Here is a 72,089-nt window from a genome sequence, read left to right on the forward strand (position 1 = left end):
GGCTTTGGGCAGCCTGGTGTAGTGGTTGGTGATCCTGCACATAGCAGGAGAGTTGAAACTCAATGATCAATGTGGTCCCTTTCAACCTGGGCCATTCTATGATTCTATGACATACACACACAAATAAATAAATAAAAGTAATAAAAAAGATAAAAGCTGTAATATCTCTGCCAGATATTTTTTTTTTATTGTTGTTGTTATTTTCAGCCTCCAAATAATCTAGTAAAAATATTTGATGTCTAAATAAATAATGGATTACTTTGAAGTGAAATATACAGAACATGAAATTTTAGCCTATACAGTATCAACTTAAAGATTTCCTGGACAGGAAAAAGTAAAAAAAAGCTAAAATAAGAACACTGTCTTCAGTAATATTTAGTACTATTGTCTCACCATGCCTTCACTTTCAAAACATACATACTTATAATTCTAAAACTACTTAATCTAGCAGATGAACCCAAACACTTGTGATATGACCGAGTAATACAATTTATTGTTATTATTATTATTACAACTCACCCTTTGTTATCAGGATAAATTTTTTACTGATTATTCTCTGTAGGTAGAACTCAGATTTCCACAAGTTAGTTGTTCTAACCACTTGGAATAAAATTCCAAATATTCCTCAATTTCTATGATATCTTTAAAAATATAACATAATGACCTATTACTTCAAGTGAAAATAAATGACAAGTATTTTTTTAGATTGAATGAACTCATTTTTGCTGTTAAGCCAGCTGTGATTTGGGAAGTGTCTGATTTAGAACTTTTAACACTACTGTTACTTTATCAGTTTTTACAGAATTCTACCACACTGGCTTTACTATCAACTACCTTTTCTGAAATTACTTTTTTTTTTCTTTTCATAAGATCATATTGCAATTATTGAAAGATAGTCAACATAAAAGTGTTCTCATCATCTCATCATGATTTTTCTTTTATTGACACAAAAAGCTTTCAAACTATATTCTAATATTCAAGTTCATTGTTTTCAGTTATGTCCCAAAAACTTCCAAGCAAAATTGTAACAGAAATAAAAATTTAAATGATCTTTGAGATTAAAAAAGATAAAATAAACCCTTCTCCATTGTCCAGAATATTAAGAATATCTTCAGAAACTGGGTAATAATGTATATTTGATAAATTTTTGTGAAAGTTTTTATTGTTCCTGTTCACTCTTGCTCACCAAAAAAATCTTGAATAATATTGAATTTTAAAAATATATGAAAAGTATGATAATTATCAGTGAAATAAATAGAATTGAATTCAATACATTTAAGATAAAGCCTAGATTAATAGATTATAAGAGGTGATCAGTGAATAAAGATCAGAAATAAAAATATAAAAAGTTTGATGTATGGTAAAAAAAACTAACTAAAACTAGGTTATTATTTTATAATAAGATAATCAAATATTTAAACTGATAGCATTTTCTCTAGAAAGATTATGTTAAGAGAAGACCAATATGCAAAACTTCTAAACTGTTCTTTCAGCAATGAGGTAATGTTTTGATTGAGTGTTTTTTGTTTGTTTTTTTTCCCAGAAATTTTCCTCATGGCCTATTCTAAAAGACTTTTGTGGGCTGGGGTCAAAGATTGGAGCACTTGCTAGGATCTTATGATATTCTCACAATCGTCATTTATCTGTATTCCCTGAAGTCAACCAGAGAGAATTAATACTTTCAAGAATAGATTTGAGTTATGTTAAGAGCCTTTCAATTTTATTATGATATCCTCCTTCTCTAACTCTTGCAGAAGTTTTAAAAATCATTTCAGACTTGATGAAACAGAAGTATATCTGAATTTTACTTCGTGAATAATCTTGTTGTTTGGAAATAAATAATAAAACAAGAGCAAGAGTTAAACTTTTCATAAAGTAGTGAATTCAAGGCATTATCAATGTAAGATATAATATCAATGCATTTTACTACAGATCCCTATGCTCTTCTTTGTCAAATTGTATATGAATAAGATTTAATTGGTATATTCTTTTCTAACATGTAAAATATCTCATAATACTCAGAAATCAATGCTGATTTAACTTACTTTAATTTACTGGCTTCAGTATCTAAATATCTAAGAAGTTTCCACAGCTCATGTCTTTCAGACCACAATTGTAACAAAAGTTTTGGCCCACTTGGGAATTTTTGAAACATCAATGAGGAAGTAAAACCCTTCAGAAAGCACAGTGTGAGTAACATCCGCTGTTTCCAATTTCAAAATAATTAGTTTTGCTTTGTAAGAGTTAATTCAGAACACAATGAAATACATGAAATACAATGACATTATAATTACCATGGGTGCCAGTAAAAATGCCTTTACCAAAATGTATATAGTAGATACTTGGAAATGATTTGTTTCTGCTCCCCTTCCCCAATCCCTGTACTAAGCTAAGAGAGAAAAATCACTCCCGAGTTTTCTGAAGGCAAAAGAGGAACTCAATGAGAAATAGACTCTATACAGGTAGGAAATAAAGCAATTTAAGACATCTACTGTAAATAAATTTAAATTATGCCTCATATATCACTTTCTATGTTCAGTATTAAATGTTTCACAGAAACATTTAAATAGTGAATATTTACATAAAATGAAATTAAGTAAAAGGTTATTATCTTGGTCTTGGTAAAGATGATACAGCTGAATAGAATGAAAAGAGAGCTTAGCTTAAATTGTCTTAGTTTCACCTGGGACATCTGAGTTGTTTTTTTTTTTTTTTTTCTTTATGATGTCTACTATGATGCTATGCTTTGGCTTTTGGAAAAAAACAAATTATTGACTACACACCAATATTTTAGTTGTTGCTGAGCAGTGGCTTTGGAGAGCCAAGGACATTTACACTTTTTATACTGTTCTGATAGTGAGTGGAGATGAGGGGCACAAGGAGCTGGAAGGGACAGAACCAGGATGGCTGCCATAAAATGACCAAAGAGATATTCCATAACATGAGACATCATGTAAAAAAAAAAAAAAAAAAAAAAACTTTCAAAACTATGGGGAGTTGGCTGAGCAGGGATGCACTGCTTGGGGACAAGCTGGGCATTGGTCAGTGGTGGTGAGCAATTCTGTAATACATCACTAATTTTATAATTACTAATGGGAATTCCTATGTTCCAATTTGTAATCATTGCCTCTCATCCTGTTTCTGAGCACCGCTGAAAAGAGTCTGGTCCAGTCCTCTTAACACCAGCCCTTTAGATATTTATAAGAGCTGACAAGATCCACTCTCACTCTCAGTCTTCTCCAGGCTAAACTGCCCCATGTCTCTCTGTCTTTCCTCTTAAGTGAGATTCTCCAGGCCTATAACCATCTTTGTATTCCTCTAGTGCATTCTCTCATAAAGTCTCCTGTCTGTATAATCAATGGATATACAGATGGTATATAGTCAGTAGATACACAGATGGTGTACACACACACACACACACACACACACACACTCATTGCTCGCCTCAGGTGATCAATCAGAGGTTCAGGCGGTGATTCAGCAGCCCCATACACTGTCCTTTTGAGCCAAGGAGCCCAGAACTGGACTGTATTCCAGATGTATCCTCACCAGGGCAAAGTAGAGGGAAGGAGAACATCCCTCAGTTTGCTGGCCTTTTAATGCACCCTAGGACACTTTTGCCCCTGTTGGCCACAAGGCACACTGCTGGTTCATGGTCTACCTGTTGCCCACCATGACATCAGATCCTTCCCTGCAGAGCTCCTTTCCAATAGGTCTGCCCCTAGCTTGTACTGATGCATGTGATTATTTCTACCAAGGTGTAGGACTCTACATTTGCACTTGTTGAACCTCATAAGGCTTTTTTCACCCAGCTTTCCAGCCTATCCATGTCTCACTGAATGGCAACACAGCCTTCTGATTTGCCAGCCATTCCTCCTAGCTTTGTACAACCATCAAACTTTCTAAGGGTGCACTCTGTTGCTTCATTTAACTCACTGATGTACAAACTGTGCCCAGTACAGACCCTGAGGGACACCACTAGATACAGGCCTCCAGCTAGACTCTGACCTACTGATTACAACCCTCTGAGCTCCACCAGTCAGACAGTCCTCAGTCCACCTCACAGTACACTCATCTATCCCACATTTTCAAAGTTTGCCTATGGGATGCAGCATAAAAATCCTTGCTGAAGTCAAGGTAGAAGACATCCACTGCTCTCTCCTTATCTACCCATCCAGTCCTGGCATCCTAGGAGGCTCCCAGATTGGTCAAGCATGATTTCTTCTTGCTGAATCCATGTGGGCTACTCCTAATAACCTTCTTCTCTTCCACTTGCTTGGGGTAATATTCAGAATAAGTCATTCCATCACATTACCAAGGACAAAGATGAAGCACACTGGCCTGTAGTTTCCTGGCTCCTCCTTTCTGTCCTTTCTGAAGACTTCTCAACTTTGCCAGGTTGACTATGAGCTAGCGTGTATCCTAATGGCCAAGAATAGCCAATAGCCAATAGCATCCTGGGGTGCATTAAAAGGAGAGTGGAGAGAAAGAAAGGGAGGTGATCTTCTCCATCTACTCTGCCCTAGTCAGGCCTCATCTGGAGTACTGTGTCCAGTTCTGGGGTCTCAGGTACAAAAAAGACCAGGATCTCCTGGAAACAATCCAGAGGAGGGACACAAAGATGATAGTTATCTAGGTCGTTCTAACTACATCAAAAAAATATATTTCTAAACAAGCTCATTTAAATATAATTGAGATTCAAGTGACTTCAGACATAAAAATTGTAACAGTGTAAATTTTTCTATAGTTGATATTTTATTCTTAGAATAAACCAGTGTTTTATACAACATTCAAGCTGTTCACATTTCTTCACTCTGAGATGAATTGTTTCTCTAAGATTTTTTTTTTGCTATACATCCTGATTTATTTTCTTGTTTTAGCTGAGTATATTCAAAAGTTCCTCCATTTAAGGACTGACAAACTAAGATTGCTTTTACTTTTTCCAAAATCCTGCTTTCTTCATTGCAGTTTAGCAAAAGCAAACTCAGAAATAGTCACCATCTGTGAATACTTCTCATCTGTTATTGCCCCTCTATATTATATCTCAAGTGGTTAAGAATTAGTTCACCAGCTAGATACAGAAGCAGACTCATCAACTTTTATATAAATCCTGAGGCAACTGTATAAACGTAGTTTTCAATTTAATTATCAGTTGCGTATATCTAATTTTGCACACTATTTGCATCTGTTTCTATCATTCTATTTCCTAGAGAAACATAAATTGCTTTAGTTGAGGATTAAATAGTCTTAAATGACTTAGAAAATATAGGAAATGATGATAATTGTCAATCTTCTAGACTGACAGAATCTACAGTTTTGTTTGTTTTAATCCTCCAACTGTTTTTTGGGAGATAACTTTCCTAAAATTTTCTTCTGAATATAAACAAGATTTCTGATATAGAGTGATCAGGAAAGATTATAAACTCTTGAAGGGATGATAAGAGAGTAATATCATATAAGCAATATTGTTTAATTTTTTATCAGATGTGTAACTCTTGATTTCACCCAAAGCTCATAAATAGTCTTTATGCCTCCTGGATGCAAATCTGTGTAAAAATTGGAATATAACAGGAAAAATATATGTAAATTCTATATATGTTTTATCTGAAACAAATGATTATGGCTAGAGCTTATCCATCAAGTGGATAACCATTCTGGTGCCATGCAATTAGAACACTAGTTCAGAGAGCATTTGAAATGTATTGTTTTGCTAATTAATTGTTAATAACCTGCTGGGAATATAACCCATACAGACACTAAATTCCCAATCTAATTATCAAGAAAGGCAGAGATGATTTAGAAGTTTTAATCATAATTCTGCATATAGCTTTTTTCCTGTCAATACAACATGTATCATACAATACTGAGAAAATCACGTCCACAGTGAGGTCTCCCTAGAGCCTTCCCTTTTCCAAACTAAACAATCCCAGTTCCCTCAACCTTTACTCACAGGAGAGATGCTCCAGCTCTCTGATCATTTTAGCGGTCCTCCTCTGGACCTGCTCCAAAAGCTCCACATCCTTCCTGTACTGGGGGCCCCAGGCCTGGACACAGTACTCCAGACGGGGCCTTACAAGAGCTGAGTAGATGGGGACAATCACCTCCCTCTCCTTGCTGGCCACTTGTCTTTTAATGCAGCCCAGAACAGTTGGCCTTCCAGGCTGCAAGCGCACACTGCTGGCTCATGTCCGGCTTCTTGTCTATCAGGACCCCCCAGTCCTTCTCCACAGGGCTGCTCTCAAGGAGATCTTCCCTCAGTTTATATAAATACCTGGGATTGTCCTGGCCCAAGTGCAACACCCTGCACTTGGCCTTGCTGAACCTCATTAGGTTCACATGGGCACAACTCTCCACCTATTGAGATCCCTCTGGATGGCTTCCCATGCCTCCAAAATATGGACTGCACCACTCAGCTTAGTGTCATCTGCAAACTTGCTGAGGGTGCACTCAATTCTATTGTCTATGTCATTGATAATGATATTGAAAAGCACTAGTCTCAAGACCAACCCTTGGGGGACACCACTTGTGACTGACCTCCACCCAGACATAGAACCATTGACCGCAATTCTTTGGCTGTGATCAGCCAACCAGTTCTTAATCCACCTAACAGTCCATCTTCCATATTCCATACCTCTCCAATTGAGAGAGAAGGATGTGGTGAGGGACCATGTCAAAGGCTTTACAGAAGTCCAGGTAGATGACATCCATCTCCCTACCCCTGTCCATCGATGCTGTCACTCCATCATAGAAGGCCACCAGATTGATCATAATTTTTCAAATATATTCAAAAGCAATTCGGCAACCACATCAGCCATTTCTCTCAAAATCCCGGGATACATATCATCTGGCCCCAGGAACTTATATGCTTTCAGTTTCTTGAGGAGGTCTCAGTATTGTTCCTCTATTAGAGTGGGACGGAATCCACTTCTGCCACCCACACCTAGAGCTTCAAGGTCCTGACAGACACAGTGAGCCTGACCACCATCCGTTTGTCCAGGGTCTCATCCAGGCTGATTTTGAAGATCCCCAAGGAACAAGCATCCACAGCCTCTCTGGGCAGTCTATTCCTATGTCTCATCACCTTTCCAGTGAAAAACTTCCCCTTGACATCTGTCTGAAACTGGTAACGAGTTTCTCAAATCAGCATGAGGCAATCAACATCAATTTGTGAACAATTTTACATTTAAAAGCAATTTAAAATTTAAAAACAATTTTGCATTTAAAAACATTACTTTGGAGCTGTTTGTCTTAAACAGGGAGTGCTCAGGGGTGTTTATTGGCTGAAGACTTGGCCTGGGAGCAAACAACTCCAGCCTGATAGAGGAAATTGAGAGGTGATGCCACTGTATCCTGTGAAGACAAGATACAAGCTGGCATCTCCCTGTTTCCTCTTGCCTGCTGACATAATATTTGCAAGGCTTGGAAGACAGGAACAAAGGAGTACCTTCTGAGATCTGTAAGCCAGAAGCTGACACTCCAAAAGAACAGGCTTGAACACTTTGGACTATAAGTAAGATTTTGTACTGTTGTTTTAAGTCATTGTCAACTGAACAACACAACTTGTGCAGATCACAAGGATCAAGAAGAGAACTACTTTGCTCCAAATCCCCTCAGTATCATCACAAGGGGCTTAAAAAAGTTTTAAATATTTAATAATTTCTCAGTTGCAGCCTCCTGATGCAGTTTGAAAGAGCAGGAGCAAATAATAGTTTTCTGGCTTTATTATATATGGTAGCCCTGAATGTGAGCCCTCAGGAAGCAGCAAGGCGGCAGGCAGCCTCTCTAGAGAGGTTATCTAGGTGGAAAATCTGTGCCTCATTGCCCCAAAATGCAGACTCCCCATCTCCTATGAAAGCTTTCACCTTTTTTTTGATAGCACTGGTTGACTTGTGTCTTTGGTTGGACCATATTAATGTGGTTGCCCTTTTCGAGTTCTGAACCATTATCCACACCTTTTTCTCTTTCCATTCCCAGAGCTTAATATTTGTTAGCTAGGGGCAAGGGACAGGCTCCTCCCCTGCTCTGAGAAGAGATGAGAGTCCAGTCTTCCTCATCCTGCAAATTTTTTACCATCTGTCGCCTCAGGATTTGAAGCTTCTTCCCCCTGCAGGGACTTACAACAAGGCTGTAGTTCTGCCTATATCACTGTATGAGCTGTACAATACCATACGGCAATTTCTCTCTCTGTTTACTATATACTTCCTGATGACTCCTTTAATCTTTTTTTTTTTTTTCCCCCCAGTCCCAGTGATATTTTTTTCTTATCATTGGTCATATAGATGTTTAGTCTTTAGAAAAATCTATTATCTTTAAATAAATGATAGTCACTGAAATTCAAACTGATTTAATGTATGACTGTTCAGAGAAGAAATTTCTTATCTCCAGAAATTATTTTCTCAACCCACTTAGCTACTTGATATAACAGCCCAAGGGTATTGAAGTAGCCCTGACTAATTTAGTTCTGAACAATCCAGAGAGATTGATGTCTAGAGTTACAATAACTGGAGTTAAAACTCTAAATAGTAGTAATAATTGTGGAATCATATCTCTTGGAAATAGAATAGTAAGAACTGTACTGCTTAAAAACAAACAAACAAAAAAAAACAGACAAGAATAGGAAAAAGACATTCTCAGTTTTCTAGATATAAAAGAAATTATAATTTACAATAAGTAATGAGATTCAATATTCAGTACCTATAGAAATGAAATTTTCAAAGAAAAAGGAAAATTAAATTGATAGTTATGATGTGAATGACACATTATAACAGAGTCATGGGAAACAGATAAATAAACAGTCTCTATTTCTTAAAAGCAAGATGAGAAAATAATCATATTTTCAATGAACATGGATTATTTGAGCAATTGATCTCTAATTCATAGGCTGATTCAAAATTTAAGTTAAAAATAAAGACAAGGAATATTTTCTACCTGAAATAAGAATGTAATTTAGAAATTACAAAAGTATTGACTTAATAATAATAACAATAGTAATAATAATAATAATAAACAATAATTAATCAGTTTTCTTAAACAGTAAATCTGGAATAAAAATTGTGGAAAATACATGGAATGAAGTTACAGATGTGAGATAAGATTCTGACCCTGACCAGCCAGGATTTTTCATAGAATATGTGAATGGACGGTCAGAAGCTTGTTATTATTATTATTATTCCTTTGCTCCTCTTTCTGGTCTATTAACTTGCACTGGGACAAATTCTGTTCTTAGCTGTTTTTCTTTTTTCTTTTGGACTATATTGATTTTAGATGGACAGTCTGAAGAAAATTAAACAGAATATTTAAAGGTTAATGACATACAGTAGAGAATATCAGTATTACAAGAATATCAAAGGGAAGTAAGTCTGTAATAGAAAAAGAAAGTAAAAGAATGTTGCTGAGCACCTCAGATATATTTCTGAGTCATTGGTAGTAATTCAAAAATGATTTTAAAAAGGTACTACAGATTTTCTTCTGAATTGGTGGATTATGCAGTGCAACTAAAAAGCACAATATCTTCATAAAAGAGAACAGAGCATAGAAGAATTAACTTACTGAATTCATTACTACAGTGTAATACTGTCAAACTCTATAGACAATATTTTACACAGTGGATTAGATCAACAAGAGAAATAATATAGTATAATATAAGCTATTTCTATACTATTAAAAACAAATGGATGCAAATTGTTTATATAATAGTACATTTCAAGTAATGTTTCAACATTGATGAAGTACAGAAAAAAGAAAATTTCATTATAAGCATATTATTCTCTTCACATACATACAATTATTTTATCATTTTCTCAAACTATTTAATATAGTCTGGTTTTGTGTTTCTGTTTTTTTTTTTTTTGGCATAATTTTGAACTGGATAGACTGTTCACCTGATAAACTAAAGTAAATTTGTATTAATATATTCTATGAGTCTTTTTTCCCCTTATCCCTATAATAAATACCTGTAACTATTTATTATTTATTAGTAAAAGTCCATGAACAAAATCAAACAAGCAGACAAAAAACTAAGTACCAAATAAAACATACACAAACAAGCAAAAAGCACAATAAACAAACAAATAAAGCACAACAAACAAAAAGGACTACAATATTTTGGAGCAACATATATAATTTTTTCAAAACCAAACATTCAAAGAGAGCACCTAAGCAGGACAATTTTGCAAGCTAAATACATTTGTGCCAGTAATTTACTGGGTTTGTACGTACAAACAATTTAACACTGACAACATCACCCTCAACAATGTTTAGTTTTTTCAAGGTTTCCAAGGTTGAAGTGCTTTACTCCTCTATTGTTTCTTAGAATATACAACATAGTGTGCCTAAAGACCTGTCATATCCAATGAAATATGTTTCTGACCTGGGAGAAGAAAAAAAATCAATTTTTCTTCCTACAAGCAAGAAAAAAAGGGGAGGAGAAAAAAGAAAAAAAAAAAAAGAACAAGAAAATTTGTTCTGGTGAGATAACATTCACGTAATAGGACTTGGAAAAGCTCTAAAAGATCTTAAGACAATTCCTGGTGTACATAGAAGGAATAGAAAAGATTCTGTTGACTTCAGTGCAGCCAAGATTTTCCCTCCAGAAATCTCTGGACTAGTCTAATTCTTCTGCTGCTTTAACAGCTCTGTTTTTGAGGCCCATATGTTTACAGCAGAGTATTTAATTATTTGTTGTAGATTGTTATGCTATTTCCAAATTTTTATTGTTTTTAATTTTTTTATACCTTTAATATCTGTATTTCCATATGAATAGACATAATGGAGCATATTAATTGTAACAGAACTAAAAAAAAAAATTATGCAAATTATTTTCTAGGCACTAGCCTGCTTTTTTCTTTTTTTTTTTTTTTTGTTTGTTTGTTTGTTTGTTAAACAATTAGAGACTTGACAATGATGTTATCTGGTGTGAAGATCAGTCCTTGAGGACTATTCTAGATTTCCTTTCCAGAAATAGTTATGCTCAAATAGCAAGGATCTCACAGATCCTTTTTGAATTAAAAAATACTTCAAATTAGTTATAACATAGATTTTTTTTTTTAATTTACCTCTTAAATTAAAGAAGTTTTATTCTGTTATGCACTGTTACTTGAGCTCAGAACTTTCATCTCTCTTTTATATAAAGTTTTTTCTTTTTTTTTTTCCTAAATAAAACAGCTGCTCATTTGTAGCATCCCTAGAAATACAAGAATGCTATTTAAACGTTTTTTTTTGTTGTTGTTGTTATATTTTTCTACTATTACTTTTATCTCCTCTTAGGGAATTTAATAGAATATAAGTTCATTTCTCACATATAATATTTTGATGTTTAGAAATATCAAAAAAGTTACCTTTAATTCCAAACATTAGCAAAATGCATGTATATTCAAGAAAACAATAAAATTGAATAAAATGTCTGGAATTACGTATCGAAAATTACTATGTACTTAATGTATTGTCATTCAATATTTATTCAGAGTTACTTTTTTGCTGGTTTGATGTTAAAAATGAGTTTTTTCTTCTGATTTCACTTCAGAGGCACTGCAGCTTGAAACAGTGGGACAATTAAGATAAATTCCAGTCTGGTGTATGCCTGATATTAGGCAGAATCCCATTTGCAGAAACAATACACTTGAAATAGTATGCCCTTATTTACTGAAATCAATAATGATTCGGAAAGGTTGCAGTGGACTAAAACTGTTTTGCAGTATCATTATCATTAAAAAAGTAGAGTGACTCTGACTTTTGAACTCATATTAAAAAAAAAAAAAGAGTACATTGTACATAATGGCTATTGGTAGTACATCACTTTCAGTCTTTGATTAAGTTAAAACAAATATTTCTAAAGTATAAAATGGAAAAGCAGAAGATGCAAAAAGAAAATTGACAAAAGGCATGTGTAATGATAGGCTATCTAAGATAAGCTACAAGGGAAAACACCAAAAATCTGTTGCATTTTCTGTCAGCTGCTTTATCTTGAGGCTAGTATATGGTCTGAAATGTAGGAGTATTTTTTTTATTGTGAGTTTTTTATGTTTTTTTTTTTTTTTTTTAATTATCTAAGTTCTGATCACCATGCTTTGTCTCATTTGCAACAGATGATACAAAATTATTTTAAATATATTGTTTCTGGATTAATTGATATAAAGCTAGTAAGTCCAAAGTCCTGGCATACATGAGATCAAACCAGATCCAAAAATTCTAAAAATTCACCCATTCTCTTATTCATAACTTTTACTATTTGATTTTAATATTGATTGCTTTGATAAATATTTTTATATTCAAGCCAATTTTCACCAAGCACTAATATCAATAGAATATTTTGGTGCTAGAGTAATAGAGAATAGCATTCAAGTGTTTTATATGTGGATTAACTATTGTACATACATGTAAATGAATTGTGAGCACAAATATGATTTTGGAAATTTTTCCTGCCAAATGCAAAGGTGGGATCATGATGACAAGCAAAAATACATCCATATCAAAGGGTGAAAGTCAAGAGATTCTTGGATTTCTCCCACAGTGCAGCAAATTGTTATACATTCCTCTGTGGTGATGAATATAAAATCAGTGAGAAAAGAGAGCACACAAACATGTATAGGACTCAAATTGTAGGGCCAAACTTTCACCTTATTATTTCTTTCCCTAGATAGAAGTCATGATTTGTCCAAGATCCTGGTTTGGAATATTTTAAATATTTCAATATATTACAATTTATTTTATGATTAGAGTTTAGAAAATATATCTGAACTTCACTTAGCTCATGTTTTCTCAAAGCTCAGACATCTTCAAATGTGTACTTCACCTTTTTTTTTTTTTTTTTTTTTTTTTTAAGTTAATGGAGAAAAAGATGTGCAGGGATATGTTATTGGCAGTGATATCAACTATCAACCTTGTAAATCAGTATTAGTAGACTTAGAATCATAGAATCACCAAGGTTGGAAAAGACCTAAAAGATCATCCAGTCCAACCGTTCATCTATTACCAATAGCTCCCACTAAATCATGTCCCTCAACACAACATCCAGTCTTTCCTTGAACACCCCCAGGGTCGGTGACTCCACCACCTCCCTGGGCATTCCATTCCAGTGCCTGACCACGCTTTCTGAAAAGTAATACTTCCTAATGTCCAGCTTGAATCTCCCCTGCCGTAGCTTGAAACCATTCCCTCTGGTCCTATCACTAATGACACAAGAGAAGAGGCCAACCCCCAGTTCACTACAACCTCCCTTCAGGAAGTTATAGAGAGCAATGAGGTCTCCCCTGAGCCTCCTCTTCTCCAAGCTGAACATTCCCAGCTCCTTCAGCCTTTCCTCATATGGCCCATGTTCCAGACCCCTCACCAGCTTTGTTGCCCTCCTTTGAGGGCTTTATCCTGGCTTTATCCCCTTCCCCCTTCCTATTTAGTTTAAAGCTCTCTCTACAAGTCCCGCCAGCTCCTGGGCAAGTATCCGTCTCCCTTTTGGAGACAGGCAATTCCCATCAGCAAACCTCAGGCCAGGTGCCGAGTAGACCGCTGCCCCGAGATCAAAGAACCCAAAATTTTTGCACTTGCACCAGCCTCTCAGCCATGCATTTATAAGATGGCTTTTCCTGGTCATCTCAGTGTTTGTCCCTGCCACCAAGGGAATACTGGCAAACACTACTTGTATGCCCACTCCATCAACTAACTTCTCCAGTCTCCTAAAATCATTTTTTATAATCCTCAGGCTTCTATCAGCGATCCCATCACTGCCAGCCTGAACTATCAATAAAGGGTAATAATCAAAGGGGTGGATAAGGCTGGGGAGTTTTCTAGAAATATCCCTGACCTGGGCTGCAGGAAGGCAGCACACCTCCCTATAGGTAGGGTCAGGCTGACATATTGGACCCTCTGTTCCTCTCAGAAGAGAGTCGCCTACAGCTATCACCCTCCTTTCTTAGAGGAGGCAGTCTTCAAATGTGGAGCTGACCACCTCACTTTAGGCAAGCTTGGCGGCAGTGCTCCCATATCATCATCACTCACCACTCCCTCTGGTTTCAGGGCTTCATACCTGTTGCAGAGAGGGACCAGGGGAACCAAGGTAGGTCGGGATGGGGGTTGCCTGTGATGCCGGGCTGAGACCTGCTGCCATTCCTCCTCTCCTCTCAAGCTGTCTCTCCCTGTTTGACTATGATGAGAGAGAGGGTCCATTACTCCCTCAGTCTGGGAAGTGCAATCCCTGTGCCTTTTTTGCAGAGTCACTCCATCAGTCAATCTCCCGCTCGCACTCTCTGATGGTCTGCAGTCTATCTACCTCTTCCCTAAGCTCCATCACTAGGTTGAGCAGCTCGTCCAGCTGCTCACACCACACGCAAGAGGCATCCTTCCCATCCTTCCCCAGCAGCAGCAGGCTGAGGCACTCCCACCAGCCAGAGACCTGAACCACCACATTATTGAGCAGACCCTCTGTCTGGGTTGCCACAGTCTTTGCGTGGGAAGCACGTTTCCTGGTGAGGACCACGTTTGAAGTGGTGGTGTCAGGGCCTGTCAACAGGAGAGCAAGTCACGTGAAAAAAAGACAGGAGCACCCACCTGTGCTGATACAAGACATAGCCTCCACTCCCACTGCTGCCTTATTGAATGGGCAGTGCAGGTGGCCCTCACACACTGACCACCTCCACCCTTGGTGGTCAGAGCAGCTTTCCACACCTTCTGTGTTGTGTTGTGTTGTGTTGTTTGGTCTCTTATCCACACAGCAAGTGGGTCAAGGTCAATCTCCAGAGATAAAGAGCAGGCAGTGTCAGCTCCACCCTGGTGAGTCAGGAGCCTGCCCACAAGCTGCTAGCCCAGGCACAGCACTGTTGCTGGCTCCAAAAAAGTCTAAAAAAGAGCTTTTTTTGGTCACTTTTCTTCACTCCAGATCCCTTGCCCACTGCAGTTTTACCTGCTTGAAGCTAGTCTCTGTAGCAAATGATCAATGACTCATGGTAAGTAGCTTGAATATGGCCATGAGGTGTCAGCTCTGCCCCTGGTGAGTCAGGAGCCCGCCCACAGGCTGCCAGCTGCTAGCTAGTCTCTGTAGCAAATAGTTACTACTATTCTTTTCAAAATTTATGATGCTAAACAAATGAATATTCAATTCACATATAGTTTGAAGTATTCCTGGCAAGCAATCTCCACCCTGTATAAATCAACATAATTTTTTTAAACAAAGTGACTTATTCACAAGTAAACAGCAACTTCTGTTTATCAAACATCAGTAGGAGATAGAGTCTGTAAACTTTGTAATGCATTTTCTAGCAAAATTTCAGCCACTACCAGATTTTACATAAAAAGTATAAAGAAGATTATAGTGAACTTATGTTATAATATCAGATTTTGAGTGGAAAAATAAATAAATATTCAATGGAATTCCAGAACTCTCTCCTAGTTGCTATGTAACCTGGATTTTTTTGTCCTATTTATATTGCTAACTTCTAATCAGTGCTATTCTGGTCATGAAAGAATATCAGTAAATTAGAAAAGTAAAAATTATACTGTCAGCTTTATTTCAAAATGTTAAAGAAATATATATTGTAGTGATGATCTGTAATCTGCCCTGGAGAGCTGGGCAGTAAGAAACCGGATGAGGTTCAACAAAAGCAAGTGTAGGGTCTTACACCTAGGGAGGAATAATTGCATGCACCAATACAGGCTGGGGGATGAGCTGCTGGAGAGGAGCTCTGCAGAGAGGGACCTGGGCGTCCTGGTGGACGACAGGTTGGCCATGAGCCAGCAGTGTGCCCTCGTGGCCAAAAAGGCCAATGGCATTCTGGGGTGCATTAAGAAGAGCGTGTCCAGCAGGTCGAGAGAGGTGATCTTCCCCCTCTACTCTGCCCTGGTAAGGCCTCATCTGAAGTACTGTGTCCAGTTCTGGGCTCCCCAGTACAAAAAAGATAGGGATCTCTTGGAAAGAGTCCAGCGAAGGGCCACAAAGATGGTGAAGGGCCTGGAGCATCTCCCCTATGAAGAAAGGCTAAGTGAACTGGGTCTGTTTAGCCTTGAGAAAAGACGACTGAGAGGGGACCTGATCCAGGTTTATAAATATCTGAGGTGTGGCGGCCATAGTGGTGAGGCCAGTCTCTTTTCAGTGGTACATGGAGACAGGACAAGGGGAAACGGACATAAGCTGCAGCATAGGAAGTTTTGCACGAATGTGCGTAAGAACTTCTTCACGGTGAGGGTGACGGAGCACTGGAACAGGCTGCCCAGGGAGGTTGTGGAGTCTCCTTCTCTGGAGATATTCAAGTCTCGCCTGGATGCCTACCTGTGCGGCCTGGTGTAGGGAACCTGCTTTGGCAGGGGGGTTGGTCTCGATGATCTCTAGAGGTCCCTTCCAACCCCTACAATTTTGTGATTCTGAGATTCTGTGATTCTGTGATTATTCTAGTGAATTTCAAATAACATGTTAATTTAATTATTTTCATTACAAATGCTGCTTTAGAATTCATACCACATAGTCAAAATAAAAGTAACTGACTGCCATTACTCAAATTTCTTAAATTTAATACATTTTCATATTGTCAGAGATATTGTTACAGACATATGTATCATAAAGTTTCAGCCACTTATGTCATAAAGTCAATGCAATTGATTTCATAGAATCATTTGAGTTGAAAGGAACACCAACTTCTTGTTGGTGAAGCATCCAATGTAAATCTCCCCTATTCTAGATTGAAACCATTTCTCTTTGTCCTTTCTCAACAGACCCTGCTAATGAATCTGTCCTTCTTATGGCCCCCCCTTTGTATGATGTTAGGTCTCCCTGGTGCCTTCTCTTCTCCACGCTGAACACCCCCAGATCTCTTAGTCTGTTCTCTTAGGAGAGGTGTTCCATCCCTGAGATAATTTATGTGTCTCTTCTCTGGATGTGCTCCAACAAGCCCATGTTTCTCCAATACTGAAGACTCCACATCTGAATGCAGTACTCCAGGTGAAATCTCAATAGCAAAGAATAGAAGGGCAGGAGCACTTCCCTTGTTCTGCTGACCACACTTCTTTTGATACAGCCCAGGATATAGGTGGTTTTCTGGTCTTCAAGGGCACATTCCTGGCTTGTGTCCAACTTGCCATTCACCAGTACCCCAAGTCATTTTCAGCAGGCTGTCCTCTATCCTTTCATCTCACAGCCAAGGTGGAAGATCTCGTATTTGGCTCTGTTGAACCTCATGAGGCTGTCCTGGGCCCACTGCTCAGCCTGTCTATGTCTCTCTGAATGGCATCCCTTACTTTGGGCATGTCGACTGCACAACATGGCTTGGTGTTATCCGTAAACTTGCTGAGAGTGCACTTGATCCCACTGTGAATGTAATGGATGAAGACATTAAAGAGTGTCAGTTCCAGTACTGACCCCAGAGAGATACCACTAGTCACTGATTTCTATCTGAACATTGATCCATTGACAACCATACTCTGTTTACAGTCTCACAACCAGTTCCTCATCTATCTAACAGTCCACTTGTCATATCCGTATATTTCCAATTTGGAGAGAAGGATATTATGCAAGACTGTCAAAGGCCTTACTGAAGTACAGATAGATGGCATCAGTGGCTCTTCCCTTGTCCAATCATGCAATTACACCATCATAAAAAGCTATAAGGATGGTCAGACAAAACTTTCTCTTGGTGAAGACATGCTGGTTATTTCATACACCTCCCTCTCTTACATATGCTTCAGCATAACTTCCAGGAGCATCTCATTCTGTACTATGCTGAAACACTTCCCACAGTGTGTGTTCATTTCTCTGTGCTGACTATAGAAATAAACTCTATGAAAATCAATGAATTGTAGATGTATGGAGAGTTCCAAAAGTTGAATTAGGTGTACTGTTGCTGGAGTTCCAAATGTCACACTTAGAAATTCACTGTTTTTTTTTCCTTAAAATTGTTGTGAAAAAAAAAATATAGAAAAATAAGTAAAAAGTCATATTGAAGACATAATCACAGACTATCATTCAGATGAGAGTTACTGATATCAAAGGGAGTGTATGTAAATTTAGAAGAAAGTTTTATGTACTGAGATCCTATGAATATAAAGTCATAATTACAACGTCTGGAAGTATTCATCTTATGTTCAACTACTCTAAATGTAGTATTTGATTAAATTAATGAATCTAAGAAGGATTCTCACTTTATTGGATTTTTAAATTAACATTTTATAATAATCCTTAACAGTTATCTTCTTTAACTAGTGCAGTTTTCAAGAATATCCTTGAGTAAACAGAATTTCATATACATAAATAAAATTCTGTTCCAAGAACAAGATAGAATTGATGTATGGAAAATCGATCAATTTCCTACAATAATCAATTTTGCCTTTGTTTTACTGAGATTTGTTCAAATCTATCTGAGGTCTGCAAAAGTAAAGAGAAAAAAAAAAAAAGCTGAAAAAAGTCTGATCCAATCGCTAGGTGTAACAGAGAATTATTTAAAATTTGAAGAGGCTTCATGGGGTAATGTTCCAGCTACAAAAGGGGTCTTGTTAAAATATTGATACTGTATTATCCTTAAATAAATTCAATTTTGAAATTGAATATAAAAAATTAAACACTTCTCTGTAAGGCTGGATAGTTTCAATGAAATATTCAAAATCAAAATGGTTTTATCAGTCACTGTTTTTATTATTCTTGCTTCAGTTTGCTCTAACTTTTTAGATTTACTATTCTTACTCTTCTATGTGTCTATTTTCTCAACAACTTTACATTCCTGCTGCCCAGTTTAGTGTGCAATGACAAAAAACAATTAAAATATTCAACACTGAACTTCTAGTATAGGATCAAAAAGATTAAATTGTTAATCTCTCAGTAAAATTATTTCAAGTCCAATAAATTTACTGACATTTTCAACCCCAAAATAGCTACCATTTTTATCTACTAAATGTAATGGAAAAATCATGCTTTGTTTTGGTTTGTTTTGGTTTAGCCGTTTGTTTTAACTCCAGTTTGGTAAGTTAATACTGAAATTATTCATAATAATGTTAATACTAATATTAAACAGAAATACTTTAATGGTGTCTATAGTAATAGATGTTTCTTGCTTTACAATGGAAATAATCTTTTCCAGTTACTGAACGAAGCTCAGAGAATTTGTTCCTCAAGGCTTTTCCAGTTGCCCCTCTACTGAGTGAAGAACTAATATCTTGATCTGGCCCCTTGTTGATTATTAATTTCCTTCTTCAGTGTTTATATCAACAGTTCTATTCAGCAGCAAAGATATTTTTTCTAAGACAGTTATAGCAACTGCTTCTTACTCTTTCTGAGAACTTTTGCTGTTTCTATCCGAATATTTTAGTGTTATATTGAATTACTGCACTGAAGTGGAATGAAAAAAAAATTACTGTCTTCCTTTAACACCATAATTGAAAAGAAGCTAACAGAAGGCTAAAATACACCTATTGTCTTCAAGAAAAATATTGAAAAATAAATTGTTTGAAGTGTTTTAAGTGATTATTTTTTGACTTGCATCGTTTTTTCCCTCTCAAGAATTTGATTTTTTTTTTATTACCAAGAGCTGTGCTGCCTACTATGCTGAATCAGGAGGCAAAGCCACTGAATTCTATCTATGACTTCTGTTTTTTTTTTTCACTCAAAGAAATCTAATCTAATTAATCTTATTAATTTGGAAATATTTAGGTATGCAGATAAGTGAAAGCCAGTGAAGCCGGGTGGTCATTTTCTTCAGCTTCTGTGTTAGAGAGCAACAAATTTTCTAGGTCTGTTCCTGCAGTAATGGACTCCACGGTTTTTATAGCATTATGTTGCAGCTAGCCTGAAACATTTTAGCCTGATGATAACATGGTTTTATCCAGTACCTTTTGTTCTGCAACTTAAACACATGATTATTTATTTTAATGTAATTTGGTTTCTATTTTATTTTAACATTTTATTTATTCTTATCTTACCTACTTGTGTTGTGTTGTCTTATTTTATAGTGTCTTATTGTGGCTTTAAATACACTACTTTATTATTTGTATGTCTTTTCCTGAAAGGTGTTGAATATTCACAGTTCCGATTTCTTTCCATTTAAATGAATACAGTTGAAACACAGAACTCTGTAGGGGATAGTGAGCCTTTTCAGGATTATTTTAATTTTTTTTCAAGGAAGACTGCTGGCCAGACTTGGAAGGCACTCACCAGTGTGTGGAGCGAGTGTAAAATTACAAATTAATATGTGTTTTTTAGTCTAGTAAGACATAATATCATAAATGCAGAAGTAAAAATCATGTACAATGAATATTATTTTATTTTCCTGGCATGATGGCTGCAGATGGAACTCACCTGTCTGCAAGGGGTAAAAAGATCCTGTGATTCTGTGATTTTATGATCTTTTTAGCACAACTTTCTTTTATTTTTTATCTGTTATTTAATTTCTCTTAATAGCTTATTTTATTACTGGTACAGATTTTCATCTAGAATGAAATATTTTTTTGTAGTAGTAGTTTCTGAATTTCACCACATGTATTGCTGATACAGCTGTAATGACCATTCTGCTGGAGTCATAGCCTTTCTTATGTTATTCAGCCATCTACAATTCCAGACTCAGTGACAACATAAAGAAAAAAAAAAAAAAAAAAAAAAAAAGGTGTATATTTAATTATGACTTAGTGCCTGAAACACTGCAATTAGTAAAAGCTTAGATAGTGGAAGATGTGCCAGCTGTGCCCATTAAGTTTGTCATGTGTTTTTCAAGGTTAATAGAACAAGGACAGACAGATAATTGCACACTTAATTTATAGCACAGCTCATTGCATACTTTTCTCACTTTTATAAGCTACAGATACTTCTAGAAAATCAGTATCTGCCTCTGTCAGAAATCTTTGATAAATGCTTTGATATTGAGCTGACAAGGAATATGCATGCCACTTTGAGCAGAACAGTCAAGTTTCCTATTGTTTGAAGAAGCTATGGGAAGTTCAACCCAGAAACTTGTCTTACTCAGAAGAAATGAGGTCAACAATCTGTACCTCATCCTGTGGAATTTACTTTCATATTCAAAGACATTGCTGATTGCAGAGTGATTTCCAGTTCTATTCCTAAACTATAGACTCATTTTCTTGCCCAAGATGCTATTTTTAATTTTTTTTTAAAATATAAAAATAGTAAAAATTCAGGTTGAGTGTACCCTTACTTGTACAGTAAACCACTTGTGATATTTAATGACTATTGGAATGTAATATAAAGATATTCTGAGCAACATGAATTCTTAGCAACATGAATTTCCAAACAAAATGAAAGTAACTTAGAATACTGGAAATCCAACCAACAATGTCATCAGCCATAAAATGAATACACACCATTATTATTCTTCCATTATAAACTGGTTTTGAAAAGGAAAATAAATATAGAGAATAAGTGGCGATGCAATGATGATCACTACTATTTTGCACCTTTCTCCTAATTGAATACTAAAATTCTCTTTTCACAGAATCAAAATATTCTTATAACAAGGACAGAAGAGCTTCTTGTTGTGACAGAATAAATCATAGAATTGCACTAATATTATAAAATCCAATTTTCTTGATTATTTTTTTACAAATTTCTCAGTAAAGTAGGGTTTTTTATTTGTTTTTGTTTTTCTTAATGGGAAATACTGTAAGCTATAATACTTTCTCTTTGTTAATTTTATTTACAAAACTGTGGTAAATAAAACACTGTATCATTGTGAGAGTGACAAAACACTAACAGAGGTTTCTGAGAGAGATTGTGACATCTCCCTCCTTGGACATGATCTTGGCTGAGAGGCCCTAGGTGTCCCTGCTTGAGCCGGTCTGTTCAAAGAGATGACCTCTAGAAGTCCCTTCCAAGCTCAACCATTCTGTGTTTGTGAGATAAAGAGAATAACAAGTGATGAAGAAAAGAGAGATATAAAATTAAAACAAAACAAAACAGCTAAACAAAATGCATAAGTATATAATAGCTATGAAGTGACTTGAACAAATGAAAAAAAATAGAAATTTCCTGGAAGTAAATTTGAAATTTTAGATTTAAGAGCTCAATATATTTTATCCTCAGACATATATGTGTGATCTGGTTTTTCTGGTGAGACAATGAAAAAATGTGATTTGTGTCAGGGAAGGCAGTTAGATATCAGAGAGGTCCCTCAATCGGTATTACAGTTCTTAAATTTCCAAGCATGATAGGAGGTTGGGCACTATTTCCTAAACAAACAGTCATAACAGTAAAGAACAATAATTAACTGAATGTCATTAGTCATCTCTCCCTACCGAAACAACATTTAATTAATGATTCTTCAATTCTACAAGCCTTCCTGTACAATAATTATTCAAGTGAGCAATGTATATTAATCAAGAGTAATGTTTGTGCTTCCTCAGAATGCTGAAGTTCTTCATCACAGGAAGAGTTTAAACTCCTTAGCCTGACTCTCTACTGAGCATATGTGTGTAGGGTGAATAATGGGAATTCTCTCCTATTCTCAGCTTTAGTTTTTAAAGATTTTAAACATAGTATTCCTGTGGTGTATGACAGAAATAAGAAGTAATTTTGATATTAGTTATGCTGAAACAGTAGCATATCTTTCACTTCCTTAACTTGTCTTGAGAATCAATACAATCAAAAACTTCTTAAGATTTTTAACAAGATACAGAAGTTTTGTAAACAAACAAACAACCAGAAACCAACCAACCAATTAACAACAACAAAGAACCCTAACACATCACAGTTCTGTAGTACCCTGCTGGATTTTCTGAGCTAATGGGATGTGGATTTATGCTTAAAGCAAATCATTATTATAACTATTCCTCTCACTTGCTCTAAAATGTCTAAAGCTGTGTCACTGACAGCCAGTGAAGGAAAAAAAAAATATCATTTATGCTGTTGTAATAACTCCCACATTGATTTTCATACCTTCAGCAATGCTTATTTTATGCATGATTACATTGCTCACACATGACTGTTGATAATGAGGAGAGTGTCATTATGTAATACTGTTGAAGATTGCTTTTGGTAAGCATAATCTATTTTGAGCTAGTTCTTGCAAGTACACACCTACCTGCACTTAACACGAATGGACTTTAGTATGCACTCTAACCAGATCAAGTTAGAATGAATACAAACATACTGAGCTGCATTAGTACTGATTTAAAAAGGTTGATTCAGCATGAATGTGTTGGGTACTCTGAATGACTGATGGTGAAATCCATTACTTGATTGCTCCTGTATACACTGAGCGAACATTTACCTTCATTTTCTTTCTTTGTTTCATCAGTGACCACTGTAAAATTACAACCACCAGACTTCTGCTATTACTTATAAATGTCCTAAATAACTGGCTAAGAAACTGGAGAAAAGGAGTAGACATGCTATACTAGCTTCATTCTCCATTTTTTTCAATAGCTTCTTGAAGGCAAGATTCATCTCCTTCACTGTTTTTATTTTATTTTATTTAGTCATTATCACTACCTTTTTTATTCAAGAGTAATTTGCATATTTTTAAGAGCAGAACAAAGTTTAGAAGCAATTTATCTAAACTTCCAATACCATATCAGAATAAATGAAGTGGGAAAGGTAGGAAAGTTTTTGTAACACAGATTACTGTGAAAATGATGCCTCCTATTTATTTCCATGGAAACTACAACAGACACAGAGAACACAATAATATTATTTAATTAAAAAAAAAAAAAAGCTACAAAACACTATTTTTCAACATGGACACCACAATTAGCTATGCATTCTTATCCACAATGAACAAGACTGCATGCTGAGCTCATAAAAATCTGCACCCACTGTCACTGCTAAAATGCACCTCCTACTTCTTCACTGTGATCACACCCACTGTTTGGTCTCCATAAATATTCAGCAAGCACTGATGAATGTTACTGGATGCAGTTTTTTCAGCGTGGAGGAATTCAGCAATGCACCTTTGCTTGATATGCATTTCCACATCAGACTCCTTTTGTTATACTGCTCCTCTGCTGCCATCTGTCACACAGCAACAAAATGTGAGTAGGAAGGTTCAACCTCTACAGCCATATGACCAACATTCACCTCTAACTTCATGGACTAACATGAAGAGAAGAAGAATCATTACTTTCAGAGTACCCTTGTGGAAACACTACTAATTTAGCAATATGGTAGAATAAGAATATGGGATACATGTCTAAAAGAAAATAAATGAATATATTGCACATTATTTAGACCAAAAAGCTTAATCTGATATATTAAACTTCAAAGAGAACAGCTGTTGAACAAACAATTGACAGTTGCAAAATTGTTGCTAAAATCTAAGACAGATAATCTATTTTCTTTGTCAATAAGAAATGTCACTGATATGCTTATCTTGCAAAATTTTCTGTGATTTACATAAGTGTTTTCAAATAAATTTAATAAGATGAAGAAATGTCATAGCCTCAAAGGTCCTGATGCAATAAATCCTCTTCTTGAGTTGGAGATCTTGCTTCCAAATATGCTTAAGGACAAGAATTCTTCATCTGCAACATTAGAAAGTTATTTACAAGGGGGTTTCCATTCTAAAAACGTATCTTAAAATGGAACATTGTGCATCATCTTATGCATGAATTCCCAGCTCCTGATCTTGACCAGTTAAGGAAAAATTCAGCACATTTTAAACCAGCTATAGTACAAAATACCTTACTTTCATCTTTCCTTATTTAGCTGTAGTTCATTGACATTTCTACTTTTTCTCAATTTTAGCAGCTTCAAGTTGCCCAAGTAAATTTTTCTTCAAAATTCATCTGCTCTATTTCTTTCTCTGATTAGACAACAAGAATAAATTAATCACCTTGAACAAATCTGGAGGAAGTTTGAAAGCACACATTACATCTATTAGTGCCAAAATATTTTATTATTTTATTTTTTAACTGCTATTTTATTTATTAACTGCTATAACAGCAGAAGTAGAGATTGCCTACATTTTTAGTGAATGTAATCAAATATTTGACCACTGCTAATGCATTGAGTAATAGCGTGTATTCACCTTATAAAAAAAAAAAAAAACATTCACAGCAGGTTGTCTTTCTAAGTAGAACCCTGCAGTTGATTACAAATTATTGAACTAATGCATGAATTATGGAGAGAAATTTTAAGACTGCACCATATCAGAAGATTTTGTTTTTTTTTTCCATAGCTGGTGATAGATTTTTCTACTTTTCCAAAATCCAAATACAAATCTCTGCTCAGAATTAGGTAAAACAATTAAGCTGGGATCTCACACATTTGGTGAACTGTGGCATTCCAAGGCGTTAGAAAGTATTACAAAGATACCATCACAATACTTTTATGGTCCCTTGGTTAAGGTTATTCAAGGGATACATAACATATCAAATAACCTGCAGGTTGAATTACGACTCAGCTTAGTCAATATTCAGACATTTTTCTGCACTCTCACTATTAGACATTTATTTGCCAAGAGATGATAAACTACAACATAGTTGAGTGAAAATAGTTAAGAGTTTTACAAATAGCATAAATTTCCAGTTTTTATATAGAGATTCTTAATAAGGTATCCATAAGCAGATTTCTGCTTTTTGAAGTAACTATCAGAATCAATATGATTATAATATAATAATTTCTTACGTGACTCCTTCTCTCTAGCTTTCTCCTTTTTTTACTTTCTAATATTACTTCTCTCTCAAAATGTATCTCCTTCTATATTTTAAATATACATAAAAAGTGGTGATTAAATGTCAGTTCTGTATCTCACCCTTGAGGTAGATAAATTACTTTTTCCTGTTAAACAGGCTGTAATGTAAATTAGAATTTTTTAAAATGTCATTCCATTACCAAACTGGAAATACTTGTGATGAATCTAAAGTAATACAGAAAAGTCAAGAAAAATCTGTATTATATTCATTCAAAAGTATTAATTTATAATTAGCTTATATGGTAACAAATATGATTTAGTTACATGAGACACCATGCCTGTCATTAAGAACTCTGAAAATTGCTGAAAAACTGAAAATCTTCAGGGAAATTAAACTTTCTTTAATCTTTATGGTATCTGTAATTACAACATATGTAGACTGTTGAAAAAGATACCGAATACTGAGCTTATGACACTAGCAGTATACCAATAACTTCATATTTTTTAACACTGATACCTGTGAAAGAAACATATGAATGTAACCAGAATTACCTGTTTAATCTGTTGTCAACAAAATTCACAATAAGAAGTAATATAGTCAACGTTAAAATTTGTTCTAATTTATGCCAAAAGGACAACTGCTTATTCTCTAAGAAGTAGGTGCTTGTTAGAGAATAAGGGCTGCAGCAGCAAATTAGTGCTTACTTTCCAGTTTTGTTATTTTGGATACTGAAGCGAATTGAAGTTATTCTTGGAAAAGTAATATTTGGTTCTATTATTTTTCACTTATTTTCCCAGACAGAGCAAATGTCTGAAATTTCAGGCATTCTCATAAAACAGGACTTTTACTTTCCCTCACCATTTCAGTTATGAACCTTCAGCAGAAATTTTCAGGTGACGACATACAAGAAGGTGTAGATGAAGTCAAATAAAGAGTAAAGAACTGCTGCTTTTTATCTTTGACACTATAAAAAATTACACAAATCATATTCTACAATTAATGAAGTTTTTTTTTTTCCCCCACACTATTTGCATTTTAAACTTTATATTAATATATAATTAAATAAATATAAAAGTATTTATATTTGCAATATGCACCATAATTATCAAGTTTTTCCTTTAAGAAGGGAAAGCAACATCAACAACAGACCAGTTGCTGTTAACAAAATGAGTGTCAAAAAACAAAAACAAAAACAAAACAAACTGACTGAATATCTTTTGTTCAAGTCTCAGTTCCATTAAATCTTTCAGACAGAACTTCCTTTGTGGAAATTTATAATTCCCACTTTCCTCTTTAAAACAGTAGGTGTCCCTTACATAAGCTATAACTCTTGCATAATTGGGCAGCCTAGGATTCTTTCCAAATCTTCTGTGACAGCCATAATTTTTCATGAACACATCTGCCATAAGTTTACAAAAATCTAGGAACAATTATCCAAAAGAACTAAATCATGTGGTTTATGCAGCGCCTGCAAGATGTTATTGAGAAAAACTTGTATTTTTCTTTTCCTCCATTAAGTGCTTATTCTCTCAACTTGCACTCTAAACATCTCCTAATAGTATATAGTATAGGCTTCCTTCTATTATTTGTTACCTCATGTATTACTATCTTATTGATGAAAGTATGTAACTTTATATGGAAAACATATGGCCACCTGCCATAGAGCACAGTATATTACTTGAAGGAAATATTATTCTCTGAATGAACTGTATTGTTCCCATGTAGATTTGGAAATCTGAAAGGTAGAAAGAGATTTTAGTAGCTACCTTGTTGTCATTTTAAGTCAAACTCCAGTCTGCCCAATATTAAAATTACAGTTCTTTTGAGCAGACATAGGTGCTGGACTTATTTGCATGATCACATCATGGTTCAGATTTAAAAAATAAATAATTTTTGACTGAATTCTCACACTTTCTTTGTGATTAAATTTTCCAAGGAGTGACCTGCTCCAACTCCATTTTAACTTTTCCATAGACATCAGTAGTATTCCCCTTTAGATGCCTTTAGTAGGGCTGATCACAATCAGGCTCTATTCATACACCATTTCCTCCAGCCTTCTGACTGGCTCTTAGGGATGACACACACACACACAAAATAATGTATATAGTACATTCAAGTTCCCCAGAGGAAAAATGCACAAGGAGATAAATAACTCTGTCTTTGGAGCAACATTTGATTTGTGTACATCTAGAAAAAGGCTGAATAGATATAAAAATGTTGCAAAAAGTGCTTGGTAACAGAATTCTATGCATTTTATATACTTGAAAAAGGGACTCTGCAAGAAGAGTATGAAATTTTATTATACAGAATGTTATGACACATATGAAGGAATCAAGTTATTAATTGTGAAGATTATTTAATTGCTTAAAATTAGCACAGAATTCATTGATTTTTTCTACTGCAATAAACTTCGTACACTGACACACTTTTATGCATAACAGTCCTAATTAACTCTTTATGGTTATACCAGTCTAAAGTTAGCTCAGTATTATCTGAAGCATCAGCCTCTGTTGCAGGCAGCAGTATTCATATGCTGACAGTCTTCTTCACTATAATAAAGATTTTCATTAAATTATACCTTATATGATATCAAAAATAAATACTATACTGAAAAATAAATGAAATAGAGCTAAATAAAATAAAAATCTGTCCAAAATATTGTACATGCCTGAGACTTTTAACACTTTTAACATTCACTCTCTGAATAACATTGCTCACCATACAATAGGAAATATTAACATAGTTCAAAAGTAGAATATTTTATGCAAAGAGTGTCAGTTCTGCATTTTTTCATATGATACAATATTGAAAATATGATGATGGTATCTTTCAGTGTTTTTGTTTGGATGTCTTGCTTTTGTAATGGAGAACTTAGAAAGAACAATGTGCTGGGATATGAACCTGGTCCCAGTCTGCCCCTGAAGTCAATACTACGTAAGCCCGTTGATGGATGCAGCATCTCTGGAACTCACTATTATAAAGTTTAAATTGTTGCAAAGGAAGGCTTAGCTTAGGTTCTTTGTTATTGCTCATGTGAGCATGTCCATGTAGAGACAAACAGAATACTAACAATACATGTGGCTAAACAAACTGTGCCACATGTATGCACAAGCCATTGATTAAAATACTATCTTCTGCTCCACGGGTCACCTAAAATACAATACTTGAATGTAGTTTGCAACTCTGTTGTGACAGTTCAAAGTGAATCAGGAACAAGAACTGAGAGTCATGTTTAATGCACAGTATAGTTATATGCATTATAACATATGTATATATTTACATGCATTATAACATATGCAAGAATATATATTCTTACACATTTTTACTAGGAATTGTAAGCTGATGATTAGCAAGATTTTGGATTTCAGCACTTGATTCCTCTCTTGACAGCATTCATACTAAATTTCTTGCAATGGAAATGTGAGAAATGGATCTCATAATGCAGTTCTATGCTGAAGGGTATGTTGCAAGTCTGATTTGGTCAGCATAACACTTCACAACATGAATAGAAATCTTCTCTGATATGATGCTACTCAACCTTAGTCATATTAACTCTAGCTCTGTTGATCATTTGTCAAGTACAGTTAGCATTGTTTATTCTTTCTCCTAAATTCCTGTAAGATACATTATTAAAAATAGGAAAAGAGCTAAAATGCGTTATTAAAATTTGTATTGTTTCTAAAATATTAATTTCTACCTTTAAAAAGGTTTTAATTCATATTCACATTAAGGATTTTTGTCTTGCCATTTTGTTCTAGAGATATTCATCCTCAATATCTCAGAGATTTTTTTTTATACTGGTATTCAAAGGATCATACTGTTGTTATTAGCACCTTGCTGCAGAACTGCAATGTGTCTTCATCGGAAAGTTGTTGCATCAGCTGTTATAAAAGTCAACTGCTTTCTAAATGGCAGTAATATAATTAAAATGTTCAGCAATAGAATCATGCAAATTAACAAGGCAGAGGAGACACTACTGGGGAATTTAAATTAAACCTAAAAATCTGAAATGTAAAAACCTAAATCTAATTCTCATTTATCAGTGTATGACAGCTGCTCACAATATACCTTTTAGTATTTGATGGGATCTATTTCTGTATATCCCACGAGATATTACTTCACCTTTTTCCTCCTGTATGGATCTTTAGCTGTCAAAAAAATCTTCTGATCTGTAACAATGTTAAGAAAAAAAAATCCTGAATGGACAGTCAGTATATCTTTACTAGTCTATCTGTCTTTTTATGTTTTAAATTATTTATTACTATAATCTTTTTTAAATAGAAATTAGAAGTCAAACAATTAATAGTGTAATATATCATTTTATCCCACTTTTTTAAAGTATCAGTCATATGTATGTGTCATCTGTAGATATAAAACTAATTGTTATCCATGTCAGAATAGACCTACTATGACACAAAAGAAAAAGGAAATTTTTTACAGTGACCTCACTGATAAATTCTCAATTTATTAGATTCAATTCATTCTTTGCTTGGCTTAGATCAAATATTCAAATTGCTTCATTCTCATGAAAGTATCATAATCAGAGAATCTATACAATTTTAAGATTATTTTATTTTAGTTTTATCCATCAAAAGTATTTGAATTTAAATGCAATAATTAAGTTAAAAAATAATTAAAATATTTTTTTAATTATTTAAATAAAATGAAATTATGTACCAGGATATACCAGAATACATTCAGAAATCTAATCAGCAGGTAGTCACTTGGGAGACTCTGGTTTGACAGTGCTTCAGAACACACCACCTTTCTCTCATTCTTCCTGAAAGAAAAAATTTAACCTTAATCTTAAGCAACTAGCTCTGGAATGTGACAGTCATTCTGAATAAAGTATTTCTCTCTAATCATATATGAAAAATTTAACTTTTTGGAAGTTGTCCAACACAGGCATTTCATGTCTGCACAGTATTTGTAACTGGTAACTATATAACTAGCAGCTGCCTCTCATTCACATCTAGGAATGTTTTCCGTAGACGCATCAGTCTGTCCTTGCATTTCCTAAATAATATTAGCCTAGAACTCAATTACCTACCTTACATGAGAGGGCACCTAAAAGTTAGATGCCTTATTGTTGAGTAAATTTCAGTTTCCTTTTTGTTTTGTGTCCCTTCAATCCATGCATTTTTTTCTTTTTTTTTCTTTTCTTTGTTTGTTTGTTTGTTTGTTTGTTTGTTTGTTTGTAAGAGGGAGGAGGGGTTGAATTTCTCCTCTATGGAAAAAACTGATCCCTGAGGCAAGCCAAAACCCTGCCTGCCTCGTCTTTGAGAAAACCAGTGCACACACACTGCTGTTTCATCCTCTTTACAATAGCTTGAGGCTTACAGTCACACATTCTTTTCTCAGCCACTCCACTGACCTGCTCTGTATGCCCTAATATTCCCTCTTGGCAATGTTTACTATATTTGCAAGTATTTTATACTATATAAAATGCATAAAGAAACCCAAGGGAACTGAACAGTCAGACCCTAAAGTGTTACTATATTTCCGTGCATAAAGGAAGCAGGATTTCTCTTAGGCAAACAGCATCGCCCTGTCTTTACTATTCATCTTCAAGAGTGCATTTGAAAAGAATGTATGCGGAAATGAAATAATAATATATATTTTGGCTAAAATTCTTTTGATAGCCATTTAGAGTCTGTGACAAAGACACTGAGTACTCGATTTTGAGTAACTAGAGGCAGAGAAAGAAAGTTTTCACAGAAAACATAGGTAAAATACATACAAATATCCTTTCAGGCTTAGAATCTATTTAAAGAGTTCTTGTACTGAAAGTATATATATATGTACATATAAAAATGGTACTTTTGCCAATGAAGAATTACCTGCCTTGTATTCTGATGAGTCAACCATCCATTCAGAAAACAAATTCCTGCTGGAAGAACATCATTTTTTGCAAAGATTGAGTTGATTAACAAATTAAAACAAGAGATGCCCCCACATTATAACTAGAATATATGTACTGTAGGAAAACAAAAATAAAGATAAAAATAAAAAGAAGGAGGCGGGGGAATAAAGGAAAAAAAAACAAGAAAAGATTCACAGTATAAATCTTCTTAAGAAATTCTGAGATATTTAACACCAATGATTTCTTTAAGAAAAACTTGTAAGGAAGAGAAACATAGTTACATCTGCAAAATAATGAGGGCATACTCTCTGTTTGGAAATTCATAATACAATAATAGTTCATGATCAATAAAATAAATTGTGATTACACACAATATCTGTGCCTTCTAGAATCTTTTCCTTTCCCTGGAAATCTTTAATATTTCCAGTAGCCTGAGGTGATATTATGTGAAAAGAGAATGTGACTTTACTGCAGACGGCAAAATATTCCTTTGGCAGCATCAATTGGCCTTGCATACACTCAACTTGTGAGCATTTGTTCAGGGGCCTTTTTCTCAAATAAGGAACAAACTGCTCCAGCTGCAGGTCACTCAAAGCTAAAAAAAGAGATCCCAGGGACAAGGCAAGCCAGCAAGTTTATCAGCAGTTTAATTCCCCAAGAGGGCACAGGGGGCCAGTACATGGCCATTAGCATAGCCAGTGCTGGAGTCACAGACACAGCAGAGACAGTGAAGCAGCCGGCCAAGAAATCAGCCAAGGGCTTTGCAACGGACACAGATGTTACTGCTAAAAAATTTATTCTAGACCTTGGCATCTGAGTTCTTTATCTGTCAAATGTGTCTTGTGTGAGGCCCCAGCTGTTAAGTTTCTCATGAAAGGAGAAGATGAGAAAAAGCTGAACTGCATTTAGATCACAGCACTATGATTCCTTCTAAAGAACTCTAAGTTATCTCAAAGGGTCAATGTTTCATAATGTTTCATTTATTAATGCTCATCTAAGTTTTTCTGCTGAAGTGTTTTTTTTTTTTTTTTTAATCCCATAAACTATAATGGTCCAGCACTTACTACAGGTAAATCTGAATCCAGCTGTATCAGTAGCAAATGGCATTCTTGGATACAGGAGTGGAACTGTATTCTAGGAAAGAGAACCCCCAGTAAAATGGGTATTACTAGTCTCTAAGCTTAGTTGCTATATCTATGGTGTTAGAATAATTTCACCATGCAGTGTCTCACTGCCCACCACCTAGTACCACCCAGCTAATCCCCAAGCAATGGCCCTCTCCTCCATGCCCCCATGGTTTTATTGCCTCCCTCTTTCCTCTTCCCTCCTCTCTTCTCCCCTTCCCTCCTCTCCCCAGGACACTCTTCTTTTTCTGCTTGCCTCTGTGGTGTGTGCTCCCTAACCTTCTCACCTTCAGCATTAGGGTAAGGCCCTCAGTTTTGCACTTTCTCATTTTATTTGATTTATTAGCTTCAATTCCAATTATATGGCATTATATTGTGTTATCTCACATTCCACTACTATATTTAGTAAATTAGTTTTCTAACTTAGCTCACTGTCACTATTTTGATCTTAGGCCCATCTCCCTACCTTTTACCTTTTCCCCCTTCCCCCTCTCGTGGGGCGTGTGTCCATGAGTCCCCCTGTTAGTCATGGAACTGGGCTGAACTGACCCCAAACTGTTGAAAATAGTGCATAAAGAGTATGTTACATGGCATAACATAACACAGAAAACATTTGAAAGGCAATTCAAAAACAAGATAACAGTTTCTCTTCAGTACATAAGACAAAACCTCTGATTTTACTGATAAATTTATATTAAATAGATCACATCTCTCTTTCTTTTAAAGCATAACAAGAGGATACGTGTTATGACTCACAAAAATTTATAGGAAATTCTTAACATGCATGTCTTTGCCATAAGTCTATAATATGAGACTATTTCTGTCCTTTCTTTATTCTCTCCCTCTCTCCTGTGGCCAAATTGTTATGGAATTAATTTTTCTACTATCTTGCTGTACCAATGAGAAGGCAAATAAATAAATAAATAAATAAATAAATAAATAAATAATCAATCCCAACATGTAATTTAGTTATTAACTGCCTCCTAGGAAATGTGAATTTGTTTCTCTCAAATTGAAATGAAGCAATAATTGAACCAGTACAATCTGCTTCACAGTTGTCCTGACTCATAGGCTATGATATAAAAATGAACAACAGTATAATTAATGATTCTTTTCTGATTTTGTTTTCTGAAGATAAGGAAGTTTTCAGTTCTTTTCAAAACCAATTGTACCTAGCTATTCAGTAACTTAAAGTGAGTCATTCACTCACTGGGGAAATCACCAAATCCCAGAATAGACTTTTTATCTTTGAGATACTTTCTGACCTTAGCATTGTTTTCCTTAGTTTCTTTTTACTAGTTCCCCTTGATTAATGCTTCTTTGAGTACTCCACTATTCACAGAAGCACTGGGTGCTCTTTAAAAGAATCTTAATGCCCTCAATTAACTTTTTAAGTAGATGGGAGACTAATACAACATTTTTGGATTTCACTCAGAAGCAACAACAAAAAAACACTAATCTTTTAAAGTAACTACATTCCTTGCAGTTCTGGAGTTTGCTTAGTTGCTTGAGTAGGTATCTTAGTTACATAAAGGCCAATTGTATGGTGAATTGCTGCTTGCAGTACTGATGTTCAGTTTATCAGCGTGGAAATTTAACTGAGGTGGTGACTTCACATATTCCAGAATTTTTTTGTGTGCTTCATAATATCAGGGCATAAAGAGCAGGAAGAAACTAGATACAGAAGCAGCTTAGATACAGACTTGGAGATGAGTATACAAACATGGAAATCATCTGTCTAAATGGTAGAAGCAACCAAAGGACAGACTTGGAAACTTAATTTCTGTCCAGCATCTCCAGAAGTAGGTTTCACCAAAGGAGTATCGAAGGACTAGGTACATAAGCTAGTGACTATGAAAACACTAATGAATATGAAACTTAGTTCTCACTCTATCAAATCAAAATTTAAATTTCACATTTCCTCAGTAATCTGTCCTTGTGAAAAACAGAAAAGATGTTTCTCATTTTTCTTCAGAGAACTGTTCTGCATTATCTGCATACTAAAAGGCAGATAGAGAGACCAGGAGAGTAAAAAAGACACCTTAGCACTCTAAGTAATGCATTAATCAAGAATGTCTGTCCTATAAATTTTAAATTGTTTCATGAGAGGGAACTAATTCAAGAAGAAGACTCTGAGAGAAATTCTACATTATAGCCAGTTGCAAGACAATGCGGCTAGAAAATATTCTTTAAATTTTTAACTCTTAAAAAGAAAGATTAGTCTGTTCAAGTCAACAAATGTAGGCAAGATAGTAAATGTTTGGCACTGCGAATAGACTATCCTCATACAAAAATCTGTGATAAATCAATTTAAAGGTTATTCAGATTTAAAGATTTCAAAGTAATTAATTTTCTTATCTGAACTAGGCTGAATACTTTGTAATGAAACCTCAAACTATAAACTCTAGCAAGCAAAGAATGAACAAATCTAATTAGCATTTGAATCAAGCTTTTAAAAAGAAAAAAAAAAACACCCTCTAAATAATTCACTAAGTGTTTCTGATGAGTCAGCTAGTTGTACTCTCCCCTTTTCAGACCTGATTCAATGCATTTGAGTATGTTCTTAGTTTTAAGAATGTGTATAATCCTATTCCTATTTAGAAAATAGCTCAACACTTGTCAACATTCCTTACTTAAGTCAATTACATGCTTGAGTGGTTTACGTAGTTGAGCTTCATGTGAATAGGGGTATGAGTATGAACCAATGAATCTGTATATTGCTACTAAGCCACTGGAAATAATAACTTTTCAATAAAACAAATGCAGCCACAAAAGTCATTCTGTGTTTTACATAAGTGAATGCATATCGGCTCCTTATAATCTGAATACTAGTAACTGCATACTTATTTCTAGTTTGAAAGTCATACAAATTATGTGATAAATATATTTTTAACATACAGTTGCTACCAAATTTCTTTCTCACTAATCTTCAGCTATGTCTAGGATTTAATCAAAGTTTTTAAGTCGAAATTAAGAAATAATATCACTTTAAATATGCAACAGTAACATGTTAGCAATTCTGAAATGAAACTTTCTCCGATTATATTGACAAATAGTTTTATACGTACATATTTTTAATGACTGCTTGTATGCTATAAAATGTTTGGGTTTTGTTTGTTTGTTTGTTTGTTTTAATCACTTCTGTTCCACTACAAACACACTTCAATCTAGAAGAAATTTACATACATGTTGACCAACTGAGCTGTAACAGTGATAAAATTTATAACTTTCTTTTCAGATCTCCAGAAGGAGTAGAGACAAATTAATGGGAGAGAGTGACGATTTCCATGTATTTGAGTAACTGTTTTGTTTAGTTTTCACTTATGCCTGTTGTGAAAAATATGTGTACGTAAAAATGTTTAAGGATCTCTAGATTAAAACACATGAGAACATGCTAAATTAATATATCTGTTGTATTTGAAAACATGCATAAATCAGAGATGATTTCTGGATCAAGTTCAAACAGATAAATAAATGTAGTCTGTCTAAGATATGCTATTAAAAATTGCACTGAAGCCAAAAATCTAATTTGAATCATTCAGTGGGAGGATCTTCACACCTCTCTATATTTACTAAGTGTCTATCTTCTGTTACTATACATTTATTTTTAATTGCAATTTCATAAAAGCTAGATCAATTTAAGAATATTATGCCAGCATGAGGCCTCCTCTCAGCTGATTTTCTCTTTTCTCTCAGCTATTAAAATGCTCCTTATAGATCTGGCCTTCTACACTCTTCACCATTTTTACTATCCTCCTTTGGATGCTATCTAGCAATTATATGTCCTATATGTACTCAAAACAGCACACAGTACTTGAGGGTGTGCGAGACAGTCCCTTTCTTCAGTGAGCTAGCAATACTGTACATTATGTTTTGGTCTAGCTGCATGTTACACAGTAGATTCTGCGAGAAACTATCAAAAAGTTTTCTGAAATCCAAAAAAATTATATCAGATGGCTCCCCTTAGTCAATAACTTATCACAAGGTGACCTTGTGATAAAAGAAATTAAGTTGGTTAAGCAAGATTTCTCCTTATGAACCTGTGTTGAAAATGGCTGCATTGTCTTCCAGGTGTTTTTGTTTGTTTGTTTGTTTGTTTGTTTTCCTCAATAACTCCCAGAATAGTCTTCTCAATAATTTGGCCAGGCACCAAAGTGAAACAGGCCTATAAATAGCAGAATTTTCTTTCTTATTCTTCTTGATAATTAGGACATTTGCCAGCCTACAGTATACAGTAACTTCTCCAGAATCCCAAGACTGCTGAAAAATAATTGAGAAAGATTTTGTGATTTTATCAGTTGGCATTTTAAGTTCTCTGAGGTGAATATCTGTGATCATCTGGAACAGAAATCCCACATGAGTTTGAGGCTGGTGGAGTTTATTTTTCCCTCAGTCATGGTCTTATAACTCAGGGTTCTGAGAGTCACAGGGCCCATCACTGTATTAAAGACAAAGGCAAAGAAGGTTTTAAACATCTCTGCTTTGTCTGTGTCTCTGACCTGTAGGCAGGTAATTTCCTCGGTCCTCCTTCCTCCCTTTCTTGTAAATGCAGTGATGTTTCTTTTTTCTCTTTTTGCCTGACAGCCACAGCTTTTCAAATATGATGAAGAGTAGCTCAACAACCACATCAACCAGCTTCTTTAGGACACTAGGATGCACATCATCTGTCCCCATAGACTTGTATACATTCAGTCTCATGAAGAGGTCTCGGATTTGCTCTGCCCTATTGCTCTGCCCATCTGGGGATGGGGGGGGAGGGGAAGTGTGGAATTTACTCCCCCAGCAGTTCCCACCTAGAGGATCAGGGATGCAAGCTTCAGGGACATCAAAAATATGAGAATCCTGTCTGCCAGTGAAGAGGCAAAAATCTCATTTAGTACACCTCAGCCTTATTCATATCTGTCATAGCCAGTTCTCCTTTTTTTTAAAAAAAAAAAAAAAAAAAAAAAAAAAAAAACTAAAGGAGATAGACTCTCCTTGGCCTGCCTCTTCTGGCCAATGTACCTATAGGATTTCTTGTTGTTTTTAACATCCCTCACCAAGTTCAGTTCCACCTGCACCTTGGCTTTCTTATTTCCCTCTCTACAAGTCTGGACAGCATCCCTATTTTCTCCCAAGTTGACATGCCCTTGTTTCCACAGCTGGTACAATCTCTTCCCTCAGTCTGACCAGCAGGTCCTTGCCAAGTCATGCTGGTTTCCTACCTCCCATGCCTGGTTTCTTATTCTGGGGAACGAAAAGCTCTTGTGCTTTCAGAAAGGCATCTTTGAAGAGTAGCCAGCTTTCTTCCATTCCTTTGTCTCTAATGACAGCTTCCCGGGAGATCTCGGCCAACAATTCCTTAAACAGACTAAAGTTTGTTCTCCCAAAGTTTGGAGTCATGACCCCATTCTTCGCAAGTCCCATGTTCCTCAAGATCAAAAGGATCCCTCCTTTGGACACATAGTATTTTTATATCCTTCTTAAACTGCGGAGCCCAAAAAATCACATACACACTACTTGAGGTGAGTCTGCACCAATTCTGATTATATTTGCACCGTCTATTCTTTTAACTGTTTAGCTAGATTGCACTTAATGCATTCCAGAATACGACTGGCCCTTGTGGCTGCCAAGACACTTTGTTGACTTCTATTAAACTTACCATCATCAACAACAACAACAACAAAACATCCAGATTTCTCTCTGCAGGTCTGCACTTCCAGCCACTTATCTCCCAACCTATACATATGCCCAGGATTACACTGTCCAAGGCACATAGGCTGACATTTTCTCTTGTTATATTTCATATGGTTGGTGATTACCCTGCACTTTGGTTGTAGAAGCGATAAAGAGACAATCTGATATCATTGAAATGAAAACATATATGTCTAATGCCATCTTGAGGTTTCTTTCTTACGTTTTCTAATTATTTTACTGGCAGATGCATGAAATATTAAAAACTCATACTGTCTAAAAGCATCCAATGAAGATCAAATTGAATAACCTAAAGCTGTAAAATGTCTTCAGGCTTTCAGGTTTCCAAAGTTCCATTCCAAGATTTAAAAGGAGGAATTCAACCCCAGTGATAGGATTTTAATAGATCATTGTCTTAGCTCTCCATAATTGAAATACAATAAGTACAAATATACTTCTCTACCATGTAAGACTGTTAATTTATAGATGATTGAGAGGTGTTCATTACTGATGGAACAATATTTAAGTATTTAATGAAGAAAGTACATAAGTATATAAAGGTTCAAATGATTAAGATATATCTAAGATAGATTTAAGCTACTTCCCACTCACTAGAAATCAATTGCCTATAAAGTTCAACCATAAGAACAGTCCCTGACATAGTTTTGCCTAATCTAAATAACAGTTTTCTCAGTAATTTCCAAAGATATTTTGAGAGATAACAGAAGATGGAAGATTCTTAATGAGGATATGGCCATACTGTTTGGAGAATAGGAGAATTTCATATTATGAATGCCAGCTGTTCCATGCCAGCTGGCCTGAACACCAAACAACCGTCATAGACATGTTTAATTTACTAACCTAAATGTAATTTTTTGTGCTTTTCCATAGGGCTCATGCAGTTTTAGGCTCTTTAACAAAGAGTATGTTCCTTAGAATAGGAGAAAAAACAACATTTTAAATAGGAAAAAATAAAAGGAATTTAATAACAATTGCACATAGGATAAACAAAAGGAACAACTTTTTCTTGTTCTTCACATAAACTGATTCAACAACCATAATAATGAATAACTAGTTTGCACATAACTTTATAACCTACGCAGAATTTGAGGTTTTCCTGAGATTTAGACAGATTAATGTTGTATTTCTTGAAACAGTTATGTTTAAAGTTTTACCGTGGGCAAAGAGAGGCAAAACAGATAAGTATTCTGTAATTACTATTAATCTAATGAGAGTTTTAACAGTCTAAGCAGTTTTTATTGGCCTGATTACAAATATAGCAACATTCAGAAGTTGTTGACATAATGTCATGGGCTTCCTAATATTAACATCTATTCCCTTCAATTAAGCTTGCCTAGATCACTGAGGTTCGCTGCTTCAGAGCTGTTCCAGCCAGAACCGCAGCGACTGATCGCGAGGTACAGGGGGTTTTGGCCGGTTCCCTCATTCAGGGATCCGCGAGACAGCAGAGAGCGGCCGGGCTGCTCTCAGCCGGGCAGTTCTCATGAAAGCGGCTGACGCGGCGGGGGCGTTGCCAGGGCAGCGGCTCTGCATCCACCCCCTCGCCTAGAAAAAGCCTCTGGGAGACAGAGAGAAGGAGTCGGGGTGTGAGAATCACCTGGGCTGATTTATCGAGGAGAAACAGTAAGCCACTCATACACGGGAATACTCATCAAGGATGGTTGTTATCACTGTCAAGTGAGCGATAAGTGCGCAGGCTCTTGTTAACGGCAACGAGGCGAGGGCAAAGCCAACAATACCGGCAGCAGGGCAGGGCTGGTCAGTCACACCCCTTTAAGGCTAGTGTTAGCGTGCTTGGTGGTTGGCAATGGCTACACCCCGGTGGAATACTACCACCACAAAAATTGTGGAGACCCAGACGGAAGTCCCATGCTCACACAGAAAGAAGACTGCAGCCAAAAAGTGTGGAGATCCAGACTGAGGTTCTGTGCATGCATGAAAGGATAGCTGATGCTAAGATAAGTGTGGAGACTCAGACTGAGGTCCCAACACAAGATGCTAGTGCGCAGGAGGACACTGGCTATCACGAGTACCAGAGCCTGGCCTTTGCAGTGCTGGCAGATGGAAGCGGCAGTTGTATAAGATGTGATCAGCTAAAAGACTTACTCAGCCTTGTGGCCAACCTGAAGGAGGAGGTGGAGAGGCTGAGGACCATAAAGGAGTGTGAGAGGGAGACTGATTGGTGGTGCCAGTCCCTATCAGCCCTGAGATTTTGGCACACAGCTGAGGCTCTACATGGAGCATGTCATCCCCTGCTGCCTTGCAAACAGGTAGGAGAGAGGAACTGGCAGGCAGATGGTGCTGTAATGAGCCCCTGTCCTCTCTTCTCCCTAGCAAAAATCTAAGAAAGAAGAAGTGGAAACGGGTAGCGGCTCAGCAAAGTGGGCATCCCCCATCCCAAACATCCTTGGCTCCCCAAGTGCTTCTGCGCAACAGGTTTGAGGCCCTGGAACTTGAGGGAAAGGTGAGTGAGGGTGTGGAGGGAGGTCCACCCATGAGGTTGCCTCAGGTGAAGTGGTCGACCCCACGCCTCAAGGCTGCCTCCACCCAGAAGGACAGAAGGGTGGTTGTCATAGGCGACTCCCTGCTGAGAGGGTCTACCCTTAGGGAGGTGTGCTGCCTCCCTGGGGCACAGGTCAGGGACATTTCTAGGAAATTTCCTGGACTGATTTGCCCTTCTGATTATTACCCCTTATTGATAGTTCAGGCTGGCAGTGACGAAGTCACTGAGAAAAGCCTCAGGACTATCAAGAAAGGCTTCAGGGGACTGGGGCAGGTAGCTGATGGAGTGGGCGTGCAGGTGGTGTTTTCTTCTATACCTTCAATGGCAGGGCAGGATACTGAGAGGATCAAAAAACCCACCTCATAAATAAATGGCTTAGTAGTTGGTGCAAACACAGGAATTTAGTTTTTTTTGACCATGGGGCAACTTACTTGGCACCTGGCATGATGGCTGCAAATGGAAGTAGCCTGTCTCTGAGGGGTAAGAGGATCTTAGCCGAGGAACTGGCAGGATTCATTGAAAGGTCTTTATACTGGGTATGAAGGGGGAAGGGGACAAAATTTGGGCCGCTGGGGTTGAGTGGGTCGTTTGAGGGCTTGTACCAAACTTGATGGGTGAAGACAGTGGAGTACAAAGCGATAGACTGGGGCAGGGGGATGCTGGGGATGCTGCTGTTCTAGGGGATCCTAGATCTTCTATAAATGCAGTGAGATGGAAAGACCAGCTGAAGTGCCTTTATACCAATGCACACAGCCTGGGAAATATGCAGGACCAGGTGGAAACCGTGATGCGCTCGGAAAGTTATGACCTTGTTGCTATCACAGAAACATGGTGGGGTGACTGGAATACCACCATTGAGGGATATCGGCTCTTGAGAAAGGATAAGTGAGGTAGGGGAGTTGCCCTCTATGTCAAAGAGTGGATAGACTGTGAGGAGCTCCCTCTGAGAAACAGTCAGGAAGAGGTTGAGAGCCTGTGGGTCAAAATTAGGGAGAGTCTAACAAAGGGCAGCTGGTGATAGGAGTATACTACAGGGGAAACTGTTGACGAGGTTTTCTTGCTTCAGATGTGGGAGGCTTCATGCTCACAGGCTCTCGTCCTCTCGTCCTGATGGGAGACTTCAATCATCCAGATATCTGTTGGAAAGACCACATGGTAAGCTGCAAGAGGTCAAGCAGGCTCCTGGAATGCATTGATGATAACTTTCTGGTCCAGAGGTGAAGCACTGCTGGACCTGCTGCACACCAATGCGGAGGAGATCATTAAAGGCATTAAGATTGGAGGCAGCCTGGGCTGCATTGACCAAGCCCTGGTCGAGTTTGTGTTCTCGAGGGATGTGGGCCTGGCAAACAGTGGCGTCAGGACCCTGAACTTTGGAAGAGTGAACTTTAAGCAGTTCAATGGACTGTTGGCCAAGATCCCCTGTCCTTAAAGACAAAAATGTTGAGGAGAGCTGGCACTCTTCAAGGATGCCTTCCTGAGAGCACAAGAACTCTCCGTCCCTCTGAATAAGAAAGCAGGCAGAGGAGGTAGGAAGCTGGCATGGCTTGGCAAGGATATGCTGGGCATGCTGAGGGTGAAGAAAGGTATGTACAAGCTCTGGAAACAAGGGCATGTCACCTGGGAAGAATACAGGGATGCTGTCCGGACTTACAGACGTGGGATCAGGAAAGCTGAGGCACAGGCAGAACTGAACTTGGTGAGGGACATGAAAAACAATAGGAAGACATTCTGTGGGTACATTGGCCAGAAGAGACAGGCCACAGTGAGTGTATGTCCTTTGGTAAATGTAAAAGGAGAACTGGCTTCAATGGACAAAGGGAAAGCTGAGGTACTGAATGAGTTCTTTGCCTCAGTCTTCACTGGTGGCCAGGATTCCAGTATTTCTCATTCCCTGAGCCCTGCATCCCTAAACCTCTAGGTGGAGACTGGGGCAGTAAATCTTCCCCCACTGTGAGGGCGGAGCAAGTCTGAGACCACCTCGTGAGACTGAATGTGTACACGTCTATGGTGCCAGATGGGTTCTGAAGGAGCTGGCTGAAGTGGTTGCTGAGCCACTCTCCATGATATTTGAAAAGTCGTGGCAGTCAGGTGAGGTTTCAGATGACTGGAGGAAGGGTCATGTCACTCCCATTTACAAGAAAGGGAGCAAGGAGGACCTGGGGAACTACAGGCTGGTGAGTGTCACTCTATGCCTGGGAAGATCATGGAACAGATCCTCCTGGATGATATGCTCGATTACATGAGGAATGAGCGTGTGATCCGAGACAGCCAGCACGGCTTCACCAGGGGAAGGTCATGCTTAACCAATCTGGTGGCCTTCTATGATGGAGTGACGGCACTGGTGGACAAGGGAAAGGTAACCGATGTCATTTACCTGGGCTTGAGCAAGGCCTTTGACATGGTCCCCCACCACATCCTTATCTCCAAATTGGAGGGATGTGGATTTGATGGGTGGACCACCCGATGGACAAGAAACTGGTTGAAAGGCCACAGACAGATGGTGGTCATTGATGGCTCTATGTCCAGGTGAAGGCCGATAACAAGCGGCATCCCCCAGGGGTCTGTCCTGGGACCAGTGCTCTTTAACATCTTTATCAATGACATCAATCAGAGAATTGAGTGCACCCTCAGCAAGTTTGCTGATGACACCAAGCTGAGTGGTGCAGTTGACATGGTGGAAGGAAGGGATGCCGTTCAGAGGGACCTCAACAGGCTTGAAAGGTGGGTACGGGTGAACCCAATGAGGTTCAACACAGCGAAGTGCAAGGTTTTGCACTTGGGCCAGAGGAATCCCAGGCTGGAAGGAGCAGTCCTTGAGAGTAACGCTGCAGAGAAGGATCTGGGAGTCTTGATAGATGAAACATGAGCCAGCAGTGTGCCCTTGCAGGTCGGAAAGCAAATGGTATCCTGGGCTCCATCAGAAGAGAGGAGGATAATTTTTCCTCTCTACTCTGTCCTTGTGAGGCCCCATCTGGACCTCACTATGTCCAGGTCTGGAGCCCCCAATACAAGAAAGACAGAACTGTTGGAGAGGGTCCAGAGGAGAGTCACGAAGATGATCAGGGGACTGGAGCACCTTCCCTACAAAGACAGACTGAGAGAGCTGAGCTTGTTCAGCCTAGAGAAGAGAAAACTGTGGGGTGACCTCATTGTAGCCTTTGAGTACCTAAAGGGAACCTACAAACAGGAGGGGAATCAACTCTTTCAAAGCGTTGATAACTGCAGGACAAGGGGAAATGTTTTTATGTTGAGGGAGGTAAGATTTAGGTTGGATGTCAGGGGGAAGTTCTTTACAGAGAGAGTGGTGAGGTACGGGAACAGGCTGCCCAGAGAGGTTGTGGATTCCCTGTCCCTGGAGGTGTTTAAGGCCAGACTGGATGGGGCCCTGGGCAGCCTGGTCTATTATTAAATGGGGAGGTTGGTGGCCCTGCCTATGGCAGGGGGATTGGAGATTCATGATCCTCGAGGTCCCTTCCAACCCTGGCCATTCTCTGATTCTGTGAAGCTTCCCTCTGTTGCTTTTCTAGATCATGATACTGTGGGTTTGCTCTTACTCAAATATGGTCATAAGAGAGGTAAAGAAGAGTCATCATCTTCATTAAGTCTCAACCAAGAAGAATAGGATGCTCATGATGTAATTTTCCTCTTGATTGGATCCACCCAAGGGTGGTTTCTTTACATTTTCGTAACAGTCTTCTTACCTGCTCTCTTTTCACTTGGTTACTAAAAACTTCACTGTTCGCATACTCAGCTATTAGGTATAGAAGCATGACAGTTTCCCAAAGCATCATACAGAGCTAATATTTTCAACTTTACTGACTACTTAGGACTTCCAGACCTTTACTATGGATAGTTATCACAGAGATGCACCAAGACAAGAAGGTAATAGTTGCCTGGTTCACAGATAATTAGTATCATAGTTAAAACTATTAGCACAGGCTCACACAAGACAAGTCCTAAAGACCTTTATTCTCTAGCCAATAATGTAACTGTACTAGGAATGACAAAAGTCTATATTGTAGCTTAAAAAAAAAATAGGCATGGGGACAAAGGTTGAAACTACAGAGCAGAAGAGAAAAGAAAGTACTCTATGGGCTACAGGAATAATAAATATAATATTATTTCAGCTTGTTCTTTCATCAGAGGATATGCTCTAAAAAGAATTATTAACTATTATGTAAAAGTTCAGCTCAAAGTCACTGATCTTAAACCTAGTGAAATCAGTAGCTAAGTTTCAATTTTCTTTGATATGCTTTGAATAAAAATCTGCCCTAAGAAAAAATAAGACATGACAACATAGTTGTGATTAAATTAATTGAGTCCAATACTAAAATTATCTTTGGAAACTTCAGAATTATTAGGCTTATGTAACATCGTATATCGTATGTGAATACACTTTTTTTTTCTTTTCATAATTAAAAAAATAATCACATAGCTTCTTACATTTTCTGCATTAAAATACAATTAAGAATAAATACTATGTTATATTTTATAAGTCCTATACTAAGCTATTATGATTATAATAAAATATAGAGTCGTACTTTTCAAACATTCTTTCTCGAATAGTGTTTTTCTTTTCTAGGACATCTGGTGCCTCAAAACAACAGCAGAACTGAGAAAATTAAAGAAGGTCTGGATTTTCAGGTCTTGCTATGAACACTGCAGTATGTGTATTTATAAGCCTGGCATATCTTTCTGACTGACTAGCCTGTTTGCATTTTTTTTTTATCTTCTCAGAAGCTCAGAGTTTATAATTCACAGAGGAATGCTTGTGATGGTGTGAAGAGACTTAGTTGCTTAAAACACTGACCTTGGAAACAGTTTTGAGGGACTGGATCTAAGAGATAGAGGGAAAATGTGTTGTGGGTCTCAGTGAGCTACAGCTTATGGATTCCTCTTGCTGATACATATTGGATCTGAAGCATAGATACGCATGACCTCTCAGCTAGCCACCACAGCTTTCCTTTAAAGGCAATACAGATAACTATATTTCTTATACTATCTTAAGATATTATTAATACCAATTATTCATCTTGTGCTAACTTATATATGTTGAACAGGTTGGAAGAATAATTAATTAAAAAATACATTTCTATATGATTACTAAAATTCACTTAAAATAATAAAATGAGTTGTAGATGTATTTTCTGTAGACCCAGACATCAGGGCTAAATTCTTGTACAACTGTGGAGCTCTCCATATATCCTTTGCATAATTGTGACATTGCTAGATGACCTGTGATAAAATCTAACAGGTCCTGTATTAGATCACAGTTTCTCAGGTATTTTAATGAAGTTAATGTCGTTCCAGGTCATATTAATTTTATTTCTAGTTCTTTGCATCATTTCAAATCTTGCAAAATATAAATTGATTTTTTGCCCATATACCTGTAGAAAAATTTCAAGGAAGTAAATTATTTCAGTTTTTTTGTCAATTACTCAAAAATTTAGAAGATGTAAAAAGCTTTATCTTCCATTCTCACTCAAATATTCCACTTGTTTTATTAATAAATGAATACACTATGTGTAACTGCTTGAATACAAGGACTAAGAAAGTGTGTTGATAAAAAAGTTGAATTATATCTTCTATTATTTTCTGTCTTTATATAATCCATATCTAAAGAACTGCTTTAGAAATTCAATTTAATTGTATTTCCTATGGGATAATTTGAAGAAATGGAAAACTTCAAATAAATGTGTGATCTGAACTGTGAAAGTAATGATGGAAATGACAGAACCTTCCATTTAGCTCTCACAAACCTTTTTAAAAGTAGCCTCTGGAGACTCAAGAATATGTATAGAAACACAAAGGGAAATCGGCATTGTCAAGAACCATTAATGTTCGTTTTCCAAATAAAACCTATTACCTACTGCCAGTTACATCATCTGAGGATAAGTTTTCCCACTTTAGTGAAGGTGATTGTGCTCATCTTCCTCTTGAGTAAAAGTCTCTATATGTTATCTGCTGTGGCCATGTAATGATCTCCAATAAATGAATTCATAGGCCATCATTCCAGAAGAACACAATTCTTTGTTGTAAATTGGCACAAATAAATGTAGGAACAGTTTGTCTTATTTTGTTTATAACAAACTAATGCTTCTTTGGTAAAACTAATTAAGTCACTACAAAGCAGTAGTAAAGGTGGTCTGTTTCCTCTTAAGACTGAAAATAACAGGAAATTGTTGTAGGAAATCAATTTAGCAGAGAATATATGTAAATCACTCCGGAAGTAATGCCACATACTTATTTCCATGTAAACTATAACTGGTACAAAGAACCAAAGAGCACAGCAACATTATTTGATAGAGCAAAATCTCAGCTACAGAGCACTATTTGTCAAGATAGTCACCACAATTAGCTATGCATTTTCACCAGTGATGAACGAGAGTCTTACACTCTTAAAAATATGCACCATCAGAGATGAAACACTGTCACCATTGTCACTGCTGAATTGCACCACCCACTGCCTCAACTTGCTCAGATCCACTTTTTGATTGCTATTAACGTTCAACAAGTATTAATGACTGTTACTAGATGGAACATTTTTCTGCATGGAGGAATTCAATAACACACCTTTTCTTCATATGCATTTCTGCATCAGATGCCATTTTTTGTCAGAATTTGTCTCAGCTGCCATCTGTTATATAGCAAAAAAATGTCACAGAATATTGGCAAGGAGTTTCAACTTCTACTATTATACAAAGAACATCTGCCTCTGAAGTTGAAAGCCAATTAAATAAAACTGGAGGGATTACTTTTGGAGCTATCTTCATAGTTATTCATTTGTTTGTTTACTTCTCCAGTTATCATTAGTATTGGTAAACCAAGCCCAAATAATTTAAATATAAATTTCATTTTATTAAAGTGGAAATCCCTACAAGTTCCTTCTGAAATCTGGTTGTTTCCTTCCAGTTCCTCTTTTATTTTCTTAAGTTCATTTTTATCTATGTAGCTTATGAACTAAAGTCTTCTGCACCTTTTTTTTTGGCCTGAAATTATGATTAAATAGGAGATTTTGCTTGATCTAGTTCTCATTCAAAGAAATTATGCTTTTTTTAACATCACTTTGTAGAAGACTAAAATGTAGACAGCGTTTACATTGAAACTTGAAAGTTAAGAGTTCAGAACATTAGTTAAACCTAATATTTTTATTTGAGGGTTATTTTTTAAGGTTTTTTTTTTTTTTCATAGTGAAACTTAATTGAAAAGGAATTAATATTTATATGAAAAATCCTTGATGAAATATGCATAAATCCACAGTAAATGAAAGATTGGAATCTTGTTCATTGTCTAAAAGTAGAAAAACTTCTGCTGTTACCCAAGAGAATTAATGAAGTTTGTTTTAATAATGCCTAGGTACTTTCACCTGTGTTTTATTAAATAATACACTGCTGCAGAAAGTCATTATCACTCAAGAATAATTCTATTTAGGTGAAACTAACGGACACCATCATTTCAAGGCTAATTAGTATTACAGTAATTTTCTAGCAATTTAGGATTGCCAGAAAAAGAAAAAAAAAAAAAAAGACATTATTAATAAATGCTCTTTTTTTCACACATTGAATGAAAGCTTTTTCTTCTCTGTTTTGTAAAGCTAAGGAATTAATAAAATAAAATACGCTGAAGCTTTAAAAATATTCCTGACAATATTAAATTGAACATCTGAGAATGTTGTGCCATTAAGTATGGCCTTCTATTTTCTTGCTGAATAGTATAAAAAACATAAGGTATTTTTGCCTGCTTTTGTTATACTCAGCATTTCTTTCTTCCAGCAATCCTCATCTGTCTTGTAATAGAATCATAGAAAGGCTTAGGTTGGAAGAGACCTTAAAGATCATCTTGTTTCAACTTGTCACCCACTAGATCAGGCTGCCCAGGGCCCCATCCAACCTATCGCCTTTCAACATCATTTGTCTGTCTAATTTATTTTCCTACTGTTTATATTTAAAATATATTCTGCTAAGGAAATTCAGATAGCCTAGTAGCTTTTGTGTATTTTTGTTTCTTTTCCAGTGGTAATGCAGTGACAAAAAATGCTACTTTTTAATTATATTCAAAATGCATGTATAAACCAGGGATTCAGCAGCATCATTGGCACCAGAGTCACGTAAGTGAGTTCTTCTAAATATTGTGAAAGAAATCTGGTTCAAGATTAGGTGTTGAACCTGGGTAGGAATTGTAAAACATTTTATAACACAATTATAGCAATATTAGGAATCCTTTCATAACCAAAGCAAATTTTATTATCATGCATTGTCATGATAGCTGTTGCCAGAAATTCATTCCATCTGTTTTAAACTTTTCTTAGGATTTAATCTCTTCCCTGAAAGGAATAAGTTGTCCTCTGAGCATAGAAAAAAACCTAGAAAACTGAATTAAACTTGACATCTAACTTCAAGCACTTGAAGCTAGGTAAAATTAATTGTATTTAAAATGACTCAAAAATATAAGGTACATTTTTAATTAAATGTGGAGATACTGAGAATAATCATCAATTCTCACATATCGTAACTCAGTTAACTTATGATATCTCAAGTAAGATGAAGAAATGTATATATTAATTTGTATGTAAGCAGGGAAATAGGTATAGTGTATATTTAAAGAGAAATAAGGAAATACATGGTTGATGTTTTCAGCAGTTCTCTTAAAGCACTTCAGAGGTTTATTAGTTTATGAAAACAAACAAAATTATCATTCATTTTTTGTTCATTTATTAGGATAATTTTTCCCCACATTGGGAAAGTCATTCGTCGTTGCAACATAGGGGTAGAAAATACCTATAAATATTTGCAAAAGCAAAACATGATATCTATCTGACCGATCTTTTCTAATGGTTCATTTCTTAATCTCCTCCTTGTGAAAGAAGAATGGACTATACCATACACATGTAGTAGGTAGAACCCATAAGAATGAATGAGAAATTTTATAAGTGCAACTATTAGGAAGCAATATGTTTGAGGTCAGTGCTTTGCTGAATATTGAACCAATGAGCTGAACAGCCATAAAGGACTGTGTTAGTAAGTTAAATCCTTAATAGTAAGGTTTAAATCATTAATTTAAATCTTGGTTAATCTTACTATGCCAGTGTAGATATGGGATGTGCAGAAATCTTTATCTCCCACTGGAGAATGCAACTAGATAGGAGAAAGTGAAATTACCTTTCACTTATTACAGTTTAACTTGTGTTTAAGATAAGGAAAAACATCTATATCAGGTAGATCATGAGGGTCAGGGAAGAAGATCTTTACAAGGAGGGGAGAAAGAAAAGAGGAACAAAATATAAATAAATATCTTCACAGATGATGCCAAGATGACAGTTCTTATTGCCTTACCTTTTGCCTATATATTCTATACTCATGTTTCAGTGGGAAGATCTTAGAGATGGTACATTTATATGGGTTATTTTAGGGGTTTTCTTTCTCCTCTCCTCTCCTCTCCTCCTCTCCTCTCCTCTCCTCTCCTCTCCTCTCCTCTCCTCTCCTCTCCTCTCCTCTCCTCTCCTCTCCCTCTCCTCTCCTCTCCTCTCCTCTCCTCTCCTCTCCTCTCCTCTCCTCTCCTCTCCTCTCCTCTCCTCTCCTCTCCTCTCCTCTCCTCTCCTCCTTTTTCGATCATTACTTCCATCACTGCTTCTGGACATTAGAAAAACAGTAATAATAAAAATGCATGAGTTTGTGTGAAGGCAAAGCTCCATGGGATATGTTTATGAAATGATTCTAGAGAATTGATAATTTCCAACTTTATTATTCCCTGACCTGACGGTTGAAAGTTTAAAAAAAAAAAAAAAAAAAAAGTAACAATTATCCCAAATTTGAAATTGAGTATATTTATTACCAACCAAGAAAGCAGTCAGAAAGAACAAAAGACATGTAGGAAAAAACTATGCCAATACTATATATATATTATAATTTTATTTAATAAACTTCAGGAGATCTCAGAACATATAGCAGACAGTCAAGAAATATAGGACTCTCATAGCGCTAGTAACTCAACACATTTTAATTGCTATGAGATCGTTTGCTTTTTTTCTGTATGTATAATAAAGATGCAAATAAAACTGCCATCCTTCTGCGTATCAGTATACATGATACATTTCAAATTTTTTTTTGTGTTATTCCTCTTATTCTTCTTGGTCTGTTATTATTTATTTATTTATTTATTTAATATGCATCTTGGGCCATTTTCCCTGAAAGATCACAAACTGAAAAATAATATTTCTATTACTGACATCTGAGTAGTTTTTACCTGTAAATTCATGTTTACATGAAAAAAGCAAATGCCTTTCTTTAAAATGACATATAAAGACTTCTATACAGAACCACTTTCAGTATACATTTTTCAATAATTCTTACTGAATCTTCAGATTTTGAAGAATTATGGCATAAATCTGTTAGACTGAGTAGCAATTTTCAACTACGCTGTTATATTTTGGTTTTACTTTAATCTACAATAGCTTACTATTTCTCATAGTGCTGAATGTATTCTCTTGCTACCAGAGAGTGCTGTGATTACAAGGTATATATCATCATATAGGATTCTTGACAGTTTACCTTACTCAGCAAAATTCCACATATTCAGGACAGTACCTAATTTGAAATGCTACATAATTTGAAGCACTTCAGCAATAGCAAAGCTGCCTATCTGCAATTTTTTGCATTATTGTGTCTTCATTCTTTCGGTAAGTAATCTTTTGTAGTTGACTTTTGTTTGGGGTTGTTTCTTCACTGTTGTTACTGTTTGTTTCTTTGGGCATGGGGATGGCGCTGGGTGTTTTTTTCTTGTTTGTTGCTATGTCTGAAGCACACTAATTTATTCAGTATTTAAAAGTTAAATCCTTAATTTTTAAATTTTAGAATCATAGAATTATAAAATGGTTGTGTTGGAAAGAACCTTAAAGATCATATAGTTTCAAGCCCTGCCATGGGCAGGGTTGCCACTAGATCAGGCTGCCCAAGGCCCCATCTAATATAGCTTTGAACTCCTTCAGGGATAGGACATCTACAGCTTCTCTGAGCAACCTTCTCAAGTGCATCACCTCCCTCTGACGTTGTCCCTGCAGCCCTTGCTTTTTGTTGTGATATCTGTTTTTGAAAATGAGACACATTTTCTTAGGTTTGTCCTTACCATAGCTTATGTCAAAGAATCTGCCCTACAATTTCATAGGAATATTTGCAAAATCAATTGCTGAGCACAATAGAAATTGTTCATAGATGTACTTTATTATAAGAAAACGCTATTTATTCTGTCTTTTGTCTGCTTTAAAAAGGCTTACATATGTTTCAGTGAAAAGTCTTTTTTTTTTTTTTATTTGTTATGTATATTTTAAGATTGGCACTTTTCTTAAGGTTCTGCAGGTGAATGGAACATTAGCAGAACTAAGACATATCAAACAATCTGAGTGAGAGGAAGTGAGACCTGTTTTTTTGACTGTTTTGCTATTTCTTTGACAATTTTTAGACTTTTCCAATATATTACCACACACAGATGCCTGATTATAAGATGAAATTGTCTTCCTTGATTTGCTCCTTCCTTCTCTCCTGACTCCTTCCTTCGTTCTTTGCTTCCTTCCTTCCTTTTTTTTTTTTTTTTTTTTTTTTAATTTATTTTTACTGTGAACTCAGTAGTAAAATCTCTGTAGCTAATGGTTAAGTGATCTCTCCAAGGGCGGCAGAAGTAGACAGCATCTGCTCCTTTACGGATATCTGGTCAAGGACCTTCTCCAGTGCAATAACGAAAAATAATTAAAGGAGGAAACTGTAATCAAGAATACACAGAGACACAAATCTTTCTGACAAGTTACAAGGGATGTAGTGATGGAAACCAAACCTGGTGAGCCACATTAATTGATGAGGGCATGTGGGAGAGTGAGAACATACACTCAAAAAATGCCATCTGCTCAGGGACCTTGTCAGTGGGGAAACTAAGTGGTAAAGGGGGAAAGCAGAAATAAAACTGTATAGAAAAACAGACTTGACAAAACAAGCATGGACTCAATGACAAATAAATCCCCCAGTCATACTGATTGTTGGGCTTTCAAAAAAGAACTTGATCAATTCCAGGAATATCAACCATCTGGAGCCAGTGGAGCCTCAGCATGAGATCGAGGAGCAAGTGGACGTCTTCAGCCCCAAGTCCTTGGTGTAGGAGGACTGTGTGTCCCCCAATAAACCAGGGGGTAGGACTGATGGAGAAGAGTGGAAGCTCAGTGCTGGAAGCTGGACGTGGGTCACAGTTCGTGTACCTGTTGCTGGCTTCTGGGGAAGTGTCTGTGTCTACTCCAAAGTGGTGTGTGCAGGATGTGTGTGCATTTAGTAGCAACCCTCAAGCTGTAGCAGCCTGTTAGAGGATCCACCCTAGGAGTTGAAAGGAGGCAGAATCTTGGCACAAGGATCAGATGGATACAGCAGCCATTCTCTGGAATAGAGAGGTTGGAAGATGCAGCTGCTCTTGAATTCCCTTATCTATCCACTCACCTTCTTTGATGAGTTTTCTAAGTGAAAGCTGTAACAAAAGAGGGAAGATACTTGTACTGTAAAGTCAAATGGAATTAAGGCTGTTTAAGACAATAAAGGGAAAAAGAAGCCTTAAGATCTAATATTCTAGATTTCACTACTGAACTTAAGCTTGAACGTAAGTTTGGTAAGCTGATTCAAAGTGATGAGATATCACATCTATTTTCTTCTATTGAAAAGTATAATCTTAAAGTCCAGTTGTCAGTGTTTCCTACACAATCCTGTGAGATGCATTCGATTTTTAAAGTCGAAATAATGTAAGTCCGTGTTCCAGCTGCCTGCACACAACTAGTCAACCACAATTCTTTTTTTCAGTCAACAAACCACCAGTGAACAAATTAACCTATTTTAAGATAAGTGTTGAAATTTGGTAAAATGAGATGCCCCCTGAAGTACATATTTCTTTCAATGTCATAGAAAGTGTTAGAAAACTCAGTTTAGATATTTTGAAAGCAAAAATTAGCTATCCATTGAAACTATCTAAACTGTGTATTTGTTTAAGAAAGGCAGTTTTGCTCCCATTTTCAAGTTTTACTCATTTTATATCACTGTAAGCAGAAGAGACTGTTATATATTAATAAGCATATTAATATATCCTGAAAGTTTCATTCAGCTGCAGTACCTTTTGCTAGTTTCTAACACAGCATTTAACTCGCTCTTAGTTCTAGCAAACCCGCAAATCTGTGACATATCACATCCTGAAAGGAAAATTACCATACATTTTGATGTCATTGATTAATCCCTAAACTGCTACTTACTTTGCTATCCTTTTTGCTACACTTGCTTTTTAGTTTTCTAACAGTGATTAATTCCAGTTTAATTATACAAACAAAGCAAACAAACAAAAAAACAAAATAAGAAAACAAATAAATCATCTTGGCATGGAAAAGTAAAAAAAAAAGTCACACAAAAGTCACAGATACAAGTTAAAAGTTTATATATTACATTATGGTTTAGAGTCTCATTTACCACAGAACAACACATTAGCAATACAATTCTGTCAGAGAATGAGGAGATATTATCAACACTACTTCAGGTTTCTCTTTCTTCCTTAAATACTGTTCCAAAGCAAGAAACTTGGGTTGTATGACAGTGTTCTATTAAACTGCCTTTTGTTGTTGGTTTTGTTTGTTTGTTTGTTTTTAATCCTAATTTACATGAATAGGCTTGTAGCTGTGCTCATTTGTTCTAGGTCCTAATGTTGCTTTCAAACAGTTCAACCAGTTACTTATCATTGAAGCTGAATATCTGGTTTCTAATTGGTTTATAAAAGCATATCAATTTTATGCCAGACTATTTTATTGTGCAAATTAAAGACTTAATCAATGTGCTTGCTTTTTCTATAGTTCTCTCATTGTAACAACTAATGGTTCTGAAAGTAAATTTATGGAGATTTACAGTCGTTACTATCCAATCTTCAAAAATGTTGTCTTGTGCTGTTGTTGTTTTTCTATCAGTTTTTAATATTTGAGCATTAATAGATCCTGCGGTTTCCAAAGTAAGGAGCCAGGAGATTACAATGTTAACTTTTTACCCTTCACTATTTTCAGATTTATTTATTTATTTTATTATTTTATTTTATTTAGCAAAAATCAGATAAACAAAATCTTTTTGTATAGTTCAAAATACTCTTTTTATTAAAAGAACGTTCTTTGGATTTTTTTTTTTTTTTTGACAAACTTTACTTAATAACGCTTCAGAAAATGGCCTTAAACCCAGAGGAAAATAAGAACTTAAAACCAAAAAGAAATTTGTACAATTAAAAAAAAAAAAAAACAGAAGAGCAGAACATATATAAAGAAAGCTGGCTGAATTATGTCTTATATTCTTGCTCTAGCAAAACTTTAAGAAACAATTTGAATATGTAACTTATATGAGTGATACCCTCACCTGAGCATGACCTAATATATGTTTAATTTCTTAGCAAATCAGTGAGAGAAGAAAAAGGAATGAGGATATGTATATTTCTCCTTTTCAGAAGGTTGATATTAAAATCTCCCCTTTCTTTTGGAGAGAGAGTATAAAGATGGTATATCACAAAGACAAGACAAAAGATGGAGAAAAAGGAAGACTACTTCCTTTTCAACATCTGTATTCAAAGATCTCTTAATTCAGCATCTAAACATCTGCAAGTAAAAAAAATCAACTACTACTCTGCCAATTCTAACTATGCAGCCTTTGCCCAGTCAGTGTTATTGTAAAATCACAACTTGTTTACAGCATGTTTTTTAAGGATTCATTATTTTGTATGTATAGTGATAGTGATGGTGATAGCAATTAAGAACTTAAATGTGCAATATGCTTTATTAATGAATGTCAATCCAGTCAGTTCAACTTTGAAGTCTGAAACTAGTCTTCTAAACACTCCCATCACAGTAATCTCTCATTTACTAACAGATCATAGAATAATAGAGTATCTTGAGTTGGAAGGGACACACGAGGATCCACTCACCCCAATAATCAATCGATGTACATGAAAATGAACATGTATGTATTCACACATTGATATTTTTGAATTTATTTCTTTAAAAAGGACAAAGAAGACCCAGGGAAATATTGGCTAGTCATTCTCAAATTGATCCCTGGGAAGGTGATGAAGCAGCTATACCAGGAAACTATTTCCAGGAACATGACAGGGATGAGGAACATGAATTCACAAAGAGGAATTCATGTTTGATCACATGATAAAATTCTATGATGAAATGACTGGCTTTGTAGATGAAGGGAGAGCACTGCATATTGCATACCTTGTCTTCATTAAAGCCTTTGGCATTGTCTTCCATAAGATCCTCATAGACAAGCTATTGATGTATGGTCTGAATGTGTAGATAGTGAGGTGAATTCAAAACTGAACGAAAACCAGGACTAGAGGGTAGTGGTTAGTGGCACGGAGTTCCAGCTGTAGTACAAGGCCAGTACCTAGGAGTGTACCACAGCTTTCAAAAATCTTTTCAACATTATCATTAATTATTTGGATGATGGAGCAGAGTATGATAGTGCTGTAAATCTGGGAGTGGTACTGATAGTCCATAGGTCTGTGCTTCCATCCAGTCTGCAGAAATTCGTTGATGGGAACCTTGTGAAATTTAACAATGGGAATTGCAAACTTCTGCAGATATGGAGTTACAGCCATAGGCAACAGAAGATGCTGGGGTATGCCCTGCTGGATAGCAGCTCTGCAGACAGACTTGAGGATCATGCTAAACACCAAACTGACCATGAGTCAGAAACACATCACTGGTGCATAGAAGGTATGCTGAGCTGCACTGGGAAAAGTGTTGCCAGCATGTTAAGATGGGTGATCATCCCCCTCCTACTCAGCATTGGTGAAGCCATAGTTGGAATACTGTTTCCAGTTCTGGGCTACCCACACAGGAGAAATGTGTGTATATTGGATGGAGTCCAGGTAACTGTCATGATGACTAAGGGATCGAAGTGTCTCTCCCGTGAGATTAGGCAGAGAGAGCTGGGACTGTTCAGCCTGGAGTAGAGAAGGCTCAAGGGTGATCTTACTCATATGTGTTTGTAGTCATGTAGACGCATGTAGGAAGGTTTTGATAGTAGGGGGGCTGCAAGGATGGTCTTTCTGAAAAGAGACAAGAAACTACTCCATCTCAGACAAGAAGAGATTCCAGTCAGCTGGAATAGGGACCCACTGCTGGCAGAAGCTGAGACAACAAGAAATGCTGATTGCACTTCTGACATAGCAGATTTAAGAAAGAAAAGAACTGCTGTATCACATCATCTAGGGCAGAGGAGCAGGAAAATGTGATAGAACCCTACAATCATCACAGTTATTGCAGAAGGAGCTGCTGCCTTTGGAGACCTGTGTTGGAGTTGTCCACTGTCATTCTAGAGCAGCAGAAAACACTGGGGAAGAAAGAGCAGCAGAGAGGAAGTGTTATGAACTGACCAAAACCTCAATTTCCCATTCCCCTGAGCCATCAAGGAGGAGAAGGTAGAAGGTAGACGGAGGGAAGTTGTTTTCAGTTTTAGGTTCTCAGTGCTCTAGTCTGATAGTAGTAGGCAATAAATTACATCAGTCTCCCCATGCTGAACACATTTTATCTGGGATGGTAATAGATGAGTGATCTTCCTATGCATATCTCAATCTATTACTCTTTTTTTTTATGTTTAATCCTCCAATTTATTTGAGGACAGTAAATGAGGGCACTTTGGAGTGGAGCTCTTTGAAGAAGGTTATCAGGAATAGTCAGCAGTGGGTTCACCATTGGGAGGTCATACTTGAACAGCCTGGTAGCCTTCTATGATGTCATCACTGGCTGGGTGGATGGGGGAGAGCAGTGGATTTAGTCTTTGGCAAGGCATTTTCCACAACTTACAACGAAGCTGAGGAATTGTGTCATTTAGACAAGCTTGTTCTTTATTTTCATTTTAATCCAGTGACATCAGCAACAACATGCATACACAAAGGGCTTTTGAAAATGAATTTCCTAAGACTTCTCAATCTCTTATCCAAATCCTATTATTTCTAGTGATAAGAATTCTAGAAATTTCAACAGATTTCCAGCTATTTCAATGTAATTCAGAATTCAGGTATTTCCAGACCATCCTGCAACTGTCCCCGGCCCCATGCCATCATGGTAGTGGCTCTTCCCCACTGTGTGGCCCAGCCCAGCTTGACCTCACAAGTGCACCTATCTTTTAGTGACAATCAGACGTCAGTGGCACTGTCTGAGCTGAAATCAGGACACAAGGAAGGTGCACTATAGTCCTGACTCAAGTTATAGCCAATATTTTTATGCATTTTGATACATCAGCTAAATACATTCTTCTGTGTTCTGTGAACACTGAAAAACATGCAACTTTGCTCTCCACTGTTATGGTGCACTCCTTGTACCCCAACCCAGTCTGGTTGCTATATGCAAGTCCTAGTGCATACAATGATGTGCAAAAGACCTTATCCTTGGAACTAATAATAATCAAGGTTTCACCACTGGCTCTCAGACACCTGATAACAGACACCTGGTTCATCAGGACCAATTCTAAGTTGTATGACTTTGAGCCAATCATCTTACTCCATAAATAGCAGGGAGTCTAAGAACCCCTTGGAGAGTTCTTGCAAGCAGCTGGCTGCACACCAGAATCTCCCCTTGAGTATAGACACCTCTCAAGGTGTGCAGAGTTTCACCTAGGACATGGTGATGTCTTTCCAACAGAGCTTAGGTAAGTGATTTTTAAGCTACACCACTAGCTTCACTAAGATTTGATCTTAGATTCACTATGCATCCCTATTCTCTAATACAGTAAATAGTCGGGGATATCTAGCCATTTTGAATCTTTTAAAGTTGCAGTTATCATTGTTCAAATTACCATCTTTGATCTATTTATATCAATAAATATATATTTTTCTATCTTTCTTTTATGAATAAAGTATGCAGTGCTTTCTTTTCACTTGTTAGAACTTGTCTGGAGAAGTGGAGAATCAGGGGAGACCTTATAGTTCTCTGCAACTACCTGAAAGGAGGTTGTGGTGAGGTGGACTTCAGCCTCTTCTTCTGCGTAAGTAATGATAGGACTAGAGGGAATGGCCTCAAGTTGCACCAGGGAAGGTTCAGGTTGGATATTAGAAGAAGTAGGGAAGTGTTGGTGTTAGAGGACAGATGGACTAGATGATCTTGGAGCTCCTTCCCAATCTTGGTGATTGAATTTCTTCTGTGACATCCATTTTGATAAAGGAATATGAGAATAGGTTTCAAGACTGCTGAAAATATCATGCATTTGCAACTTCATGTTCAGGCAACATAAACACATGACCTGCACATTTTCAAATGGAATGTATAGGGCTGCATGATATGGATAGTACCTTCTTGAGCAGACCAAAATTATCTACAGCAGAAGTGGATGGATGAAGAGGCTGGTCCTACGGCCCAGAGTGATTATCTCCTCTAGTTCTTCTGGTTAGGGAAATGAATGAATAAGATCATATGTTATCCCATCACTGTCATCCCACTGCTAAATGAATGGAAATTTAGTATTTGTACTTCAGGTTGCTGAATAGGTACCTCTCCTAGAATTTGGTGTTACAGGTACAATAACAGAGAATTACTTCAGCTCATCTCAATTCATTAAAATTATGTTACAGCCCCTTGATTTCATCAGTGTCAGACTATAGTTTATGATTTTTTTTTTTCTTTTTAACTCTTTCTTTGAGAATTTTCATCTGAGGAACTGTTTGTGTTTAGATTATTTAAATACTTGTTTACATAATTAAGACCATGCCAGGAATCTAAGACCTATGATGTAAAATCTAAAATTTGATATAAAATAAGATGTCAATCAGAATGGAAAAGTATTGTTTTATTTTCATAACATTTTCCACATCTTCCTTAGATATGAGATTCAAAGGTTACTATAGATTACACAACATTGTATATGATATTTGATAAGCAAAGGAATACACTGAAACTTAATGATTCAGAAACATATAATAGTAAAAGATGGTTTTGGAGAAACCATCTATTTTGGAAAAAAGAGCTAGTGACTTTGATTTGGACGTGGAACTTAAACATAAAGTCTTGGGGAGCAGAGTCCAAAATGGCAATGCTTGTGCAATTGCAATCCTCTGGGAATAAGGCCAATCAGAAGAGTGACAAATGTTCCTTAGCTGCCTGCCATGAACAATAGCCAGAAGGCCATTGGCCACAAAGGTGGATATGGCTAATGAGAATCCTCGTGCATCCCTCTGTGGAGGCTCACATCTTCTGTTCTTTTTTCTTCTCTGAAGTGCCCACATACCAATGCACACAGCATGTGCAAGAAGCAGAAAGAGCTAGAGACCTACATGTGATCACAGGGCCATAATCTTATTGCAATTATGAAGACATGGTGTGATAATTCAAGTGAGTGGAATGCTGTCATGGACTTTCGAGCAAGGTGAGGTGGTTGAGTTGCTCTTCATGTGAGTGAGCAATAGGTATGTATCAATCTCTGCGTATGGATGAATTATGAAGGTGATTTACAGAATCAAACTCTATAACCCAGGGTTAGGTTATAAAGCAGGTATGTTTTTATTCAGCATTTGGCGCCGACCTGGGTACAAGGGGGATAGCTCCTCCGAACTTGCACACCGTAGCACAAAAGGTTGGTACAGATATAGGCTGAACTAATACATAATCAGTGTTTTTCACGGAATTCATATACATATTCATTACATTTCCGAGAACCCATCAGCATATGGTCCCTCCCTCTTGCATGTGTGCCATGGGCGGTGGGGATCTCCTTCTGGTGGTCATGGGATGAAGGCTCATTGTCTTCAACTGATGTAATCCGATCCCAACCTGTTCCTTGTGTGATGTTTTCCTCAAGTTTACAATAGAGTTTCAAGATGTTCTTTTCCTATCTGGCCTCACATCCTGCTTACCTGCATTCCTATACAATAGTTAACCCTTATCTTGTCCTCTCTTTACTCATGTTCCTATACAATGGTTAACCCTTATCTACTGCACATCCTGCTTGCTACATTCTTTTGTCTTGGCTTCCTTTACAGCCAACCCATGTTTACCCTTCATCTGTTAACTCAAAGGAGTGATGAGCTTCAGAGTAAGAATTAAGGGGCATGATAATATGGATGATATATTTGTGTGTGTTTAATACAGCCTTCCTAATCAGGAGAAGGAAATTGGTGAGATCTTCTACATATAGCAGAATATAGCCTCACAATCATGGGCCTCCAGGTTCATAATGGGGACTTCAAGCACACTGATATCTGCTGGAAAAGTAACACTGCCAGGCACACAGTCCAGGAGGTTCCTGTCACGCATTAAAGATTATTTTCTGATGCAAGCAGTAGAGGAGCCAATGAGGAGAGGTGTTCTGCTGAACTTTTTTTTTTTTTTACAAAACAGGAATGGCTGCTTATGGATAAGAAGCTTGAGGGCTACCTTAGATGCAACAACCAGTCAGTGGAGTACAGGATCTTACAAGGAAGAAACAAGGCAATAAATAGGATTCAGAAGGGCCAACTCTGGCCTCTTCAAAGACCTACTTGGAGGAGGCAGCCAAAAGGTTAGAGCAATGAAAGATAAGAGGGCCCAAGAGGGTTGGTTGACATTCAAGCACCACTTCTTCCAGACTTGTCGATGCTCAGTCGAGTTAATGAGTTCAGTTTCTTGTAGCATCAGAATAAGTCTCTTTTATTGTGTTCAACATACATCTTATATACCATTCATTTACAAACAGTAAGTTCCTGTAATAGTTCAGTGGCCATAACTTCTCCCAAAAAACAGTGATAAAGGATGAAAGGTTTCTCAATGTTGACAAGATTAACAGCATATACAAAAGAACCTCCTGTTTATCCTTTGATTCTTTTTGCTCTTTGTCTTATATTCCCATCTCCCAAGGCTTCACAGTGATAAGGTCGATCAAGGAGTCTGTTAAGCTCCTTGGTGACTCGCTCAACTCAGTTACATCTTCTTACACACAGGCTCAAGATAGCTGTATCCCTAACAGTAAGAAATAAGGCAAAGGTGACAGGAGACTTGCATGGATGAGCAAAGAGCTCATGAAAACACTCAAATGAAAGAAAAAGGTCTATAGAATGTAGAAAAGGGATCTGGTCACTTGGAAGGAATATAGGAATGTTGTCAAAGCATGCAGAAATGCAATAAGGGGGACTAAGGCCCACCTGGATTTAAAACTGGTGAAGGAAGTCAAAGGCAGCAAGAAGGGATTTTTAAGGTATGTCAACGGCAAAATGAAGAGTAGGGAAAATGTGGGCTTACTGCTGAAAAAGTTGTGTGCTCTGGTAATTGAGGACACAGAGAGGGTGGAATTGCTGAACATCATCTTTGTTTCAGTCTTTATTGCTGAGACTGACCCTCAGGAATCCCAGACTCTAGAGGTGAAAGAGAATCTGGAGCGAAAAAAAAAAAAAAAAAAAAAAAAAAAAAAAAAAAAAAAAAGGCTTCTTAGTTGAGGAGGATCTGATCAGAGATCATCTAGACAAACTTGATGCACACAAATCTGTGCACATCGTTGAGATGCACACCCAAATGTTGAGGGAGCTGACAGAAGTGATTACTGAACAAGCCTCTATCATCTAGAAAGGTCATGGAGAATAGGGTAGATTCCTGAAGGCTGAAGGAAAGCCAATTTCACTCCAGTCTTCAAAAGGGCAAGAATGAAGATTCAGGAAACTACAGGACAATCAGCCTCACCTCCATCGCTGGGAAGGCGATGCAGTCTCTTATTCATGTCAGCTTCAAGCAAGTGGAAGAGAAGAAGATTATCAGGAGTCAACATGCATTCAACAAGGGAAAATAATGCTTGACCAATTTGGTAGCCTTCTAGGATGCCATGACTGGCTGGGTAGATGAGAGGAGAGCATTGGATGCTGTCTACTTTGACTTCAGTAAGGCTTTTAACAGTCTCCCACAACATTCTCATAGGTAAGCTTAGCAATTGTGGGATAGATAAGTGGACAGCGACATAAGTTTTGGGCTGACTGACTGGCAGAGTTCACAGGGTTGTGATCAGGAGAGCATAGTGTAGTTGGAAGCCTGTAGCTAGCAGTTTTTTCCATGGGTCTGTAATGGGTCTGATCTTATTCACCATCTTCATCAATGACTTGAATGCAGGAATAGGATACACCCTCGAAAAGTTTGCTGATTATACAAAGGTGAGAAGGAATGATTGACACAACAGAAGAAAGATCTGTACAAGCTGGAGAGTTGGGCAGAGAAAAGCATTATGAGGTTCAACAAGGGCAAATCCTACACCCAGAGTAGAATAATTGCATGCATAGGTATACATTAGGGGATGACTTTCTGGAACAGTCTTCCCAGAGAGGTTTGGAGTCACTTTGGAGATATTCTAAACCTGCATGGACACTTTCTCATGCAGCTTATTCTACAAAACCTTGTGCTTTAATAAACTTTTGCTTTACTTCGAGAGAGGGGAAAAAAATATATATATATATATATATATATATATATGTATATATTTATACATATATATATATATATATTTTTTTTTTCCCCAAGATAGATTTGGCTAACTTTTTTTTTTTTTTTTTTCCTATTTGCCAATACATTAAATAAAGTCTTTCTTCTATATTTATTGAAATCAGTGCTAACACAGTTAAATGAAATTCACAATTACCCAGTCTGAGTTATTGAAATTTAATTAGAAGTGACAGCTGTGTCTCATTTTGTCTTTGGATAAAGATATGCATGTATTTTTGAGCGAGAATTAGAAAGGAGAGTACATGAGAAACCTGAACTGTTGTGCTTCTGGAAATGAATTTGGATGCAATTGCTTCTTGCTTGCTCAGCAACTTCTTCCAAACTCCCTCTCCCTATTTCTGTATTCATATCTTTGGAATAAAACCTTAAACTTAAGTAATAGGGCTACAAGTTTTATACCATGAGGAATATTTGCTACTTGTCCGGATTTTTGTAACAGTTTCAAAAATTAAATTTGATCTCTTGTGTTTTGATGGATTAGCAAGGGTTGTATTCATGTCAGGTTGATATTGAATGATCATAGTTTTTCTGTGAATGTAGAATGTGAATGCTTTTAATAAGATTTCATTAACTGAATGTGAAGTCCAGTGTGACAAAATGCATATGTTAGCTCATGGTGAAAAATTTAATATCATGTTATGAATCGTTGTGCAAGAAATTTAAGTGAAAGTTTCATCTTATTTGGAAAACCACTAAGAAAACTTTTGAGGTTATAAAAAGAAGTATTTAACTTCCCCAGATTTTGTTTGAGATGCAGAGCAAATAATTAAAATATAGAATCCTAGTAGTGAAGTCAATTATCCATAGAAAATATCTCAGTGTACAATTAATGAAAATGAACAGTTTTTTGCCTAAACTTCTGAATAGGCAAAATCTACTAATCCTAGCTGAATTCTTTTTTTTATTTCTACATTACTCATTTAAGTTTTAATGGAACAGCTGTTATCACTGTTTTCTATCTAGATATTTTTTTTTTTCTCTTGAAGAGTCAGGCACTCCAGAAATTCCACAGGTCTGAGAGAGTCTCTGAGGGATCTCTGAGCATCATTACTGGGAAGGCACCCCAGGGACTAGGTTACACTCAAAGTCAGCAAACCCATCCAATTTTGTGAGTTTCTTACATACCTCTGAGACTGGTAAAGTTGTGTCTCAATTCAACATGAGTCTATTAACATCACTTTGTGGACATCTTTACATTTGAAAGCATTTCTTCAGAGTTGTTTGTCTTCAAAAGGAGGTGCTCAGGAGTCTTGTCATTTTTTTAAATGATTTTTGTTATCGTCATTGCACATAATAACATCATGTAGAGCACTAGGAGTTAAAAAGTTAATGCTCCAGTTGCATGTACTGCTGATATTCCTGGGTATACCTATCTCAGAAGAGAAAAACTACTTATCCCAGAGGGATTCGCATTTCCATTTTCCATTGAGAAGGAAAGATAAAACTGTTCGCAAATTACAAGCATCCTTTTTTTTTTTTCCCTTTCTGCTCATCTCTGCAGTTATGTGCTCCCTAGCTATTTCACCTTCAGCATTAGAGTAAGGCCTTCAGTTTTCGGACACACTCTTTCTCATTTTATTTTATTTATTAGCTTCAATTCCAATTATATTGTATTATATTGTATTATCTTGCATTTTGATATTACATATAGTAAATTAGCTTTCCTCCTCAGATCATTACTTCTGTTTTGTTTTCAGGCCCATTTCCCCACCCTTTCCCCTTTTCCCCCTTCCCCCTTTCTTGGGATGTGGATCCATGGGTCTCCCAGCCCTATTAGTCACGGAACCAGTCCAAACCAGTCTGTAAACCATTGGCAAATCTTACTCAGCTGAAGACTTGGCCAGTGAGCAAATAACTCCTGCTTGATACTGAAAATAATTCTCCTCTCTCAAAACCCTCTGAAAGGGACAGGACAACACATTTTCTCTGGAGTACATCTTTGTCTTTTTCAAATACATCAACTTCTCAATTGGTTGATCCCCAGTCAATGTTTTGTCTGTGATTTTGTTATGAGATGTACTTGCACGTAGTGCTATTCCGTTGCTTCTTCCTACCATTCAGAAAAAGAGGCAATGTTCCCTTGCCTTTGACAGAATAGGTCTAATGTCTTGACACTTCCATTAGATGACCACAGAAGGAACTATGTAGGAAGGGATGTTTCCTTTCTATGTCAGAATCTCTTTGAAGCACCTTCTTCTGGCTTTTTGCCTGCTCAATATCCAGGCACAATGGAAACAGCTCTTCATTCAGTGGAATCTGACACTTCTCACAAAGCAGTTATCAGCATGTAAGAAATTGGTGGGACAGACAGGAGCTACAATTAAAAACGTAATTTTTTCAGAGTGCCAGCTAATGGTATAATTCCTCTTACCCATATCACATACTATGTCAGTGCTACTGACACAGCTGGAACAGAAAGTGAAGAGGCTTACAGAGGTTTGCTATGCTTTCATTAATGAAGGTTTGAAGAAATCATGCAACAGAGCTGAGCCATAGTAAGATGGCTTAATTCTGAGGATCAGTTCTGTTGCAAAGTTCTAAAGATAGCTATACATGGCATTAAGGCCATGAGTTAATAGAATTGGTATACAGGTCTGTAAATGTAGTTAGCGTCTATGCTTTTTGGTGAATATGGGGTAGAATACTCCATAACTGTTAGCAATGGAAGATTAGGGACTTCTTCCTCAGTCAGTTTAGACTGTTTGCAGAGTACAGTCTCAGTTCACAAATACTCAAAGAAATTCCAGGTCAAGTCATAATGGTGATTCGCTCAGTTTTCCCTCATCCAGGGATTCCTGAGGCATCAGAGCAGCCTGGCACCTCTCGCGAGAGTGGCTCACATGGCGGGGGCGTTGCCAGGGTTGCGGCTCTCCGTCCCCGCCTCCCTCCCCCCCTCTAATAAGAGCGTTGAAGAGAGCAGTGGCATGCCACTGCCCACCCAGACAGGGAGGAGGAGTTTTGTCTCTGTGAAGAGGGTGATAAGTGCGGTTGCACCCGTCAACGACCTGGTAAAAGAGCGAGGGCAGATCCAGCACTATCAGTAACGGGGCGGAGCTGTTAGTCACACTTGGTAAGGCTATTCTGATTGTGCTAGTGCTAGTGGGTCTGCTGGATTGCCATGGCTGCATCCCGGCGGAAGGCTACTGCCAGGAAACATGTGGAGACCCAGACAGAGGTCCCCTGCACACGTAAGAGGAAGGCTGTAGCCAAGAAGAGTGTGGAGACCCAGACTGAGGTCCCAAAACAGCACGCTAGCATTCTGGTTGCTGGCTGCAACGAGTGCCAGAGTCTGGCCCTTGAAGTGCCAGGCGATGGAGGCAGCGCCTGTGTAAGGTGCGACCAGGTAAGTGACCTTCTCAGTCTGGTGGCCTGCCTGAGGGAAGAGGTGGAGAGGCTGAGGACCATCAAGGACTGTGAAAAGGAAATTGACTGGTGGTGCCAGGCCCTATTGGCCCTGTGGTCCCGGCATGCAACTGAGGCTCCCTATGGAGCATGTGGCCCCCAGTCACCTTGCAAACAGGTGACAGAGAGGAATCGGCAGACAGACTGTGCTCCTGATACAGTGAGCCCTCAGTCTGCTCCTTCCCCTCACAATACTTATGAAGAACTAGGGGGTGTGGGACTGGATCAAAACCACTGTAACTCTCTCCCAAAAGGGCAAGGTGATATCCACTGCTCAGTGGTGGAGCCTCTGCCCTGTTGTTGCTGAGCAGAGCAAAGCTATTTGAGAGAGGACGGGTGGAAACAGATACTGACTCGGCATTGTGGGTGTCCCCCGCCCAGGCCCTGGAACCCGAGGGAGAGGTGTGTGCAGGTGTGGAAGGAGGCCCACCCGTGAGGGTGCCTCGGGGGAAGCGGTCACCCAGCGCCTCAAGACTTCCTCCACCCAGAAGGATAGAAGGGTGGTTGTCATAGGCGACTCCCTGCTGCAAGGAACCGAAGGCCCCATATGCCGGCCCGACCCTACCCGCAGAGAGGTGTGCTGCCTCCCTGGGGCACGGGTCAGGGACATCGCTAGGAGACTTCCCAGACTGATTTGCCCTTCTGACTACTATCCACTATTGATAGTACAGGCTGGCAGTGAAGAAGTTGATAAGAAAAGCCTGAAGGCTATCAAAGATGACTTCAGGGGACTGGGGCGGGTAACTGAAGGAACAGGTGTACAGGTGGTTATTATATCTGTACCTTTAGTGGCAGGAAACGATAGTGGGATGAGCCTAAAAACCCATCTCTTGAACAAATGGCTTAGGAGTTGGTGCAAACGCAGGAGTTTTGTTTTTTTTGATCATGGGGCAATTTACTCGGCACCTGGCATGATGGCCGGCAGGAAGTCTTGAGGCGTGGGGTTGACCGCTTCCCCCGAGGCACCCTCACGGGTGGGCCTCCCTCCACATCTGCATACACCTCTCCCTCGGGTTCCAGGGCCTCAAATCTATTCCACAGAGGCACCTGGGGAGCCGAGCATGGTCTGGGGGGGGGGGGACACCCACAACGCCGAGTCGGTATCTGTTTCCACCCATCCTTCTCTCTCAAACAGCTTTGCTCTGCTCGGCAACAGCAGAGCAGAGGCTCCTTCACTGAGCAATGGATATCACCTTGCCCTTTTGGGAGAGAGTTTTGTCCCAGTCCCACACCCCCTAATTCTTCAGTTCTGCCTGCGGTCGCGAGGTCATGATCTCATTGCGATCACGGAGACGTGGTGGGACAGCTCGCATGACTGGAATGTTGTCATGGAGGGCTATGTGCTTTTTAGGAAAGATCGGCTGGCTAGGCGGGGTGGTGGAGTTGCTCTTTATGTGAGAGAGCAGCTAGAATGTATTGAACTTCACTTGGGGGAGAGTGATGTAGCAGTGGAGAGCTTATGGGTGAGAATCAAGGGGCAGGCTGGTAAGGGTGACACTGTTGTGGGCGTGTACTACAGGCCCCCTGATCAGGATGAAGAGGCTGATGAGGCCTTCCAAAAGCAACTGGATGTAGCGTCACGTTCCCAGGCACTGGTGCTTATGGGGGACTTCAATTATCCAGACATTTGCTGGACGACCAACATGGCCAGGCACGCACGGTCCAGACGGTTCTTGCAGTGCGTTGAAGACAACTTTCTGATGCAGGTGGTGGAGGAAGCGACGCTGTTACTGGACCTTATTCTCACCAACAGGGATGGACTTGTTAAGGAAGTAAAGGTTGGGGGCAGTTTGGGTTGTAGTGATCATGAGATGGTGGAGTTCAAGATCCTGAGTGGAAGAAGCAAAGCAATAAGTAGGATTGCTACCCTGGACTTTAGGAGAGCCAACTTCGATCTCTTCCGGGACCTACTTGGAGCTATCCCGTGGGCTCGGGTGTTAGAAGGTAAGGGGGCCTCTGAGAGCTGGTCAGCATTTAAACAGCTCTTCTTCCAAGCTCAGGATTGGTGCGTCCCTGTGAGCAAGAAATCAGGAAAAGGTGGCAGGAGACCTGTGTGGATGAGCAAGGAGCTCATGCGCAAGCTCAAAGGAAAGAAGAAGGTCCATGAAATGTGGAAAAAGGGTCTGACCACTTGGGAAGAATATAGGAATGTAGTCAGGGCCTGCAGGGATGCAATGAGGAAGGCTAAAGCCCGTCTGGAATTGAATCTGGCTAAAGTGATAAAGGATAATAAAAAAGTTTTCTTCAAGTCTGTTAATAGCAAAAGGAAAACTAGAGGTTGTGGAGTCTCCTTCTCTGGAGATATTCAAGTCTCGCCTGGATGCCTACCTGTGCGGCCTGGTGTAGGGAACCTGCTTTGGCAGGGGGGTTGGTCTCGATGATCTCTAGAGGTCCCTTCCAACCCCTACAATTCTGTGATTCTGTGATTCTGTGATTCTGTGATGGTCAGGCCAGAATAAGGAATGAAATGCTTAAGAAGCAACATCTCAAGCAGATAAGATGAGAGAAATGTGAAAGAATGAGACAAGTATTTCACAGGAAACTAAAGAAAAAAAATAAGGGAGAGTGGTTTGTGGTCACATTTACATAGTATCACAGAATCATAGTAGGATACAAAAACCTGCTTTAGTATTTAAAATAAGGCTGAAGTGAAAACTTAAGTATTGATATCCAGGGGAGTTTTCCAGCAACATTCCCATCGAAAATAGGACTTAATGGAAGAATCTCTTACACTTAACACTTACTTAACACTTACTTACTTTAAAAAGAAAAAGAAAAAGAAAAAGAGAGAGACAGAGAAAGGAAAAAAAAAAGAAAAGAAATAGGGAAAAAGCAGGCTGGGTATATTCTGTGTACACTGAACAATGCTTGAAGACCAACAAATTCCAAAACAAACAAACAAACAAACAAAAACAGTAATAAATAAATAAAGACAGGAAAACCGGAAAAAAAAAAAGAGAGAAAAAAAGATGCAACACAAACATAAACACAGACATAGACATATGCTTACAAAACCTAGGTTAAGGAAAAAAAAAAAAAAAGTGAAAGTATTGCCTACTTGAAGAGTATATTTGTATATTTGCAGTTTTAGCCCTGAAATAAGATAACTGAGTTTGCTCTGTTCCTCAGATTGAAAAGAACTCAGACTTATATCCTGCATATCAGTCTGTACTACCCCTCTGTCTTTTTGTATTTAAATTTTAAACTTGTTTGCTGGAAACACAGGATACAGATTTGAGAAAGATAATTTATTTATTTTTTTTTTTGTCCTTCTTCATTTCTACTCTTTGAATATCAGATAGTTTTAATAATTATTAAGTAATGACTAGCAGATACTTTTTTTATTATTTCCATTTCAACATTGTATCATTTAGCCTAATCAAATTCTCATTTTTCTTTCAGAGAAATATATTTTTTTTACCAGTTGCAGTAGAATAGATATTTTTCTAACTATATTTACTAGCCCTTACAAAAATATGATCCATGCATTTACAGTATAAAGTGACTGAAGCCAGTTTGGTGTGCTATATTTGAGGCAGTGATGTTCAGAGGCCTCTAGTTCACTATCATTTCAGAAGTGTCAGTGTTGAAAAGGGCCTATAGTAGGTGCTTCTCCTGAATTTTTGTTATGTTTTAGTAGCCCAGTGATTCATTTCTACAAACTGAGAGCACTGAAGGCTTTGTTACACATTTTAAGCAAATTCTGAACTGGAATTTGTATTTTTCTATAGACAATGAAAAACAGTTTATTGAAAACTTTCTTGTACCTATAATACTTGCAATCAATCTTTTAGTTTGTTTGTTTTTTCATAACTATATGAAAAAGAAAAATGCTATAATGTGCTGCATGTTCATAATATTTAATTGATGTATAAAATACAACAATAATATAATCAATGAAGAATATATCTATCTATATTGTGTTATATTAACTATATGTTCTATATTTTGATTACTAATTCACATAAAATCAATATAACAATCTCTTTAATAAAAAAAATTATGTTTTGTTGAAATTTCCTCTTTCTGTTCTACTTTCCTTGAGGCAGATATGCATGCAGAACAAACTTACTTTATTTCAGGTTGACATTTAAAGCACACTTTTGCCTTTGTGTTTTTCTGCTTGAATAAAAAAGTTACTCAGTATAATAACAGAAATTTTTCAATCTCAGTCTTGTCGTTTTTCGTTGGAGCTATATCAGAAACTGTCAAAAAAGAAAGTAAGAAAAATAGCACACAATAGATTGTAGAATAATTGGTGAGGAAAAAAAGTATAACATGAAATATTTTAGAGTATTTATCTTTAATATATATATAGCTGAAATGTTACTTTGTATCTTTTTATAAAACAATGTGACAGAATAAAAATTATCAAAAATTATCAGAATTTCTGAGAACGATATAAGTTATAGTGCAACTCAATAAAGATCAAATGTTATGAAGTTAATTACAAAATCCGTTTGACATTTGTGACAGTAGATTTAATCCTTGGTACACATCAGATGACATAGTCCTAAAAATCAGGAACCACTGATTTTGACTACCCTTTCTTGTATATTTGTCAAGAAGAGAAAATTAATTTCGAGATATGCTGAAAATGAGACAAGTCCCATTTTTCTTCTCCTTCATTAACTTAAATATCCTTACTAAATTTCACACCACAGTATATTAGGTCTTCACTTAAACCTCTATATGAAGGCATTTATATTAATTTATTTTAATATATATTTTAATTTATATTACCATTAAGCTATCATAAGGCTTATGACACTGGTCCATTTCTGAAGTGTTGTTCATTCCTAAGAAACAGGAATGTTCTTTTAAAAGAAGAAAAAATTCAGTCCTTCTTTCCTCATCCTCTCCTCTCCCTCCTTTCGTCTCAGCCTCTTCTTCTCTCCCCTTCAGAGTGTACAGATTCAGTTTATTAAAAGGCAAGGAAAAGACAGCAAAAGTGTGACTAGACATATCAAGATAAGCCAGAGGACAGTTTACTGTGAAAGGAAGCTCTACACTGACAGGTATTCAGCAATACAGAGTTTCAGCAGGTATTCAGCATTAAGAGTTTCTATGTACAGGATAATATACACAAAATGGCATGTGCATTAATATAGAATAACTAATGAATTGCATATACTAAAAACACTAATGTGTTTATAATAAATATGTTAGGAATATAACTGCTAATAACAAGGATTAGAGAAAGTCCAATGTAGAGCCATCAAGATGTTCAAGAGGCTGGAGCAACTCTCTTTATGAGGATGAGTTGGGACTGGTCATATTGGAAAAAGGAGACTTGGGAGATCTTATCTGTGCCTATAAATACCTGAAGGAAGGGTGCACAGAAAATGGATCCATGTTCTTGGCAAAAACTGAAACCTCTTGTTCTGTCTAAACAGCACAAAACACTTATTTACTATGCAAATGATCGAGCACTGGAATAAATTGCTCAAAGATATTATGGAG

General features: G+C 37.1%; 1 pseudogene; it reads right to left on the reverse strand.

The window, feature by feature from the left end:
- Positions 1–13,387: 13,387 nt before the first annotated feature.
- Positions 13,388–37,935, reverse strand: LOC146545744 (uncharacterized; annotated as a pseudogene).
- Positions 37,936–72,089: the final 34,154 nt, after the last annotated feature.

The sequence above is a fragment of the Meleagris gallopavo genome, chromosome 1 (assembly GCF_905368555.1).
Source record: "Meleagris gallopavo chromosome 1, MGAL_WU_HG_1.1, whole genome shotgun sequence".
Lineage (NCBI taxonomy): Eukaryota > Metazoa > Chordata > Aves > Galliformes > Phasianidae > Meleagris > Meleagris gallopavo.